General features: G+C 44.3%; 1 pseudogene; it reads left to right on the top strand.

Annotated features, from left to right (window-relative positions):
- The first annotated feature begins 13,786 nt into the window (after nt 1–13,786).
- LOC142219120 (alpha-2-macroglobulin-like protein 1) lies at nt 13,787–64,695 on the top strand (annotated as a pseudogene).
- Nucleotides 64,696–68,345: the final 3,650 nt, after the last annotated feature.

Below are 68,345 nucleotides of genomic sequence, written 5' to 3'. Positions count from 1 at the left end.
GAATAGACTACCAATGCTTTGGCAAGAGGCGTGCAGTGAAAGCACACGGACCCCATTATAGTCTATGGGGTCTGTGTACTTTCACTGCACGCCTCTTGCAAAGCATTCGGTAGTCCATTTGGGGAGGGGGGTCCCCATGCGGACTCCCCCAAACGGATTACTGATGCAGAGGTGAACGAGGCCTTAACTTTTTTTTTTTTTTTTTTTTCAGTCTTTATAGCCTTATAAGGGTCACTTTTTGATATGATGCATTGTGAAACAGTATAAAATTTATTTGCAGTTTGGAATGGTAAAAAACTAATTTTCACTTCTACTTTTTGAGGTTTTTTTTTTTACACTATTCACTCTTTCCTTTATTCTAAGGATCAGTTTTCTTATGTTTATATCAAATTTATTTTTAATAGATATTTTTATAAAAAAATTTTATATTTGCTTCACCAACTTAAATAATGTTTGAAAAAATGTATAACATTTTTTATTCAATAATTTGTTATTGATCAGTTTTTATTCTTTTTTTGATAGGAGAGAGCTTACAAATAAACTGAAATTTTGGCATTATGATATTTTTTTTATAATACTCCTTTTAGATTTTAATAGTTCAGACTTGAAAATACAAATCATTCTGGAAACTGTAGGAAACAACTTTGGGAAGATACTGGTGGAAACAGGTACAACAATATCTATACTACACATGAGGACAAACATTACTTTTTTGCAGGAATATACTCTGGTCTGATGAAACAAAAATGGAACTCTTTGGCCATAGTGACTACCACAGTACATGGAAGCAAAAGTGGGATGCTTGCAAGAACACCTTCCCAACTGTGAAGGCAACATCATGTTCTTCATTGCTCTCACAGTACAGCGCTATAGACGCTGCTGTGAGGAAGGGCGTCTTGACTGACTGTCAGAAACGCCCTTCTGACAGTGAAGAGCTATGGTATCGGCACCGATAGCTCTTCACCAGGGGCACAGACCGTGAAAACCGACAGTGCGCTGAATTCAGCTTTCTAGTATTATATAAAACCGCATGTGCTCCAGGAAGTTAAAGATCTTCTTTAAGATAAGATGATCCTTTAATAGTCCCAGCAGGGGAAAATTCAGTGTGTTACAGCAGCATGATAATACAGTAATATATTACAAGAAAGAAACACATACAAGCTCATAGCAGATAGAAAAGATACTAGGACTCATAGCAACTAAAAAGAAAAGAAGACTTCAGGATCATTTAGTTCTCTGTGTGGAGTGATCTTCACTTAGCCTGATGTTGATTATACAGCCTGACCGCGGTTGGGAGGAAGGATCTCCAATAGCTCCTTCTCACACTTGGGGTGAAGCAGTTGGTCACTGCCAGTACTGCCCAGTGCTATCACAGTCTCATACATGGGGTGGGATTTATTCTCCAGCATGGAGCTCACCACGGAGAGGATCCTTCTGTCACCCACCACCTGTACTGGGTCCAAGGGGCTCCCCAGGACAGAACTGGCCCTTCTGATCAGCCTGTCAAGTCTATTTCTGTTCCTGGCTGGTATGCTACTCCCCCAGCAGGCCACTTCGTAGAAGATGACTGAAGAGGACTACCACAGAGTTAAAAAAAAAAATGTCCTAAGATGTGCCCCCTGGACTCTAAAGGCCCTCAGTCTCCTAAGTGGGTAGAGCCTTTCTGTGCAGCGAATCCAGGTGATCAGCCCAGCCCAGCTTATTATTGAGGAGCACACCAAGGTACAAAATGGATAGCATTATGGGGAAGGAAAAGTTTGTGGAGATATTGAAGAAACCTCTAAAGACATCAGCCAGGAAGGTTTAGATGAGTTTTTCCAATAGACAATGACCCTGTTCTTACTTAGGCAAAATGGCTTAATTGAAGTTATTGGAGTGGAAATCACAAAGTCCTGATTTTAATCCAATTCAACATTTTTAGGCAGGAAGAGGCCTACAAACCTGACTTAGGTACTCCAGTCCTGCTATTAGGAATGGACCAAAATTTCAGAAACTTATTATAGCTTGTGAAAGGCTACCAAAATATTTCACCAAAGTTACACAATGTTTGACTAAAGTTACACAATTTAAAGGCAGTGCTACAAAACATTTTACAAATTCTGAGCCACTGCAGATCTGATAGAAGAAATAAAAGCTAAATATGTATTTCATATTATTCTGACATATCACTATTATAATATATAATAGTAATCTTAAGACGGGGTTGACTTCTGTGTTGGAAACCATAGAGAATTCCTGCACTGAGGATATCAGTTTGAAGATAGTGGACACCCAGTGGACCCCATTATAGTCAAGGGGTCCACCAGGGTCCACGTATACAACTGTTTTAGCAGTCCGGCTCTCTGGATGCCGCAGTGGACCTGAACAATGGAGATCACAATGCTAATGTGAACTTAGCGATACTTAGCAAAGAGGAAATGTGTTTTCCATTGGTGATGTCTCTGAACATAATACAGGTAGAACAGTGACGCTCATCTTTTATATGATACCAAATACATTGCTTTAGGTTTTAAAAAATACCTTTCAAAAGACGTCACCCCATACATTCTATTGCACTTAGAATGTTTTCTCTAGCCCCCTCCATTCCTGAGCAATCAGTATCTGAGTAATTAATTTCGGAAACCAAAATATTATTAATTAATGAACTGGGAACCTACAGCAGAGTCCATGATCAGAGCCAGTTCTGGTCACGGAACATTAACCCATCAGATGCCATGGTCTCAGGAAGCTATTACAACTGAGTGGTTACATTTACTTCTTACAACAGAATGGCTCCGGCAATTTCCCCATGTTGTGTAAGGTAGGTGGAAACTTTCTGCTGGTATTTTACCATAGACTACAATATAGTAGACTTGCAGTTTATGGTATAAGTGATCCAATGATAGCAGGTTCAAGCCCCCTCTCCAAAAAAAAATAAAAAATAATTTTTTAGATAACCTACTCTTTCATTAGGTCACATATAAAAATGAATAAAAATAACTATAAATTCACTCGATACCCCCCTGTCCAAAAATGCCCTGGCTTCATGACATTAGTTGGAACATTTCATTGATCTTAATTTAACCTTGTATACCAGTAGTATATATAAAATAGCACAAATAACACGATAGGTGGGCATATTGTAACAGAATGTACTTTGGGGTCCACTACTTTTAATTTACACATTAACAAATCTGAACCATATTATTTCGATCTGTTTTGTGTAGCGTATCAAGGTTTTGGTGAGCCGTCTCTACACAGCCTAATATTTCACCAGTATTTACTGAGCGTAGGCAAACAGACCTTAGACCAGTCACATTATATTATAATTGGCTTATGACAATATTTAGCTGGACATTGACAGTTGCAAAATCCACAGATTACTTAACAGAATGAAATGGTAAAAGTTAGTCAAATATTCATATGCACATACTTAACCCTCAGTGTCGGACTGGGGTGACTAGGGCCCAGTGGAAATTTTTCTGAGAGGCCACTGTACCGATAAATGCATATAATACCTACTTCCCATTTGTGATATATTAGCCTGCTTGGTAGACCTTGCCTAGACTAGGGCCCTCTTATCTTTGCAAATGAGATGATTAGTGATGGGTAGAGATCACATTTGGGAGGTTTGGTCTAAAGATTCAAATAAGAATGAAAAAGTAAAACATGAAGAAGAGTTTAACTTTACTTAAAACATAGTATATGACACTGTAGGGGCTCCTAAGACACTATCTAACCCATTTCTAGCTCTCTAAGGCAAACACAGCTGAACTTATAGCAAAGTGTTAGTGACATGTATTTCTATGGGAAATCAGATGGTATGCAGTAGATACAAACTACTATTTTAACCATGCACTGCGCTGCCACTTGGTGGTATAGGAAGAAGCAATGGTGTTTTTTGTTTTTTTTTTGCTTCGTTGCTATTATTATGCTAACAGTATCGCAATGCCAAGTGGCAACTACAAATTTGGAAGAAACATTTGTGGCATATTCTCATTATGCCTACAGCTGAAAAGTGATAAAGAAATGGCTAGATAAAAAAGCCAAAAATTATCCCTTTATGGAATCAGATGCAACACGTATAAGTGACAATTAGAGAATTTCAAGAAAAAGTTGTTTCACCTTTCAGCCTACTTGGTTTGCCAGCTGAAAAAGCTACAATATCTTCTGAAATATGTAAGATTTTATGACCATGAGAACACCACTTAAAGCCAGAAGAGAACCTGGATTTTACTATCAATTATCCCTTTATGGGAACGATCGCCACAACAACATAGTATTAGCAGAGTGACCATTTGCAGAATAAAAAAAAATAATTGTGGAACTTTGTCATTGTGTCTGCCAGTTGAAAAGTAATAACGAATTGAATTTATAAAAAGCAACCCAAAATTATCATTTTATGGGAACAGCTACGACACCAAAAAGTGAAAATTACAGAATTTCAAGAACGGTTTTTGATATACTGTCTACATGCATGGTAGTGTAACAGTTGAAAACTGGTAAAGAATTGACTTTATAAAAAGCCACCAAAAATGACTCCTTTATGGAAACAGAAGCGACATCAAAGAGTGAAATTACAGAATAAAAAAAAATTTAAAAAAATTGAGACATATCGTCATTGTTCCTAGCCTGATAGCTGAAGAAGCTGGACTATCTTCCACAACTGATTGAGATGTAAAAGTTATTCTTCATTCTCATTGCCTAACTGTAAATGTTTGCTGTATGATATGCATTAAAGAGATGACCTCACTGATGCTGCAGTTGTCCATGCTGCTGATTGAAAGGCTTCCTCAGGGTACTTCAGAAGGCAACACATTTAACTCATGATCCAATCCATGCTCCAATGGAGGATTTTAAAATATCACATTGCCCCTGGGGATTGCTGCATGCCATAATCATTCTCCGTCTTCTGCTGCTCAAACTTTCCCTCTGGCATGTGAGACCATGCTGCACAATGCATGCTTCACCTTCCAGCCATGAAATAAGGGAGGGAGAGTGGAAGCAATGGCTTATCAAGTTGAAGTTGGAGGCATGAATGGTCCCGTGAGGAGCCTAGTCCTCATCCTATAATTCTATGCTTTAGACCACTGAGTGATGAAAACACTTCTGTCCCCTTGTTTGAATATCAAAAAATGGGTTTTCTTAATCTTGCCCACAGCATGTTATATTGTGTATGTGACCTTCCTTCTACTTATCCTTACATGTTGTGGTGGCCATTGTGGTTTGCCTGAGATGAATTTCAAAGGTTTTGGTTTTGTTAATAACCTAAATTTTTGGAAAATTTCTGATTAAAACCAGTCTATTATGAAATGATTTGCTTAACTCTAGCGATGGGGCTTTGAAGTGACAGTAAGAAGAAGGGGCCAGTAGAGAAGATATTGGTCAACCTGCCTCTGTGACTACTTGTCATCTCAGCCACCCAGGAGTTGAGTGAAATTCTCTACACTACCTAACTATATTTTGTGTACTATGCCATTCACCAAGCTTGCAGGGGTTGGAAGGCTAGCGACTAGGGTTGAACGATCGCGATTGGAAAAGATCGGATCCCGATCGGCGATCGAGCAAATTTCACGATTGGGATCGGCTGGAAAATGATCGGAAATCGGATTTTAAAATTCATCCTGAAATTTCAAGATCGGCTCAACCCTACTAGGGACCTAATGGTGGACTCGCCTATTCCCCTGTGGGCTAGTCTGAGGCTGTTAATCTTAGTCATGTAGATTTCATTTACACCTTTACTTAAATAGAATATGCCTCAAAGCTATCCACAGGAAAAAGGATAAACAATGGAGTCTGACCACTGAGACCCCAACAATATGGAGGATGGAGTATTCTAATCTGTTGTGAATTTAGCCTGAAGACTGGTTGAATATAGGCATAGTTCTGTTGGACAGGGCGCATCTTTTTTCTCATTCACTTCTTTGGGAGTGCTGGAGATAGTCAAAGAACAGCACTCAACTTTCATTGGCACTCCCATTGACATGAATAGGAGCATGAATGTGTCCCATCCAGCCGAGCCACAGTCAGGGCGTATTCAAATGGAAATCAAAATGGGCTTTAAATAACCCCATTATTAGGATAAGTGGCCGTCTCAGTGGTCCGACCTCCACGAATCAGCTATTTATCCTCTGTCCTATGCTTTATGGCATTATCCCTTTAAGGGTAACCAAATCTAAACTAATGTAATTTGAGTTTGTTCTCTTGTAGCAAGTCAAGGTTTGGTGAGCAGATTTTACATGACCTAACATTTCTCCCTATTTACAGAGCAGAGATATATAGACTTTAGACTGGTTGCATTATAATTTATTTGGCTTTTGACAATATTAACTGGTCATTGACATTTACAAAATCAACTTTTGATCAAAATCAACATAGTAAAAGTCAATCGTACAAGCATGTGTGCATACCCACTTAACCCTTCTCGGTGGGCACAGCTCAACCTAGAACTGTAATTTTAGCTGAAAATGAGGGGCCTGCATGTACAGTTCTGCTCCAATTTTCAAAACATCTTTGCCAATTAACAAATTGGGATAATTTTAGTATGTGGCAATGCAATATTATTAGTAGTGTGCGTTATACAGTGCACTGAGTTCTGAAAAACTTAAAAATTTCAGGCAATAGAGTGAGAAAGTCTTCAGAATAAGAAAATTTTGTCAGATTGAATCAATTACAGGCAGAATAGTGATATAACTAATGACCCCAGTGCAAGTGACACCTGACGTAGATCAGAAGAGGCCTAAACAGATGGCCAAGAGAGGTGAAGCAAGTTGAGTTTAAGTGTCCTCCACATTGTACTATGAAGTTTGAGGAGACCCCAGAGTATAATAATAGCACGTCTGGTTCTATCTGAAGAAGTATGGTATAAAACAGAGTGGAGAGCTTCACTACTTGAAGGCCCATTCCCATGTTCTCGGTCAGTGCTCTGGCTAGGAGAGTGCCTAGTTTGTAAAGCTTGGACAATGTGAAAAGGGAGGTCTCCTTTAGCCTAATTGCACTCATGAATTAGAAGGTTGGCTTTTTCCTTGACAAGAATTATATCTATCTTATAAAAATGAATTTCTGTCTGTCTGTCTGTCTGTCTGTTCTTTATGCGCGACCAAACGACTGGACCGATCTTCACCAAATTTGGCACACAGATACTTCAGGTATCCGGGAAGGTTTAAGACAAGAACCCAACTCACTCAGATGTACCGTTCCGGAGATACAGCTTTCCCAACACCCTGACCCCCCATTAGCCAAAACAAACCTGCAAGTCTTTCACTCATATTCCAACTGCAATACACACGGTCACTCCACATGTACAATCCAACATTGATATCCAAGCTGAGATACATGCATCAGAGGATTAGATACACAGGTCAGCGCACAGTATCACATGTCAGAGCATTAGATACGCGTGTCTGCACACAATTCCACAAGCTGAAAGATTAGATATGCGTGTTTGCACACATTTCCACAAGGCAAAGGATTAGATACGTGTGTCTGCCCACAGTTCCACATGCCAGAGGATTAGATACATGCGTCTGCACAAAGTACCACACACTGGAGGATTAGATACACAAGTCAGCACACAGTATCACATGGCAGAGGATTAGATGCATGCGTTTGCACAAAGTAACACAAGCCAAAAGATTAGATACACGTGTCTGCACACAGTTCCACATGCCAGAGAATTATATACATGCGTCTGCAGAAAGTACCACACTATGGAGGATTAGATACGCACGTCTGCACAAAGTACCACATGCCGAAAGATTAGATACGTGTATCTGCACAAAGTACCACATACTGGAGGATTAGATACACAGGTCAGCACACAGTATCACATGCCAGAGGATTAGATAAACGCATCTGCCCCCCAGTTCCACATGCCAAAGAATTAGATACGCGCGTCTATACACAGTTCCACATGCCAGAGGATTAGATACACGCGTCTGCACAAAGAACCACACGCCAGATGATTAGATACATAAGTCAGCACATAGTATCACACACCAGTGGATTAGATACGAGCATCTTCACACAGTACCACACGCAGGCTGGAGTATTAGATATGCGCATCTGCACTCAGTACCACAAGCCGGAAGATTAGATACACACGTCTTCACACAATACCACACGCCAGAGGATTAGATACACGCTGGGGCCACATGGTGGCTCATGGTTGGCACTGCAGTCTTGCAGCTCTGTAGTCCTGGTGTTCAAATCCCGCCAAGGGCAAAAAAAAAAAAGCATTTGCAAGGAGATTGTATGATCTCCCCGTGTTTGCATGGATTTCCATCCCATATTCCAAAAAAGACATACTGATAGGGAAAAAAAGTACATTGTGAGCTCTATGTGGGGCTCACACTCTACGTAAAAAAAGGATTAGATATGCGCCACTGCACACAATACCACACACCGAAGGATTAGATACGCGCCACAGCACACAATACCACATGCTGGAGGATTAGATACACGCATCTGCACACAATACCACACAATGAAGGATTAGATATGCATGTCCGCACACAATACCACACAGGGAGGGTTACATACACGCGTCTGCACACAGTACCACATGCCAGAGGATTAGATATGCATGACAGCACACAGTACCACACATGGGAGGATTAGATAAGTGCATCTGTACACAGTACCACATGCTGGAGGTTTAGATACATGCATCTGCACACAGTTCCACATGCCAAAGGATTAGATACGAGCATCTGCACATAGTTCCACATGCCAATGGATTAGATATGTATGTCTGCACAAAGTACCACACGCCAGAGGATTAAATACACAAGTCAGCCGGAGGATTAGATATGTACGTCTGCACACAGTACCATATGCTGGAGGATTAGATACGCACATCTGCACACAGTTACACATGCCATAGGATTAGATACGCACATCTACACACAATTCCACATGCCAGAGGATTAGATATGTACATCTTCACACAGTTTTACATGCCAGAGGATTAGATACGTGCATCTATACACAGTTACACATGCCACAGGATTAGATACGCACGTCTTTACACAATACCACATGCTGCAGGATTAGATATGCACATCTTTACACAATAACACACAATGGAGGATTAGATACACGCTCCTGCAAACAATACCACACGGCGGAGGATTAGATACGCACTACTGCACACAATACAACACGGGGAGGGTTAGATACACATGTCTGCACACATTACCACATGCCAGATGATTAGATACGCATGTCAGCACACCGTATCACACACCGGAGGATTACATATGTGTGTCTATACACAGTTACACATGCCAAAAAATTTGATACGCACGTCTTTACACACTTCCACATGCCGGAGGATTAGATACGTACGTCTTTACACAATACCACATGATGGAGGATTAGATACGCGCCGCTGCACACAATACCAACGCCGAAGGATTAGATACACGCTACTGCAGACAATACCACACGGGGAGGGTTAAATACACGTGTCTGCACACAGTACCACATGTCAAAGGATTAGATACGCCTGTCTGCACACAGTACCACACACTGGAGGATTAGATACGTGCCTCTGCACATAGTACCACATGCTGGAGGATTAGATACACAAGTGAGCACACAGTATGTCAGCTTATGTCAGCTTTAAAGGGGCAGGGCGCTGTAGATGACACTGTTACACAAGGTCACATACACACAGCTTTACTCCAGGTCTCCATAACAACTGATCACAGGTTTTTCACTGATATGCGAATTGAGATGTTTATGGACACACACAAACTATATACAAAATACACCAGTGCAAAACTGGACAATTCTTATGGGGCCACTACACAAACAAAAAATGAAATATACCTGTGCGAAGCCGGGGCCTCCTGCTACTACCTCATAACAGCAGAAATGGGCTCTTTCCATGTGCATGGCATGGAAATGTACATGGCCTGATCTTACAAACCAGATCTTACATTCAACCGTTACTTAACATGCGATTATTTCCTCTGCTAAACAATTTCTTGTATCCCTTCCTAACTGTGATGAAAAGTTTTAAGAAGCCATAACATGCAAAAAAATTGTGGTTGTTAAGGGTTAAGTTACTAATGTGTAATAATCAACCCACTAACAAACAAAAGATAAGGCTTAGTGTACAATGTAAGCAGAAGGCTTTATTATGTGCAATCTGGGATGGTATAGATCTAATTATTTATTTATATTTGCGGTAATTGACCTTTAATTGACAATTTCAATTGGCCTACAGTGAGCACAATGTAGATGTGCTCCATAATACAAAGCCATACATACTCCATGTGCTGCTATATCTCTCTATCTTATAAAAATGAATTCTTGTCTGTCTGTCTGTCCATCCGTCTGTCTTTCTGTCTGTTCTCTAATGCGAACCAAACGACTGGACGGATCTTCACCAAATTTGGTACAGAGATACTTCAGATATCCGGGAAGGTTTAAGACGAGACTCCAACTCTCTCGGACGTACCGTTGCTGAGATACAGCATTCCAAACACAGTGCCCCCCCCTTAGTCAATACAAACCTGCAAGACTTTCACTCATATTCCAACTGCAATACACACGGTCACTCCACATGCACAATACAACACTGATATCCAAACTGAGATACACGCATGAGAGGATTAGATACACAGATCAGCACACAGTATCACACGCCAGAGGATTAGATACACGTGTCTGCACACAGTCCCACAAACCAGAGGATTAAATATGCACTTCTGCACACAGTTCCACACACTGAAGGATTTGATACGTGCATCTGCACACGGTTCCACATGCCGAAGGATTATATACACGCATCTACATACAGTTCCACACTCCAGAGGATTAGATATGCGCGTCTGCACACAGTTGTACACGCCATAGTTGTACACGCCACAGTACCACATGCCGTAGGATTAGATACGCATGTCTGCACACAGTACCACTTGCCGTAGGATTAGATACACGCGTCTACATACAGTTCCACACTCCAGAGGATTAGATACACGCGTCTGCATACAGTACCACACGCAGTAGGATTAGATAAGCGCGTCTACACATAGTTCCACACGCCGAAGGATTAGATATGCACCTCTTCACACAATACCACACAGGGGAGGATTAGATACGTGTGTGTGAACAAAGTACCACACTTTGGAGGATTAGATACATACCTCTGCACACAGTACCACAAGCCAGAGAATTAGATATGCGTCTCAGCACACAGTATCACACGGGGGAGGATTAGATACGCGCGTCTACACACAGTACCACATGCCATAGGATTAGATACGCGCGTCTGCACACAGTACCACATGCCGGGGGATTGGATATGCGCGTCTACACACAGTTCCACACGCCGTAGGATTAGATACGCGCCTATTCACACAATACCGCACAGGGGAGGATTAGATACACGTGTCTTCACACAGTTGTACACACCATAGGATTAGATACACACGTCTGCACAGAGTACCACATGCTGTAGGATTAGATACACGCGTCTACATACAGTTCCACACTCCAGAGGATTAGATACGCGCGTCTGCACACAGTTGTACACGCCATAGGATTAGATACACGCGTCTGTACACAGTACCACATGCTGTAGGATTAGATATGCGCGTCTACACACAGTTCCACACGCCTTAGGATTAGATACGCGCCTCTTCACACAATACCACAAAGGGGAGGATTAGATACACGCGTCTGCACACAGTACCACATGCTGTAGGATTAGATACGCGCGTCTACACACAGTTCCACACGCCTTAGGATTAGATACGTGCCTCTTCACAAAATACCACACAGGGGAGGATTAGATACACGCATCTGCACACAGTACCACATGCTGTAGGATTAGATACGTGCGTCTACACATAGTTCCACACGCCGAAGGATTAGATACGCGCCTCTTCACACAATACCACACAAGGGAGGATTAGATACATGTGTGTGCACACAGTACCGCACTTTGGAGGATTAGATACATGCCTCTGCACACAGTACCACAAGCCAGAGAATTAGATACGCGTTTCCGCACACAGTATCACATGGGGGAGGATTAGATACACGTGTCTGCACACAGTACCACACGGGGGAGGATTAGATACGTGTGTCTATACACAGTACCACATGCCATAGGATTAGATACGCGCGTCTGCACACAGTACCACATGCCGGGGGATTGGATACGTGCGTCTACACACAGTTCCACACGCCATAGGATTAGATACGCGCCTCTTCACACAATACCACACAGGGGAGGATTAGATACACGCGTCTGCACACAGTAACACATGCCGTAGGATTAGATACGCGCGTCTACACACAGTACCACGTGCCGAAGTATTAGATACGCGCCTCTTCAAACAATACCACACAGTGGAGGATTAGATACATGCGTCTGAACACAGTACCACATGCCAGATAATTAGATACGTGTCTCAGCACACAGTACCACATGGGGGAGGATTAGATACGCGCATCTGCACACAGTACCTCCTGCCAGGGATTAGATACACCTGTCTGCACACAGTACCACACGTCAGAGGATTAGATACACCTGTCTGCACACAGTACCACACGCCAGAGGATTAGATACACGCGTCTGCACATAGTACCACATGCCGTAAGATTAGATATGCACGTCTGCACACAGTTTCATTTACCGGAGGATTAGATACGTGCCTCTTCACACAATGCCACACGGGGGAGGATTAGATACACACATCTGCACACAGTACCACACCAACAAGGATTAGATACTTGCGTCTAAACACAGTACTGCATGGGGAAGGATTAGATACAGCTTTACTCCAGGTATCCATAACAACTGATCACAGGTTTTTCACTGATATCCAAAATGAGATACACATAATCACATGACGCTTATGGACATACACAGAAACAACGTACAAAATACATCAGTGCAAAACTGGGCAATTCTTATGAGGTCACTACACAAACATAACATGTAATATACCCGTGCGAAGCCGGTCCTCCCTCTAGTGGTGTATATATGTCATTTTTTTCAGTTGTACATTAGATTGAGGGTTGTTAATAGTTTAAAGGGAGTCTGCCAAAATTGAATTATAAACTAAGAACAGTATCTTGTAGGGCATTATCCCTATGGAAGAGAGCTGAAAAGGTCCTTAGGGGCATTGTTTTCCTTCAATGGGTGATGTTTTACATCATCAGATATGCACAGTATAATGGGGGATAGAGCTGAGCAGTAGATAGAAGCAGCAGATTGTGAAGCCCATTGATAGAAAGCAGTGCCCCTAAAGCCTTTCTCATCTCTGGTGTGCCTACTTCTTTAATGAAGTGGGGGGGAAAAACACCCTGGCTTCACTGTGCATGCACCCGTGGTACTGCACTGGCGCACAGGTGTACACCACTGGCTTCACTGCTGGTACAGGGACTACAACTGCTGGGTGAGTATAATTTTTGTTTATTTAGTGTGGCAATAAATAGCATTATAGCAAGGCTATTTGTGACTCTAAAACCCCAGTCCACAAAGACCTATTGGTGGAATAGTGTCCCAACTCATCCTGCTCATGAACCTACAATCACTTTAGTCTACAATATTTTAGTCTTCAAGGGGGTTAATATGAATCCATTAAGCATTGCATTCACGTATCCTGAATCTTGGCTTAAAATGTATTTTTGCATCCTTGTAAAATCCTTCTAAAACCTTGATCTGAGTAGTTAGTGTTTGACAAATATTTGTTGTACTGTGTACACTGAGCTGCTGTGCAATCTTCATATTGTTCATGCAAAAACTTATACACTATTTGTAGCTGTCCTGTTTTCCTGCACAAGCATGTCCTGGACCGGGTCCTTTTGTGTGCAGTTGATCTTACTGCAGATCTTGGGGGCTTCAGAAGCAAAACTGTAAGTAAAAAGTAGCTTTATGTGTTTTCTGTAAAAGTGATATAAAAGATGATCCATCATCTGTCCTGTATAAGAGCAGCAAATACTGTCACAGCTAAAGGTCTGTACTTCTGTTTTTGTGCTTTGATCTGGGATATCAATAGGCATGAAAAATTGCCTACATCTTCTCATACATGTAGTGTCCTCCTGATAACCAGCCATGATATCCTTATTGTGGTCAGGTTATCTTCTCATACATGTAGTGTCCTCCTGATAACCAGCGATGATGTCCTTATTGTGGCCAGGTTATCTTCTCATACATGTAGTGTCCTCCTGATAACCAGCCATGAAGTCCTTATTGTGGTCAGGTTATCTTCTCATACATGTAGTGTCCTCCTGATAACCAGCCATGATGTCCTTATTGTGGTCAGGTTATCTTCTCATACATGTAGTGTCCTCCTGATAACCAGCCATGAAGTCCTTATTGTGGCCAGGTTATCTTCTCATACATGTAGTGTCCTCCTGATAACCAGCCATGAAGTCCTTATTGTGGTCAGGTTATCTTCTCATACATGTAGTGTCCTCCTGATAACCAGCCATGATGTCCTTATTGTGGTCAGGTTATCTTCTCATACATGTAGTGTCCTCCTGATAACCAGCCATGATGTCCTTATTGTGGTCAGGTTATCTCCTCATACATGTAGTGTCCTCCTGATAACCAGCCATGATGTCCTTATTGTGGTCGGGTTATCTTCTCATACATGTAGTGTCCTCCTCATAATCAGCCATGATGTCCTTATTGTGTCTAGGTTATCTTCTCATACATGTAGTGTCCTCCTGATAACCAGCCATGATATCCTTATTGTGGTCAGGTTATCTTCTCATACATGTAGTGTTCCTCCTGATAACCAGCCATGATGTCCTTATTGTGGTCGGGTTATCTTCTCATACATGTAGTATCCTCCTGATAACCAGCCATGATGTCCATATTGTGGTCAGGTTATCTTCTCATACATGTAGTGTCCCTGTCTGATAACCAGCCATGATGTCCTTATTGTGGTCAGGTTATCTTCTCATACATATAGTGTCTCTGTCTGATAACCAGCCATGATGTCCTTATTGTGGTCAGGTTATCTTCTCATACATGTAGTGTCTCTGATAACCAGCCATGATGTCCTTATTGTGGTCAGGTTATCTTCTCATACATGTAGTGTCTCTGATAACCAGCCATGATGTCCATATTGTGGTCAGGTTATCTTCTCATACATGTAGTGTCTCTGTCTGATAACCAGCCATGATGTCCTTATTGTGGTCAGGTTATCTTCTCATACATGTAGTGTCTCTGATAACCAGCCATGATGTCCTTATTGTGGTCAGGTTATCTTCTCATACATGTAGTGTCCTCCTGATAACCAGCCATGAAGTCCTTATTGTGGCCAGGTTATCTTCTCATACATGTAGTGTCCTCCTGATAACCAGCCATGATGTCCTTATTGTGGTCAGGTTATCTTCTCATACATGTAGTGTCCTCCTGATAACCAGCCATGATGTCCTTATTGTGGTCAGGTTATCTCCTCATACATGTAGTGTCCTCCTGATAACCAGCCATGATGTCCTTATTGTGGTCGGGTTATCTTCTCATACATGTAGTGTCCTCCTCATAATCAGCCATGATGTCCTTATTGTGTCTAGGTTATCTTCTCATACATGTAGTGTCCTCCTGATAACCAGCCATGATATCCTTATTGTGGTCAGGTTATCTTCTCATACATGTAGTGTTCCTCCTGATAACCAGCCATGATGTCCTTATTGTGGTCGGGTTATCTTCTCATACATGTAGTATCCTCCTGATAACCAGCCATGATGTCCATATTGTGGTCAGGTTATCTTCTCATACATGTAGTGTCCCTGTCTGATAACCAGCCATGATGTCCTTATTGTGGTCAGGTTATCTTCTCATACATGTAGTGTCTCTGTCTGATAACCAGCCATGATGTCCTTATTGTGGTCAGGTTATCTTCTCATACATGTAGTGTCTCTGATAACCAGCCATGATGTCCATATTGTGGTCAGGTTATCTTCTCATACATGTAGTGTCTCTGTCTGATAACCAGCCATGATGTCCTTATTGTGGTCAGGTTATCTTCTCATACATGTAGTGTCTCTGATAACCAGCCATGATGTCCTTATTGTGGTCAGGTTATCTTCTCATACATGTAGTGTCTCTGTCTGATAACTAGCCATGATGTCCTTATTGTGGTCCGGTTATCTTCTCATACATGTAGTGTCTCTGTCTGATAACCAGCCATGATGTCCTTATTGTCCTTAAGAATAACAGCAAGTAGAGATCTAGAAAACTGTAAGGAATTGATACAGAAAGTATACTGGGAAATTGTAGAAATGTCATTACATGATAACACTTATTATTGAAACTGGACAAACCCTTTAAATATGGTTATGTTTATGTGAAAACCTCTTTAACCCCTTCCCACAAAATCACATGAATATACGTGATTCGACGTGATGGGGTGTATGGAGAGGGATAACAGCCGTAAACAGTATCGACATTGACCATAGCTGGTAACATTTTAGATGTCACAGTTAAACGAAACCGCAGCATCTAGAGTTTGCAGGCACCACAGTTGCCGCCATCTATGACCGATCGCCAACCTCCAGATTGTCAGTGTCGGGCAACAGATTGGTTTCCATGAGAGTCGGGAACATGTTTAAGATTCCCAGGCTGTAGGCAGCATGTGATAGGAGTGAATTGATCTTCCTATACACTGCAATATATTAGTATTGAAGGGTATAGAATGAGCCAGGGGCGTAACTACCGGGGTAGCAGCGATAGCGGCTGCCACAGGGCTTGGGACATTAAGGGGTCCGGCGACAGCTGCTACCGCTGCATGGTTTGTTTGTTTTCCTTTTTTTATAGGCCGTTACCGGCCCTATGTATTTACTGATCCTGGCAGGGGCCGGTATCTGTAAGTGATGCCATGAGCCCCCCCCCACACTATTATTATATTTGGGGGGTCTTTTCAGACCCCCCCCCCGAGTATAATGATCAGAGGCCCAGGAGAGGTTATGGAACATAAAAAAAACAGTGCTACTTACCTCTCTGGGCAGGCTTCGGGCCAACTTGTGTGACGTCCCTGACGTCACATGACCGAGGCCTGCATCCTTATGCGTCCCCCGGGTCACGTGACATCCCAGACGTCATTGAAGATAGCCACCTTCATCGGGGAGTACAGCAGAGCCAGGGATAGGTCAGTAACAGTGTTTTTTATGTTTGTATCCCACCTGGGTCTCCGATTATTATACTCTGGGGTCTGAAAAGACAGCAGAGTATAATAATTGCTCATGCGTGGTCCACAATGGGGCAATAATGCTGGGAGAAGGGGCTACAAGGGGGCATAATACTGGGTGGAGGGGCCACTATGTCACTATGGGGCATAATAGTGTGTGCGGTGGGATCGGTCGGGGTCTTTGTTGGCGGTTGGAGGGGGGCCCCATGTCAAAAGTTTGATACAGGGTCCGCCATTCCTAGTTACGCCACTGGTATGAGCGATGAGAACTCCTAACATTTAAGTTTTTTTTTTCCAATTCTAACTCATTCAGAATTTTTGTCCAGTACATTACACAGGGTATTGTATGGTGCCATTACAAAGTACAATTTGTCAGGCATGAAAGGGTTAACCAAATTTGAGCTTAGACAAAGGTGGACACATCTGTATAAGGCATCAGACAGCAGAGATCTTATGATAGCTTATTATATGTTCTGGCTTCCCATCTATTGTACTTCTATACTCTATAAGTACATCATAATAGGATAACAGAGGTCCTAGGATGACCCAACGCTGGCCATAATGTCTTGTCTTATCTTCATGAAATTTGTTCAGAGCCTTTAGCCAACCGGTCATGCTTAACAAATAGTTGTAACGCCAGACTGATGTACAATGTCCATGGTGAGGCTACGAATACAAGGCAGTCCGGGGGAGTAAAGACAATACAAAATATTGCAAAGACCAAAAACAGAGAAGTCACAATGGGGCACTGGAACCTCCTTGTGGTGTTGTTTATAGTGCAGATCTGAATAAAAAGACTCAACCAAACAAAAAAAAAAAATGTTTTCAAGTTTTTTTTCTTACTATGCAATTGTAGCTGATGCATCCTAGTAATAAGTGATTAAAGAGATTATGGAAACAAAGGCTTTTACTTAAGGAGTGCCCTAGCTTAAATATATTTGTAAGTTGTAATACTGCTGCTGAGTTGGACAAAAAACTCAAAAAAATTCTTACCCCTAAGGCCTTAGAGGTAGCCTCTTCACACAAATAAATGTCACTGTAGTCTTGAGACATTTGTGCTTTAGCTGCCACTTGGGCCTGCAACTGATTGAAGTGGTTATTGGCCCCCTCGTAATGACTACTACATCTTAAAGAAGACCTTTCATGTCCTCAGAGATGGGCAGTATTATATAGCGCTAGAAAGTCGATAGTGTACATAATTCAGAGTGCTGTCGGCTTTCCCTGTATGTGCCTTGGTGGTGGAGACATCGATGCCATTAATTTTGGCACTGATATCTTCCCACTGTCAGGAGGGTGGGCCTTACAGGCTAGCATCATCGTAGGTCTGTGAGGAACGCCCCCCTACTGCACTCTAACATAGCCTTGTACAGCAAGAGAGGACGTTCCTTACCACCCAGCAATGACGTTGAGCTGTGAGAAATGCCTCCATGCCAGTCCACTACTGTCATGGAGGGGGGGGGGCATTCACAACCCAATGCCAACCCTTCTGACAGTGGGGAGACATCGGAGACAAATATCTCCAATATCTCCAATACCAAGGCACACAGTCAGCTTTCTAGTGGTATATAAAATAATATATTGATGAGGACATGAAAGCTCTACTTTAAAAAAAAAAATAGGGAGCTAGAGATGGGTGAACCTTCTAAGATTCATTACGTTGTCGGGTGGCTTGGGTCCTTGATTTGTTTCAGGTCATACAAGTTCAATATGAACCAGATGTGAAATTATTATACTCTGAGGCAGTGGCTTAACTAGGAATGGCGGGGCCCAGTGGCGAACTTTTGACATAGGGGCCCCCTCTGACCAACACTGGAGACCCCGACCGACCCCCATGAATTCCTGCGCGCTCTAGTATGCCCCATAGTGGCTCCTGCACATAGTATTATGCCCCATAGTGGCCCCTGCACACAGTACTATACCCCATAGTGGCCCCTCCACATAGTATTATGCCCAATAGTGGCCCCTGCACATAGTACTATACCCCATAGCGGCTCCTACACAAAGTATTATGTGCTACTGTGAACACCCATGAACAATTATTATACTGTACTCTGGGGACTTTTCAGACCCCAGAGTATAATAATCGGAGACCAAGAGGGGATACCAACATAAAAAACACTGTTACTTACCTATCCTTGGCCCCTCTGTACTCCACAGTGGTGTTGGCCTTCTTCAATGATGTCCGGGACGTCACATGACCCGGGATGTATCACAGAAGTAGGCCTGAAGCCTGCCTGGAACCCAGAGAGGTACGTAACAGTGTTTTTTATGTTCTCTCATGTCTCCTGGGCCTCCGATTATTATACTCAGGGGTCTGAAAAGACCCCCCCCCCCCCCCGAGTATAACAATAGTAAAAAAAAAAAAGCCTGGGCAACACAGTGGCTCAATGGTTAGCACTGCAGCCTTGGAGCCCTGGGTTCAAATCCTGCCAAGGGAAACATCTGCAAGGAGTTTGTATGTTCTCCCTGTGTTTGTGTGGATTTCTTCCCAAATTCCAAAGACATACTAATAGGAAAAAATGTACATTGTGAGCACTATATGGGGCTCACAACCTACATAAAAAAAAATTCCCAAAGTCTGCCTGGTACCCGGAGAGGTAAGTAACAGTGTTTTTTTATGTTCACTTCCCTCTCCTGAGCCTCCGATTATTATACTCAGGGGTCTGAAAAGACACCCCCCCCCGCAAGTATAACAATAGTGTTTGTGGGGCCTGCGGTGCCACTTACCGATCCCAGCCCCTGCCAGGATCGGTAAGTAAATAGGGTCGGTAGCTGGCTGGTATAACTCTAACCGGTAACGGCCTACTAAGAAAAAAAAAAAAAAAACGCGGCAGTTACCGGGCCCCTAATGTCCCAGGCCCTGTGGTAGCTGCTACTGCTACTACCCCGGTAGTTGCGCCCCTGCTCTGAATGATCTTCAGTTCCCAAAGTATAATAGCTGGTAATAGCTTTCTTTGATACCGTTCTTTTCAGGTACTATGCCGCCATCTTCTCATCAGAGATACGCGCCGATCATCCTGAGAACTTATGTGTACAAGTGGAGGGAGCTAAAGGAGAAACCAGTGTGAAAATGTGTCTAAACCTGGACACCAAGGACACCTCACTTATAGATGGAAAATTCCATCAAGACTCCATATTCACCTGCCGCAGTGTCCAGGTAAGTGGCCATAGGTTACAATGGGAAACAAGGACATGTCTTCTCGGTGGAAGTTCTATATATAATATTCATGTTACTCTGTATATAAAGTATATTTATTTTGTGTCCTTTCTTACTGATTCCTCCTGGGTAGACACTTCATCATATTATCTGTAAACATACAGAGAGTAAATTTGTGGTTGGCCGGAACCTGCTAATGTCAGTGAAGTCGGTGACTGGAGTGTAGCACTGGGATTATGGAGTTACTGCAGGTCCTCTCCTATGGTCCAGTCCAGGTGTTACTAATGTGCACCAGGCACTCCAGGTGTACGGCCATTAAGGAGGTAAAAGCTGCCAGAGAACAGGGTGAGATGTCTGTCTTTGGATACAGATCCTGTTCAGTTCCTATACACACTGTGCTTTGTGGAGGATGGACGCAAACCCAACTGACCGCAAGGGTGAGGAGATCTTCTGAACTGTCTATGTCCCCTGACACTCAGGACGGTTTATGTTACCTGCTTTGTTCATTGCTGCTGAAGTAGGCTGTTTTATGTTGGACTGTCTGAACTGTTTCCAATAAACCTGCACATGTGAACTGGAACCTACACTTCCGTGTGCCTGATTTATGTGGTAACATGCACATTCTGAAGATCCCGTGTTTATATATCCTATATGTGTAGCCTATATGCCAAGGGTGCGGGTGGGTGGGGTTAGAGATATGGTTTTTAGTAAAATCCATTTTTATTAGACCACAGATTATGAACATCATGAGTTGTAACGTGAATTTTCATACAGGGCCCGGAGTCCTAAGCTCGGCAACCCTTGGTATTATAATATAATAAAACCTAAAGTAATTTTGAAACATTACTTAACATGTATTTATTGCCCTTTAGACAACTATATGAATTTTATTTTTGTAGGTTCTTATTCCTGAAGAAAATGAGGCGGTCGGCACATGAACTGCGTTCATTGAGAATTCGGGGGAATCGGTAACCAACACCAGTAAAGTTCTTGTAAAGAAGCCAGTATCTAGAATTCTAGTCCAGACGGACAAAGCTGTGTACAAACCGGGACAAACTGGTAAGAAAACTCAAGCTGAGTTCACACACTCTTTTTTTTTTTTTTTTTTTTTTGAGCGGATTTTGACGCGGGAATCCGCCTCAGAATCTGCACCGAAAACCGTCTGGCGCGGCATTCCACTCCGGAATAGGACCAAATGAACGGGCCTAGTCGTGAGGGAGTGTCATGCTGCGGACGCCCACGGCTGATTCAGGTGCGGAATCCGCGGCAAGATAGGGCAGCTCGCTTCTTTTTTCTGCAAGCGGGAGAAAAACGGTTGCGGAAAAAAGAAGAGTACGGCTCCCATTGAAGTCAATGGGAGGCGGTTTCTCAGCCAGATTCCGCGTCAAAATCCAGACCAAAAAACCTCTGTTTTAGAGACTCCTTAGCCCGAAACAGAAAAAATACTTCCAAGGGTATGAAATTTGTATTATTTTCCAGAACTTCACAGTTGCTGTAATATGTGATCGTCAATAGAGATGAGCGAACAGTGTTCTATCGAACACATGTTCGATCGGATATCAGGGTGTTCGCCATGTTCGAATCGAATCGAACACCACGTGGTAAAGTGCGCCAAAATTCGATTCCCCTCCCACCTTCCCTGGCGCCTTTTTTGCACCAATAACAGCGCAGGGGAGGTGGGACAGGAACTACGACACTGGGGGCATTGAAAAAAATTGGAAAAAGTCATTGGCTGCCGAAATCAGGTGACCTCCATTTTAGACGAATAGTGGATTTCAAATCCGGGTCATATGAGAATGTGAACTTTGTGACTATGAGACAGGGATAGCTGTACAGGCAGGGATAGCTAGGGATAACCTTTATTTAGGGGGGAATGTTATTAAAAATAACTTTTTGGGGCTCTATCGGGTGTGTAATTGTGATTTTTGTGAGATAAACTTTTTCCCATAGGGATGCATTGGCCAGCGCTGATTGGCCGAATTCCGTACTCTGGCCAATCAGTGCTGGCCAATGCATTCTATTAGCTTGATGAAGCAGAGTGTGCACAAGGGTTCAAGCGCACCCTCGGCTCTGATGTAGCAGAGCCGAGGCTGCACAAGGGTTCAAGCGCACCCTCGGCTCTGATGTAGGAGAGCCGAGGGTGCACTTGAACCCTTGTGCACCCTCAGCTCTGCTACATCAGAGCCGAGGGTGCGCTTGAACCCTTGTGCACACTCTGCTTCATCAAGCTAATAGAATGCATTGGCCAGCGCTGATTGGCCAATGTATTCTATTAGCCTGATGAAGTAGAGCTGAATGTGTGTGCTAAGCACACACATTCAGCTCTACTTCATCGGGCTAATAGAATGCATTGGCCAGAGTACGGAACTCGACCAATCAGCGCTGGCTCTGCTGGAGGAGGCGGAGTCTAAGATCGCTCCACACCAGTCTCCATTCAGGTCCGACCTTAGACTCCGCCTCCTCCGGCAGAGCCAGCGCTGATTGGCCGAAGGCTGGCCAATGCATTCCTATGCGAATGCAGAGACTTAGCAGTGCTGAGTCAGTTTTGCTCAACTACACATCTGATGCACACTCGGCACTGCTACATCAGATGTAGCAATCTGATGTAGCAGAGCCGAGGGTGCACTAGAACCCCTGTGCAAACTCAGTTCACGCTAATAGAATGCATTGGCCAGCGCTGATTGGCCAATGCATTCTATTAGCCCGATGAAGTAGAGCTGAATGTGTGTGCTAAGCACACACATTCAGCACTGCTTCATCAAGCCAATACAATGCATTAGCCAGTGCTGATTGGCCAGAGTACGGAATTCGGCCAATCAGCGCTGGCTCTGCTGGAGGAGGCGGAGTCTAAGGTCGCTCCACACCAGTCTCCATTCAGGTCCGACCTTAGACTCCGCCTCCTCCGGCAGAGCCAGCGCTGATTGGCCGAAGGCTGGCCAATGCATTCCTATGCGAATGCATACTTAGCAGTGCTGAGTCAGTTTTGCTCAACTACACATCTGATGCACACTCGGCACTGCTACATCAGATGTAGCAATCTGATGTAGCAGAGCCGAGGGTGCACTAGAACCCCTGTGCAAACTCAGTTCACGCTAATAGAATGCATTGGCCAGCGCTGATTGGCCAATGCATTCTATTAGCCCGATGAAGTAGAGCTGAATGTGTGTGCTAAGCACACACATTCAGCACTGCTTCATCACGCCAATACAATGCATTAGCCAGTGCTGATTGGCCAGAGTACGGAATTCGGCCAATCAGCGCTGGCTCTGCTGGAGGAGGCGGAGTCTAAGATCGCTCCACACCAGTCTCCATTCAGGTCCGACCTTAGACTCCGCCTCCTCCAGCAGAGCCAGCGCTGATTGGTCGAGTTCCGTACTCTGGCCAATCAGCGCTGGCCAATGCATTCTATTAGCCCGATGAAGTAGAGCTGAATGTGTGTGCTTAGCACACACATTCAGCTCTACTTCATCGGGCTAATAGAATGCATTGGCCAGCGCTGATTGGCCGAATTCCGTACTCTGGCCAATCAGCACTGGCTAATGCATTGTATTGGCTTGATGAAGCAGTGCTGAATGTGTGTGCTTAGCACACACATTCAGCTCTACTTCATCGGGCTAATAGAATGCATTGGCCAATCAGCGCTGGCCAATGCATTCTATTAGCGTGAACTGAGTTTGCACAGGGGTTCTAGTGCACCCTCGGCTCTGCTACATCAGATTGCTACATCTGATGTAGCAGTGCCGAGTGTGCATCAGATGTGTAGTTGAGCAAAACTGACTCAGCACTGCTAAGTCTGCATTCGCATAGGAATGCATTGGCCAGCCTTCGGCCAATCAGCGCTGGCTCTGCCGGAGGAGGCGGAGTCTAAGGTCGGACCTGAATGGAGACTGGTGTGGAGCTATCTTAGACTCCGCCTCCTCCAGCAGAGCCAGCGCTGATTGGTCGAGTTCCGTACTCTGGCCAATCAGCACTGGCCAATGCATTTCTATGGGGAAAAGTTAGCTTGCGAAAATCGCAAACTGACAGGGATTTCCATGAAATAAAGTGACTTTTATGCCCCCAGACATGCTTCCCCTGCTGTCCCAGTGTCATTCCAGGGTGTTGGTATCATTTCCTGGGGTGTCATAGTGGACTTGGTGACCCTCCAGACACGGATTTGGGTTTCCCCCTTAACGAGTTTATGTTCCCCATAGACTATAATGGGGTTCGAAACCCATTCGAACACTCGAACAGTGAGCGGCTGTTCGAATCGAATTTCGAACCTCGAACATTTTAGTGTTCGCTCATCTCTAATCGTCAATTGTTTCTGCTTAATTTCTTTCTTGACAAAAATTGTAATGTTTAAAAGAATTTTTCATTGACTTTTTTTATGGTAAAATTTAGATTTCAAGCCAGAAAATTCATTGGTAATTCTAAAATAAAACAATGAGCAGTGGGAAATCGAAAAATTGTGATTCGATGGCACATATTAATAACCTTGGAATTTTCTTTTTTTTTTTTTTTTTTTTTTTTTTAAAGGTTTTTCCCTTCTAGATTCCAGTGGTGGAATTTAAGAAGAAAAAAATAAAATATATATATATATATATATATATATATATATATAATATATTTATTGAGAACAGATTGGAGGCTTAGTTCATATATCAAAAACAAATTTGTAAAACAATTTGTTTTTTTATTTTTTGGAAAATTTAATTAGTTTATTTATTACCTTGTAAGAAATGATGACGTAACTTTACATTGTGAGGTTGTTACTTTTAGGACCAAGATAACAACATAAGTCAATGTTAAATGGTTAAATGTGAAGCTCGACCAGGGCATTGCTGAGATGTCCTTTCCTCTTGACCCTGAGCCTACATTAGGAGAATATTCCATCAAACTGAAGGACACATCCCATACCTTTAGTGTGGACGAATATGGTGAGGAGTCACGTTATTCCCAATATCTAATATGTTTGCTTAGTCATTTCTAACGTGTGTCTATTATGTCTTTTAAGTACTTAAAAAATTCGAGGTCACCATGCATTTTTAGAAGTATATTCTGTCTAACAGCTGTCATTTTCCTGTTAAAGTTTGTGGCAAGTGAGTCCCAGAAAAGTAAAACACTTTTATTATAATTTTAGTTGATTTATATTTTTTCCCTACGATTTTGGTATTTGGTCCACCAAAAAACAACAGCAAAAAAGCCAATTTTTTACCTTTGTCATAAGAAAAATAATCTTGAAATCAACGAGCCAGAGTTCCTGTGAACCCAATAAGTCCATGTATTACAAGATCATCCATTCATCTACGTTATCCTCTTATAATACCATATTTCAGGGCAGCACGGTGACTCAGTGGTTAGCACTGCAGCCTTGCAGCGCTGGAGTCCTGGGTTCAAATCCGGCCAAGGACAACATCTACAAGGATGGTCTTGTATGTTCTCCCTGTGTTTGTGTGGATTTCCTCCCACACTCCAAAGACATACTGATAGGAAAAATGTACATTGTGAGCTCTATATGGGGCTCACAATCTACATAAAAAAAATATATATATATTACTGTATTTCTATCACAATGGCTTGTACACTGTCTACCAATAAATATTTGGACACCCAGTAAAGTTCTGCGGAGGTGGAGTTATGATCTGGGGGTGTTTCTCCTGATATGGACTGGGACACTATTGCACTATTTCAGATAACAGTGTGCTTCCTACATTATGGCGGTTCTATTAGTTGGACCAATGTTTCATAGGTTGGCCCACTCCCCATCACCTAGAAATACCTGACCTGCACAAATTCCAATTCCTCAATGGCCCCCACATAGTATAACACCCTTTGGTGGCTAATTCCTTCCTAGTGTCCCCATAATGCCTCTCATAATGGCTCCTTCCAGTAGCCCTCTACATTTTCATGTCCCCCTTCAGGTTGCACCACAGTGTCATGACTGTCTTAGGTTGCCCCCACAGTATTATATCCTGCCAGCCCACGGGCTGCCACCAGACTATGTCTCTCCCCCACCTCGATTGCTTCCACAGATTTATGTCCCCTGCTGTATATAATCAATGTATAAAAACAAACCGTATTACCTTTCCCCATTTCACTTTTCTCTGGTCCCAGAGTCTTCAAGGAGCAACAGGTGCAATGTAAATGACATCACTACATCGCGCCTCCATCTCCCAGGACACCTGGAGCAGACAGGAGGGCTCCCTACTTCATTACTGTCTGCAACTCATTGTTGTCCTCTGGACGCCAATGAGTTGGTGCAAACTGGAGCCACTGGCCTGGACAGTGGGACAGAAAATGCAGGACTCCCACTGGAGAATTCTGCACATCTATGTATCGTTATGTCGCGTCCATCATACCCTGAAAAATGAATGCAATGTTTAGATACTTTTGTATAGGATACCTTTTATTGGCTAACAAGAAAAATTACATTCACAAGCTTTTAGAGCACTTGGCTCCTTCTTCAGGCGAAACAAATGAATGACTGAGAACCCAGCACAACACTTGGAAGATGCTACACTAAGACAATTATTCATGACGTTATACATTAGTAAAATAAGACAAGGGAATAAAACTGAGATTATAGGGGTGAGGACTAGAGATGGGTGAACCAATTTGACTTGAATATTGCAAATGCCGATTCATCTCGGACAATCTATAATGGCTGCAGCCACATGAAGGGTGGAGGAAAGATACAGAAGAGACGCAAGTCTTATGAGCCACTGTGATGTTCTGGCGCCACCTATCAGCTGACGGCCTCACAGCCAATAGTGAGTGGTACATTGACACCTTACAGTGCTGATGTCCTATACACGATATGAGGTGCTATAAGCAGAAACACCAGGCATTGCAGTGATGGTGGATGTAGGAAAGGATCTGTGATTCATCTCACTGCATTGTACAGAGCCCTCAGTTCTGAAAATCTTACAATTGCTATAAAATCTTAGATTTTTAGAAATAGTACAGTTTAGTCAGATTTCATAAACTACTCTCATATTAATGATAGAAGTCTTAGGACAGAGTGAGAGAGAATATCTGCTGTTGTGGACCAGCACGAATACAGACACAGGACATTTAACCCTTTCAATGCCAATAATGTAATATTGTCTTATCTGTAAAACCACAATAGGGCAGTTTCATCTGTCTACAGAGTGTTTAGTCAGTTTTCAGAGTGGAAAATCTCAAGCTTAAACTTTGTACTGCTAAAAAAAAAAAAAAAAATATGAAAAAATGTGAAATTCAAGACCTTTCTCCTTTTTTGTTTAACTTTTTCTCAAACATTAAAATAAAAAATCTGGAAAAATTAAAACCTGAAAATGAAGTCCTATTTATGAACAAAAAAAGACACCATAATTATTTGAATAACCCAAAGGAAAAAAATGTAATGGATCTCAAAACCACAAGAAAACCCCGCAAAATCACGGCCGCAAAATAACGCGGCGTATACGATCCAGGCTCCCATTGAAATCAATGGGAGCTTTTACGGCGCGCAAAGTCTCACACGCCGTATACGTGCCACATCACACCACACGTTACTCCGTGTGAATGCACCCTAAAGGGAAAAATGCTTTGTTTCAGGGGAACCCATCATTCGACTCTGGAGGGTCACCAAGTCCACTATGACACCTCAGCAAATGATGACAAAACCTCTGTAATGCAACTGGGACAACAGGAGAAGCATGCCTGGGGTCATCTTACAAGCCTATCAACTACACACTTTACACACTCAAAAAAACCTCTATCAAAGTGGGAAAATACCTGAAAACCTTCTTTACTCCCCAATTGGATGGACAGAAACCCAAATTTTACTCTAATGAAACCTTAACAAGCACCCCTTTAAATCACATTGCCCATGACAGCCACAGATGGAATAGGCAATGGGAAATCCAAAAGCCCCCACCCTTAACTGTCAGTGTGTGTGTGTGTGTGTGTGTGTGTGTGTGTGTGTGTGTGTGTGTGTGTGTGTGTGTGTGTGTGAGATGTGGAAAGACCTTCCAAAATTCACTTTTATGGCCCTTAACGTGAGCCCTTCAAAATTAAGTTACAGGCTCTTAAGCTGAGCTACCAGCAGAGATTAAGGCCCTTTAGGTGACTTCAGCCTCTTACCAGCAGAGTTTTAGGCCCTTAGAGTGAGTAGAGCCTTGCACCGGCAGTGTTTTTGGCCCTTGGAGTGAATTTAGCCTCTAACCAGCAGAGTTGGGGGGAATGAGGGTTGATTTAGACTCTAGCCAGCAGGGTTGGGGGGAATCAGGGTGGATTGAGACTCTAACCAGCAGAGTTGGGGGGAATGAGGGTGGATTGAGACTCTAACCAGCAGGATTGGGGGGAATCGGGGTGGATTGAGCCTAGTAGGAGCATAATTGTGCAACGCTGATGGTGCAGGAGGAGGAATTGTAGAGGGTGAGCACACACATGAAACTTTATGTTGGGGTGCTTGACATGAAAATGATGGGTCTATCCAGTGGCTATTCATTTTGATCAGCGTCAGCTGGTCAACACTTTCAGTTGACAGCCGGCTGCGCTTATCCGTAATAATGCTACGGCTGCGCTAAAGACCCTTTCCGAAAGCACACCTCCAATGCGTACAGCGCAAGTTCCAGCCACGAATCCAACTTGGAGACCCAATAAGTATAGGGCGCAGAGGGATCGGAGTGGACAGGGCTGGGGTCGGCCAGGTACTCCCGCAACATGCGCCTATACTTGTCCCTCCTGGTGACACTAGGCCCCTCAGTGGCGGTAGTTTGGCTAGTGGGTGCCATTAACGTGTCCCAGACCTTGGAGAGTGTGCCCCTGCTGGGTGTGGACCGGATGGCAGTTGTTCACCTGTTGGAGGAACTCTCCTGTGTGCCGCCAACAAGAGTTGATGGAAACATCTCCATCATATTCTGCATCAATTGCTTGTGGCAATGACTCATGCGACTGGCCCTCCCTTCTACCGGAATAAAATTAGAAACATTATTTTTATACCGGGGGTCGAGGATTGCAAAAATCCAGTAGTCATTGCTCTCCAGGATTTTGGCAATGCGTTTTTTAGTTGAAAAGCACTCCAACATGTATTCAGCCATGTGTGCCAGAGTGTTACTTGGCATGACTTGGTTGCCGCTAGCGGATGGTCACTCTCCATTTCCTCCTCCTTCCTCTTCCTCCATTTCGCCCCATCCGCGCTGCAGCAAAGGGACGCACTGAACTTCCCTGCTAGCCTCCTGTGTCACAATGAGATCTGCCACTTCGTCATCCTCCTCTTCCTCCCTCAATATATGCGGACAGGAGTGTGCCCTGACTATCCTGCTGGGTTGGTTGTGCTCATGTGCCTGACTCCTCAGCGACCAATGCGTTATCCCTGATGGCGATGAGGGAGTTTTTCTAGGCTGGCTACAAGAGGGAACATTTTTGCTCTGCTGGCTGTGGCCTGTCTTCAGTGAAGCAGATGTCCTCTGCCTCTAGCCACCCTCTTTGGTGCTGCACTTGCCTCCACATCCACACTGCTCTCCCTGCTTGACATCCCCCTGTCCAGGTCGGGTCAGTGTCCTCGTTGTCCACTATCTCCTCTTCCAATTCCTCCTCTTCCAATACCTCCTCCTCTTGCACACCAACGATGGTAACAGGCTGCCCTAATGGCAACTGTGTCTTGTCATCGTCGTCACTGATTGCTGGTCAACAACAGGAGATAACGGATGCTCCAGTGTTTGTGCATCAGGACACAGCAACTCATCTGTTACCTCTGGTGATTCAGGACATAGTGGGACAGAGAGAGGGACAGTGAATGGACCCAAAAACAGCTCCTGGGAGGTGGGAAAGGTGGGATTAGTTTTCTGGGAAGATTGGGCATGTTGTGAGGAAGGAGAACCAGACTGTTGAGTAGGAGGAGGAGTTGAGGTAGAGGCTGACTGGCTGGTGGAGAATGTGCTGGAAGGATACTGTACATGGTGAGCTCCATGCTGGAAAACAATTCCCATCCCATGTATGAGACCGTGACAGCACTGGGCAATATTGTCAGTGACCGACCTCTTCACCCCAAGTGTGATTAGGAACGCTATCAGAGATCTCCCACCTGCAGTCAGGCTGTATATTCAACATCAGGCTAAGCGGAGCACAGAGAACTAAATGATCCTGAGTCTTTCTTTTTTTTCTTCCTAGTTGCTATGGCTCCTAGTATATTTTCGCAGTGATGAGATTGGAATTATCCCTGTTAACTTATGAAGATTGTGTGCAGGAGATGTCTGTGAGGGTAATGTTATGTAGACCTCATAACTATGGCCCTGCCTTTAGCCTTTGGTCAAACAGGGTGCTCATTTTGGATCTAAACCCCGCCTCCTAGTACAAATATTGCAGACCCTTTGTAAAGTTGGTGGATTCAGCACATGGATGGAGAGGAAGTCTGTCCCAGCAAGGGAGACACAGACTACCATTTGGGAAGCGCTATCTAAAAGGTCAGTTCCAGCTCCAGAGAAAGCTCCCAAAGACCTGTACCTCCAGTATCTGGAAGCTGTATATACCATGTTGTTCAGTAAAAAATCTGAATTGCCTTATTTCAACACAACCAGCATGAAAAAAAGAAGGCATGGAAGAAAGAGCCCAGGAGGACGTCGCTGAAAAAAGACACCAGAGGAAGGCCAGTCTGAAGATGACCTCCACCATTGCCCAAACCGCCCACTGTGCATGGGTAAGTATGATTTGAATATTATTTTTTAGGGTATTAGTTTAAAACGGGAGGGGGGGTGTTGAAATACCATTAGCGGCGCCAGAGTAGCCTTTTTAAAGGCTATTCAGCCATATGTGAGGCTCATAGGGCATAATTTTGATGATAGAGCCCTTTTAAGACATCAAAAAAAAAAACTTTATAGTCAGAATATAAAGATGACCATGAGATAGTAAATCAAAACTTACTATAATATAGCGTTAAACTTTAGTGTGTTACTATCCTCTGTACAATCTAATCCTTGTTATTTTGTTTTACTGCAGATTAGTCTAGAAATTCCTGCTAAGTCCTGGCTGGGTCTATCCTGACACTGAGATTCTTGGGTTACAGTACAGTGTTGTTTTGGTTGATTTGTGTGGTGTTTAGTAAGCCACATGTACAGTTAGTATTTTCTGTTTAGTGCTCGGACGAGCAGGGTTTTGTTTGGCCTTTTTGCCTGAAGTTAAGGCTGTATTTTATTTTGCTGAACCTGTGCCTGACGTAAAGGTTTATTTATTTTGCTGCTTTATAAATAAACCAGATTTTGCTGCAGGATTTTTTTTCTTTTTTTGGTAGAGTTGGAAGGGACCTCAAGGGCCATCGGGTCCAACCCCCTGCGAGTGCAGGTTTTCCTAAATCATCCCAGCTATATGTTTATCCAGATTCCACTTGAAGATTTCCATTGATGGAGCGCCCACCACCTCCCGTGGCAGCCTATTCCACTCTCTCACTACCCTCACTGTCAGAAAGTTTTTCCTAATGTCTAATCTGTATCTCTTTCCCTTTAGTTTCATCCCATTGCTTCTTGTACTTCCTTGTGCTAATGAGAATAGGGTAGATCCCTCTGCACTGTGACTACCTTTCAGATATTTGTGTCCCTGTCTCTGACAGGTTGGCTCCGCACCACTGCCTCTACCGAGCTAACTTCCCCACAGTGGTTATTTGTAGAGATGAGCGAACAGTGTTCTATCGAACTCATGTTCGATCGGATATTAGGCTGTTCGGCATGTTCGAATCGAATCGAACACCGCGTGGTAAAGTGCGCCATTACTCGATTCCCCTCCCACCTTCCCTGGCGCCTTTTTTGCTCCAATAACAGCGCAGGGTAGGTGGGACAGGAACTACGACACCGGTGACGTTGAAAAAAGTAGGCAAAACCCATTGGCTGCCGAAAACATGTGACCTCTAATTTAAAAGAACAGCGCCGCCCAGCTTCGCGTCATTCTGAGCTTGCAATTCACCGAGGACGGAGGTTTCCGTCCAGTTAGCTAGGGCTTAGATTCTGGGTAGGCAGGGACAGGCTAGGATAGGAAGGAGAAGACAACCAACAGCTCTTATAAGAGCTAAATTCCAGGGAGAAGCTTGTCAGTGTAACGTGGCACTGACGGGCTCAATCGCCGCAACCCAGCTTTCCCAGGATCCTGAATGGAATACACTGTCAGTGTATTCCCGTATACCCGATATATACCCCCGATACCCGTTCCAACGGTGTGCCCCCCCACCTTCACCCCAGAAATACCCTGCAAGTCCCCTAGCAATAGAATTGGGGCTATATACACCCACTATTTTTGCTACTGCCATATAGTGCCATTGTCTCACTGGGAATTCAAAGAATATATTGGGCTTACATATAACTTCAATTCCAGGGAGAAGCTTGTCAGTGTAACGTGGCACTGACGGGCTCAATCGCCGCAACCCAGCTTTCCCAGGATCCTGAATGGAACACACTGACAGTGTATTCCCGTATACCCCATATATACACCCCAAATCCCCGTTCCAACGGTGTGCCCCCCCCACCTTCACCTCAGAAATACCCTGCAAGTCCCCTAGCAATAGAATTGGGGCTATATACACCCACAATTTTTGCTACTGGTATACAGTGCCATTGTCTGACTGGGAATTCAAAGAATATATGGGGGTTATGTGCACCCACAATTTTTAATACTGGTATATAGTGCCATTGTCTGACTGGGAATTCAAAGAATATATGGGGGTTACGTGCACCCACAATTTTTAATACTGGTATACAGTGCCATTGTCTGACTGGGAATTCAAAGAATATATTGGGGTTATGTGCACCCACAATTTTTAATACTGCTATACAGTGCCATTGTCTGACTGGGAATTCAAAGAATATATGGGGGTTATGTGCACCCACAATTTTTACTACTGGTATACAGTTCCATTGTCTGACTGGGAATTCAAAGAATATATTGGGGTGACGTGCACCCACAATTTTTGCTACTGCTATACAGTTCCATTGTCTGACTGGGAATTCAAAGAATATATGGGGGTTATGTGCACCCACAATTTTTAATACTGGTATACAGTGCCATTGTCTGACTGGGAATTCAAAGAATATATGGGGGTTATGTGCACCCACAATTTTTAATACTGGTATACAGTGCCATTGTCTGACTGGGAATTCAAAGAATATATGGGGGTTATGTGCACCCACAATTTTTAATACTGGTATACAGTGCCATTGTCTGACTGGGAATTCAAAGAATATATGGGGGTTATGTGCACCCACAATTTTTAATACTGGTATATAGTGCCATTGTCTGACTGGGAATTCAAAGAATATATGGGGGTTACGTGCACCCACAATTTTTAATACTGCTATACAGTGCCATTGTCTGACTGGGAATTCAAAGAATATATGGGGGTTATGTGCACCCACAATTTTTAATACTGGTATACAGTGCCATTGTCTGACTGGGAATTCAAAGAATATATGGGGGTTATGTGCACCCACAATTTTTAATACTGGTATACAGTGCCATTGTCTGACTGGGAATTCAAAGAATATATGGGGGTTATGTGCACCCACAATTTTTACTACTGGTATACAGTGCCATTGTCTAACTGGGAATTCAAAGAATATATTGGGGTGACGTGCACCCACAATTTTTGCTACTGCTATACAGTTCCATTGTCTCACTGGGAATTCAAAGAATATATGGGGGTTATGTGCACCCACAATTTTTAATACTGGTATACAGTGCCATTGTCTGACTGGGAATTCAAAGAATATATGGGGGTTATGTGCACCCACAATTTTTAATACTGGTATACAGTGCCATTGTCTGACTGGGAATTCAAAGAATATATGGGGGTTATGTGCACCCACAATTTTTACTACTGGTATACAGTGCCATTGTCTAACTGGGAATTCAAAGAATATATTGGGGTGACGTGCACCCACAATTTTTGCTACTGCTATACAGTTCCATTGTCTCACTGGGAATTCAAAGAATATATGGGGGTTATGTGCACCCACAATTTTTAATACTGGTATACAGTGCCATTGTCTGACTGGGAATTCAAAGAATATATGGGGGTTATGTGCACCCACAATTTTTAATACTGGTATATAGTGCCATTGTCTGACTGGGAATTCAAAGAATATATGGGGGTTACGTGCACCCACAATTTTTAATACTGCTATACAGTGCCATTGTCTGACTGGGAATTCAAAGAATATATGGGGGTTATGTGCACCCACAATTTTTAATACTGGTATATAGTGCCATTGTCTGACTGGGAATTCAAAGAATATATGGGGGTTACGTGCACCCACAATTTTTAATACTGCTATACAGTGCCATTGTCTGACTGGGAATTCAAAGAATATATGGGGGTTATGTGCACCCACAATTTTTAATACTGGTATATAGTGCCATTGTCTGACTGGAAATTCAAAGAATATATGGGGGTTATGTGCACCCACAATTTTTAATACTGGTATACAGTGCCATTGTCTGACTGGGAATTCAAAGAATATATGGGGGTTATGTGCACCCACAATTTTTAATACTGGTATATAGTGCCATTGTCTGACTGGGAATTCAAAGAATATATGGGGGTTATGTGCACCCACAATTTTTACTACTGGTATACAGTGCCATTGTCTAACTGGGAATTCAAAGAATATATTGGGGTGACGTGCACCCACAATTTTTGCTACTGCTATACAGTTCCATTGTCTCACTGGGAATTCAAAGAATATATGGGGGTTATGTGCACCCACAATTTTTAATACTGGTATACAGTGCCATTGTCTGACTGGGAATTCAAAGAATATATGGGGGTTATGTGCACCCACAATTTTTAATACTGGTATACAGTGCCATTGTCTGACTGGGAATTCAAAGAATATATGGGGGTTATGTGCACCCACAATTTTTAATACTGGTATACAGTGCCATTGTCTGACTGGGAATTCAAAGAATATATGGGGGTTATGTGCACCCACAATTTTTAATACTGGTATACAGTGCCATTGTCTGACTGGGAATTCAAAGAATATATGGGGGTTACGTGCACCCACAATTTTTAATACTGGTATACAGTGCCATTGTCTGACTGGGAATTCAAAGAATATATGGGGGTTATGTGCACCCACAATTTTTAATACTGGTATACAGTGCCATTGTCTGACTGGGAATTCAAAGAATATATGGGGGTTATGTGCACCCACAATTTTTAATACTGGTATACAGTGCCATTGTCTGACTGGGAATTCAAAGAATATATGGGGGTTATGTGCACCCACAATTTTTAATACTGGTATACAGTGCCATTGTCTGACTGGGAATTCAAAGAATATATGGGGGTTATGTGCACCCACAATTTTTAATACTGGTATACAGTGCCATTGTCTGACTGGGAATTCAAAGAATATATGGGGGTTACGTGCACCCACAATTTTTAATACTGGTATACAGTGCCATTGTCTGACTGGGAATTCAAAGAATATATGGGGGTTATGTGCACCCACAATTTTTAATACTGGTATACAGTGCCATTGTCTGACTGGGAATTCAAAGAATATATGGGGGTTATGTGCACCCACAATTTTTAATACTGGTATACAGTGCCATTGTCTGACTGGGAATTCAAAGAATATATGGGGGTTATGTGCACCCACAATTTTTAATACTGGTATACAGTGCCATTGTCTCACTGGGAATTCCACAAATAATTTGGGGATTCATTCACCCTACATCTCAGGCTCTTGCCATATTCACCCAGGTTGTCAGTGCTGCACCAGCTCGTTCCCAGACAGCTCGGCCCGAAAAACGCGTTACCTATATAGAGGATTTGGACAATGAAGACAACATGTTCTAAATCTAATGTCTGCACCTTCTCCAGAATTAAAATAAAGGCAGCGTTTAACTTTCAAATAGCACTGCACAAAGGAAGAGCTTATCAGCTTGTCTCATGACATGCTACTGAAAAGTTTCATTTGTGTATCTTAATGTAAATATAGTTGTATAAGCTTTTTGGGTTTTAGGCACTGCCAAGTTATTTATTACCACCCACTCCCTTATAATGATGATGACGCCAAAGTCACTGTGGGTGTTCAGAGCTCACAGCTTTGGGTGACATTTGTCTTGCTCTCTGTCGGTACCAGCTGTCTTTTTGGATACCGTAAAGTTATGTTGACTTTATTAACAGCTATAGAAGCTTTAGCCAGGTTGTGACGGTGTGTAACCCTAACAACACTAAGTGGGATACACATTAATAGTCAGTCTATGTATGCTAAACGTATCACTGAAGTAATTTTTTTTCCCTCTCCCCTAATATAAGAAAGGAACAGACATTAGACCTAGACCGGGGTTCGAGGCTTGAAAAAATCCAGTATTATTTGTTCTTCATGATGTGAAATATGTGTTGAAAAGCAACCCAAGATGAAGTCAGCCATGTGTGCCAGTGTGTTACTTGGCATGCCTTTGCTGGCCCCAACTGTAAGGGTCACTCTCCATTTCCTCCATTTTCCACTCCCCTTCACACCATTTGTGGTGAAGCAATGGGATGCACTGAAGTGCACCCTCTAGCCTCGTGTGGGATAGGGACATCAGATGCCACTCCAACCCCCTCGTCTTCCTCCGCCAGCCAATGGTGCGAAGATGAGAGGAGTGTGCTCTGAATGTTTTCTGCCTAGCAGAGGCTAGTTCTCACTTACGAAAATGGCCCCACTTTGACCTGTATATCAGGCACAATGGTGTAGGTTTCAAAGAAACATGGCACCAACAAGTTGGAAAACGTGGGCCATGCGTGGACCGTGTTTGAGTCTGGCAAGCTCCAGATCTGCTACCAGGTTCCAGCCATTATCACAGGCGCAAAAATGCCAGGCCCCAGGTGTAGCAGGGAAAAAAAAATGCCATCTCAGCCAGGATGGCATCCCTGACCTCGGAGGCACTGTGCTGTCTGTCCCCCAAGCTGATCAGTTTCAGCACGGCCTACTGACATCTCCCCATGCCAGTGTTACAGTGTTTTCCGCTAGTAGCTGGGGTGGAGGTTGCAGCTTCGTAGGGTTTCAGTCTACTCCTGCCATGAATTTTGGCCTGGGAGAGGAGATAGGCCACCCCAGTTTGCACCCGGGGAACAGACTCCACCACATTCACCCTGCCTGTCATTAAAGATAAGCACTGCAGCATCCCTGACCACAGGCGCTTGTCCATGTGTCGGTGGTCAAGTGGACCTTGCAGCAAAGCGCAGAGCTCTGGGCCCGACTGATGTTATGGGACACATGCAGGCGCAAGGCAGAGACAGCACACCAAGAGAAGTAGTAACGGCTAGGCCCAGCATAGGGAGGTGCCCCAGCTGCCATCTGCTGACGGAAGGCCTGGGTCTCCAGAAGCATAAACAAACACCAACATCTCCAGGGCCAGCAGTTTATCGATGAGGCTGTTACAGGCTTGGGCATGGGGGTGGGTTGTATTGTACTTCTGCCTGCAATGAAAAGCTTGGGAAATGTGGAGTGGCTGGGAAGAGGCGCATGATGGTGCAGGCCAAAAGGGCGCATGAGGGTGAACTCCCCAATGTGTCAGAGATAGGTGTGTAGGTGTCCTTGCATCATATACTTGCACCATATTTGGCTTTGGAAGTTAATTTTGTGCCAAAAAGTGGTTAAGACAGCGATCCCTCAGCTACTCCCGTTACACTGTCTATTGAAGTTACCATCTGTGGAAGTGGACCACCATTTCTAAGATCCCAAAGGAAGCAGGCAAGAGATGTGCAGTTCAGAAAAAAAGATGAGAAAATAAGTTTAGGCTGTAGAGCACAGAGGGATCGGAGAGGACAGAGCTGGTGTCGGCCAGGTATTCCCACAACATGCGCCTATACTTGTCCCTCCTGGTGACACTAGGCCCCTGAGTGGCAGTAATTTGTCCAGGGGGGCCATTAACGTGTTCCAGACCTAGGAATAAGTCTTCCAACAGGGTAGAGTTTTGCATGCCTTTGCTTCTACCCACTGTTTTTGCTGCTTAGCTTCCCTCCACATCTACTCTGCTTTCACCCCTAAACATCACCCCAGTTTATGCCTTTGCTTCTACCCAGGTTTTTTGTTGATTTAGCTTCCCTCTACATCTACACTGCTTTAGCCCCTAGACATCACCCCTGTCCATGTGGGGTCGGTGGCCTCGTCATCCACCAACTCCTCTTCCAATTGCGCACTGCCCCCTTACTGCAAACCGCACATGACCACAGCTTGCCTTGATGGCAACTGTGTCTCATGATCCCCACTTAGGTCCAGACAAGTCGGTGGCGGGTCCAAAACCCCAAAATTGGAAGGAAATGGCAGATGCTGCAGTATTTCTAACACCTGTTCCTGGTGCTCGGGCCTGGTCTGTGTTGTACCCTGCACCCTGCTTAACGCATCTGCCATATCCGAAGTTGTGCTGAGCGCATGCTAATGTTTCGTGTCCAGTGCAATGGATGGGATGGGATTTCACATAAGTCTGCCACCCATGGCCACTCATGGTTGAGCAACTGAGGGAGTTGACTTTGACGAACCCGAGGGTTTTGGAGTTGGAACTACATCAAAGGTCTGTGCTGCTCACACACTCTGCTCAACACATGATATGTTTAGTGCCAGCAGTGTGGAGACGTCGCACAACAGCCGTTGTTCCAGCAGGTACAGGCGTTGTAGGAGTGCATAGAGGCTAGCAGCGGCAACTATACACTTTAAAAACTATCCGCACAAGCGCCACACTTTCACCAGTAGCTCAGGAACATTGGGGTACCTTTTTCAAAAGATTAGCAGCAATGAGTTAAAAACGTGGCCCAGGCATGGAATATGTTGCAGGCTGCCAAGCTACAGAGCCAATCCCAGGTTACGGCCATTATCACACATGACAACATGCCTGGGCCCAGGTGCAGTGGCAAAAACCACATTGCCGTCTCATCGAGGATGGCATGACTCACTTTGTAGGCAGTGTGCTGTCTGGCCCCCAAGCTGATGAGCTTCAGCACGGCCCGCTGACGTCTCCCCACACCAGTGTTGCAGCGTTTCCAGCTCGTAGCTGGGGTCAATTTAACAGCGGAGGAGGGTGGTGTTTCAGCCCTCCTCCCAGGAATGTTGTGTGGGGAGACAAGTCAGGCCACCACATTTTGCGACCCGGTCCACGCCTCAACTACATTCAACCACTGTGCCCAAATTGAAAGGTAGCGTCCCTGTCCGCATGCACTTGTCCATTCGTAACTGGTCACATGGAACTTTAGGGCTAAGCGCTGAATTTAGGGACCGCCTCATGTTTGGGGGAAAGTGCTGGTGTGGACGGCACAGTGCGGTGGCGCAGTAGACACTCTGCCCAAAAAGGGCAGAGTGTCCCCCAGCCGGGATTCCAACATCTCCTGGGCCAGATTTCTTGAGATGAGGCCGTTGAAGCCTTGGGCATGTGGGTGGGTTGCGCTGTACTTTAGCATGAAATGAAAGGCTTGGGAGATGGGGAGTTGCTGGGAAGAGGCGCATGATGGCGCGGGCAAAAGGAGAAATGGCAGGAAAAGGTGAGGATAAGGGTGAACTCCCCAAAGTGTCAGAGGCAGATGTGGAGGTGTCCTGGCTCCTGGTCTGGACTGCAGCGCCAGCCCTGTCAACAGTGGAAGAGGCAGTGGCCGCCAGGCCAAACGACGATTATCCTGCGCTTGCTCTCACCCACTGAGCCCAGGGCTTGCCTTCCAAATGATGGCACCCGCAAGAGGTGGTGAGATTCCTCTCCGCAGATCTCCAAACCATCTTGGACTTGCAAATTGCACTAAATTTGTCATGTAACTGACATGTATATGATGAGTCTATCCATTGTCTGTTCATTTTGGTGAAAGTCAGCCTGTCAGCTGACAGACAGCTGTGCTTGTCAGTGATGATGTCACCGGCTGCTTGTACCCCCAGTTTTTGCTGCTTAGCTTGCCTCCACATCCACACTGCTTTTGCCCCTACACATCACCCCTATCCATGCCTGTGCCTCTAGCCATAAGTCTGCCACCCATGGAAACTCATGGTGCAGAAAGTGAGGGAGCTGACTCTGAGGAACCCTTGGGTTTTGTAGCTGGTACTCCATCAAAGGTCTCTGCTGCTCACACACCCTGCTGAACATACGGTATCTAGGGTTAGAGCGTGTGGTGACCTCGCACAACAGTAGGTGCTTCAGGCAGATGTAGGCCTTGCTGGAGTGTATTGCGGCTAGCTCCAGGTACTGTAGACTTGGGAAAGTGGGTGTCCAAGTGCCGCACTTTCACCCTTAGCTCAGCTAATTTGGGGTATGTTTTTAAAGATCATTGCACCACTACATTGAACATGTGGGCCAGGCATGGAACGTGTTGGAGGCTGGCAAGCTCCAGAGCCCTCCAACAAGCTAAAAAACCTGGCCCCAGGGGCAGCGGGGATAAACAAATTGCCATCTCATCCAGGATGGCATCCCTGACCTCAGAGGCAGTGTGCTGTCCGTCTCCCAAGCTGATGAGCTTCAGCCCAGCCTGCTGACGTCTCCCCACACCAGTGTTGCAGCGTTTTCAGCTCGTAGCTGGGGTAAATCTAACAGCGGAGGAGGAGGAGGGTGGTGTTTCAGCCCTCCTCCCAGGAATGTTTTGTGGGGAAACAAGTCAGGAAAATTCTTGAAACGGGAGAGTTTTGCATCTTTGCCCTTGCTGCCTATGGACATCCCTTTGCCTCTAGCCACCATTTTCCCTGCTTTGCTTGCCTCCAAATCCACACTGCTTTTGCCCCTAGACATCACCCCAGTCCATGCCTTAGCTTGTACCCCCAGTTTTTCCTGCTTAGCTTGCCTCCACATCCACACTGCTTTTGCCCCTAGACATCACCCCAGTCCATGCCTTAGCTTGTATCCCCAGTTTTTCCTGCTTAGCTTGCCTCCACATCCACACTGCTTTTGCCCCTAGACATCACCCCAGTCCATGCCTTAGCTTGTACCCCCAGTTTTTCCTGCTTAGCTTGCCTCCACATCCACACTGCTTTTGCCCCTAGACATCATCCCTATCCATGCCTCTTCCCCTAGCCATAACTCTGCCACCCCTGGAAACTCATGGTGCAGAAACTTTGGTTGCTGACTTTGAGGAACCCTTGGGTTTTGTAGATGGAACTCCATCAAAGGTCTGTGCAGCTCACACACCCTGCTCAAGATATGGTATTGTAGGGTTTCAGCGTGTGTGAATGACGGACAACAGCCTGTGTTTGGACAGATGTAGGCCTTGCTAGAGTGTTTTTAGGCTAGCAGCGACTCCTGTGCACTTGCAAAAGTGGGCGCACAAGCGCCGCATTTTCAACAGTAGCTTCGGTACATTTGGGTATGTTTTTAAAAAACTTTGCACCACTAGGTTAGACGTGGGCCAAACATGGAACGTGTTGGAGGCTGGCAAGCTCCAGAGCCGCTACCAGGTTCCAGCCATTATCACAGGCGTAAAAATGCCAGGCCCCAGGTGTAGCAGGGAAAAAAAAAAGCCATCTCAGCCAGGATGGCATCCCTGACCTCGGAGGCACTGTGCTGTCTGTCCCCCAAGCTGATGAGCTTCAGCACCGCCTGCTGACGTCTCCCCACACCAGTGTTTTAGCGTTTGCCGCTAGTAGCTGTGGTGGAGGTTGCAGCGTCGTAGGGTTTCAGTCTACTCCTGCCATGAATTTTGGCCTGGGAGAGGAGATAGGCCACCCCAGTTTGCACCCGGGGAACAGACTCCACCACATTCACCCTGCCTGTCATTAAAGATAAGCACTGCAGCATCCCTGACCACAGGCGCTTGTCCAAGTGTCGGTGGTCAAGTGGACCTTGCAGCAAAGCGCGGAACTAAGGGCCCACCTGATGTTGAGTGACACGTGCTGGTGCAAGGCGGGGACGCCACACCGGGAGAAGTTGAGACGGCTAGGGACGGCATAGTGAGGTGCCACAGTTGCCATCAGGTCCGGGAAGGCGGGAGTTTCAACAAGCCGGAACGCCAACCTCTCCTGGGCCAGCAGTTTAGCGATGTTGGCGTTCTAGGCTTGCGTGGGTGGGTGGTTAGCGGTGTATTTCTGCCGGCGCTCCAATGTCTGAGAGATGGTGGGTTGTTGTAAAGAAGCGCCTGATGGTGCCTTTGATGGTGCAGGAGAAGGAGATAAGACAGAAACAGGGGAGGATGAGGGAGAAGTCAACAAAGTGGCGGAGGCAGATGAAGTGATGTCCTGGCTCGTCCTCTGGAGTGCATCGCCAGCACTGTGAGCAGAGGCAGTGGCATGAACGGCGGGCGACGTTTGTCCTGCCGTTGCTGCCTGCCACTGATTCCATTGCTTGGATTCCAAATGACGGTGCATTGAAGTGGTGGACAGGTTGCTCTTCTCAGGGCCCCTACTCGATTTCGAGAGGCAAATTGTGTAGACGACACTATATCTGTCCTCGGCGCATTCCTTGAAAAAACTCTACACCTTCAAGAAACGTGCCCTCGATGGGGGAGTTTTTCTGGGCTGGGTACAAAAGGGAACATCTTCGGACATTCCGGGTCTGGCCTGGCTTCGGCAAAGCAGCTGACCTCTGCCTCTGGACATGTCTCTGCCTCTAGCTACCCTTTTTGGTGCTGCACCTGCCTCAACATCCACACTACTTTCCCAGCTTGACATCTGCCTTGTCCAGGTGGGGTCGGTGTCCTCGTCGTCCACCACCTCCTCTTCCAACTCCTGTCTCGCCTCCTCCTCCTGCACAATGCGCATGTCAACTGGCTGCCCTGATAGCAACTGCGTCTCATCGTCGTCGATGAGGGTGGGTTGCTGGTCATCCGCCACCAAATCGACCGGAGATGGAATGGAGGAGACTCTAGTGTTTGAGCATCTGGACACAGATACTCGTCTGTTAGGTCCGTGGAATCGCGAAATGGAGGGGCAGGTTGCGGTACAGTCAAAGGAAGGGAGAACAGCTCTGGGGAGCAGGGACAGTTGGGGTTATTGTTCTGAGAAGATTGGGAATTTTGGGTGGAAGGAGGACAAGACTGTTGGGTAAGAGGAGGTAGAGGCTGACTGGCTGGTGGACAATGTGCTTTAAGCGTTATCCGACAGCCATTGCAAGACCTGTTCCTGGTTCTCGGGCCTACTAATCTTTGTACCATTCAGCCTAGTTAATGTGGAACTTTTGTGCAAAGCGCAGAACTTAGGGCCCGCCTGATGTTAAGGGACACACGCTGGTACAAGGCTCAACTCACCCTAAGTGCCAAAAACACTGCTGGTGCAAGGCTCTACTCATGCCAAGGGCCTCAATCTCTGCTGGTAGCTCAGCTTAAGGTCATGTAACTTTGTTTGGAAGGGCTCATGTTAAGGGCTAGAAAAGTGAATTTTGGAAGGTCTTACCACATCACACACACACACACACACACACACACACACACACACACACACACACACTCAAAATGACAGTTAAGGGTGAGGGCTTTTGGAATTCCCATTGCCTATTCCATTTGTGGTTGTCATGGGGAACGTGATTTAAAGGGGTGGTTGTTACTGTTTGTTGAGCTTAAATTGGGGTTTGTGTCCATCCATTTGGGGAGTAAAGAAGGTTTCCAGGTATTTTCCCACTTTGATAGAGGTTTTTTTGAATGTGGAAAGTGTGTAGTTGTTAGGCAGTGATGTTGGGGTAATAGAGGGTCTTTGGTGTGTTAGATGCCCCCAGGCATGCTTCCCCTGCTGTCCCAGTGTCATTCCAGAGGTGTTGGCATCATTTCCTGGGGTGTCATAGTGGACTTGGTGACCCTCCAGACACGGATTTGGGTTTCCCCCTTAACGAGTATCTGTTCCCCATAGACTATAATGGGGTTCGAAACCCGTTCGAACACACGAACATTGAGCGGCTGTTCGAATCGAATTTCGAACCTCGAACATTTTAGTGTTCGCTCATCTCTAGTTATTTGCTAAAGGAAAGGAAACCTTTTCCTAAGACCACTTGAATGCTTCACGATGTTTCTTAGAAAAACTGTCATTTAGGATTAACACACTTGTTGTTAAGGGTTAATGAACAAATGTCTAATAATTAACCCCCTAACAAATAAGAGTGCGCAGATGTGACATAAGCAGCATGTGCTAATTTGTACCTGACATTACGAGAAGTTTTGCATAAATCCATCGTACACTCTGTACGATGTTACTATGTTATTACGGGAAGTGACAAGGTTTGGCTACTGCTAGTACGGCTGCTGGGTGAGAATAAAGTGGGCACAGTATGTATTATAACAGGGCTATTTGGGACAGTAAATCCCTGGTCCATAAGGATCTGTGGGTGGTTTAGTGTCCCAAATCACCCTGGCAACTTCCCTTAAAGAAATCTAAATTGTGCTTATAATAGCATTCATGTATAAATATTTCCTGATTCTTGGCTCGAAATGTGTTTTATGCATCCTTGTGAAATTCAACTAAAACCTTGAGCTGTCCACTTACAGATTGACAAATATTTGTTGGACTTTGTTCACACTGAGTTGCTTTGTAGTCTTCATATAGTTCCTGCAGGAACATATAAGATTCACTATTCATAGACGTCCTGTTCACCTGCACAGTCATGTCCTGGACCCGGACCTTCTGTGTGGGGTTGATCTTGTTGCAGATCTTGGGGACTTCAGAAGCAAAAATGTAAGTAAAGTAGCTTTGTGTTTTCTGTTAAATGATGCGATTCCTTAGCCCTAAAGTGGTTTTAACATGGAAATTAAAACGAATATAAGTCAGTGAAAACATTTTGGAGAGTTTTAAAGATTTCCTCTAACCATCTTAGTGGTGACATTTGTTGTCTTAATTGGTTACCAATGGATATGACCATGAATGCAGGAACTTTCTTTGGTCTGGAACTTATCAGCAACCTAGCCACGATGTCCTTATTATGGTCAGGTTATCTTCTCATACATGTAGTGTCCTCCAGATAACCAGCCATGATGTCCTTATTGTGGTCGGGTTATCTTCTCATACATGTAGTGTCCTCCAGATAACCAGCCATGATGTCCTTATTGTGGTCAGGTTACCTTCTCATACATGTAGTGTCCTCCTGATAACCAGCCATGATGTCCTTATTGTGGTCGGGTTATCTTCTCATACATGTAGTGTGCTCCTGATAACCAGCCATGATGTCCTTATTGTGGTCGGGTTATCTTCTCATACATGTAGTGTGCTCCTGATAACCAGCCATGATGTCCTTATTGTGGTCAGGTGATCTTCTCATACATGTAGTGTCCTGATAACCAGCCATGATGTCCTTATTGTGGCCGGGTTATCTTCTCATACATGTAGTGTGCTCCTGATAACCATCCATGATGTCCTTATTGTGGTCAGGTTATCTTCTCATACATGTAGTGTCCTCCTGATAACCTGTCCACAATAAGGACATCATGGCTGGGTTTCTGATAAGCAATGAATGACAGCAAGCAGAGCTTTAGAAAACTAAGAGGAATTGATACAAAATGTATACTAGAAAATTTTAGAACTTTCATTTCACAATAATTTTTATTTGTTGAAACTGGACTACCCCTTCAAATATGGCTATGTTCATGGGAAAACCCATTTAGGCTGAGGCCCCACGTTGCGGAAACACAGCTTTTTTTTTAGTGTGGTTTGAGAAAAAGTCAGGAATGGCTTCAAAAAGAATGGAAATTAATAAGAAGCTCTTGTACTTCTAACTTCTGCTCAATTCACTCCTAGTTATGGCTCAAAAAAGTCAACAAAACCTGCACAGGGACTGGGTCAAGTTTAGGCCTCACTGTCTCCAGTGGTGAACCTAGCCGGCGGCGGCGTGTTTAGGTTTTTCTTTTGATCGTTCTCATCGGGTAGCGGGGGGAAAGTGTGCGTCTATATATATTATGTCCCACAGCGGCCCCCTGAAACCTCTATTATGCCCCACAGTTGCCCACCCAACTCTGTTATGCTCCATAGCCGCTGTGGGACATAATAGTGGTTGCAGAGGGGCACTGCTACTCTTTTTTTTAAAGGACCTTCCCCCCCCTCGTTTTTATAACATACCAGTAAAACTGATATGTAAATGAGCCTGTCTGTGTACCCTGTGTGTTCCTCCAAGCCACCATGCACCCCCCTGCGTCATACCTTGAAACCGGCCCCTCTTTAGCTTGCATGCCGAAAATTCCTTCTCCTCTCCCCCTGTAACTGCCTCCAACGTCTCTAATCTCACTCCTGTACATTGAAATCTCGGGCACATGCAGTAACACTCCCTTGTGAGCGCTACTGCACATGCCCGAGCGCCATTTTCTTGAAGGTATGACGCAGGGGGTGCGTATAGGTTTCTGTTTGGGGAGCATCCAAGCAGACTCCCCGAATGGAAACTTGAACACAGATGTGGACCGGGCCTAAGCATCACATTATAAAATACAATTTTAGTATGTTTAATGGTAGAAATGTATAGAAGCAAATACTGATAGATAGATTAGATAGATAGATAGATAGATATACTTACACATATACCCATCTACTCACACACATACATTCATAAACAACATACACACACACACACCTATCTACACACATACAGGACTCGCACAGTATATAAGACACATAATTTAAACACATATACACATATTTTACCCAAGAATATATACTTAGCTTTGGCTGAATTGCTGGGTGCACAGGACATGGAGGAAACTCCTGTGCAGCTCTGCCTGGCAGTGGAGTAAGCTGTGACATTGCAAGAGACTTCTCCCCTCACAATCAGATCCTGAGGGGGAGGGGTGGCACAGCAAGCTGATGTGTGCAGGGAAATTTTTACAAACAGCGATCCGCAGCCCCTGCAAATGGCAGTGATTTATCTGCTGCCGATCTAGTCCTGATGAAAGAGAAAGTATGGGGCCCCTGAGGATGTTTGCCCCCTCCTAATGTGGACCCTGGATAGATGCCGTATTGCAAAAGGACCTTTGATGACATCATCACTGACATCATCAAAGGTCCTTTAACTTTAATACTGTTTAGGTAAAAAAAACCTGTCACTGTCTTTCCCGTCTTCCATTTTTCCACCAGCAGCGCTAGAGAGTTGCACTGCTAGCAATTCCCTTACCTTCAGTTGCTCCAAAGAACTAATTTCATTATTGCCAAAACCAGAAATATCTCAGTAATGGAGGCAGTGATTCACGAGGAGGAAAACATTATTTAATTCAGGTGACCTTTGGTGATAGATTAACTTTAATGATACCTCTAGAGAATCTAGTATCTTAGAGGTATTCGTACAGATTTTGCTTTCTTTGAATTTCACATCATTGGATGGTCCCAGCTGTACACATCCATGAGCTAAGCTAAGGATTAAAGGAGGTGTCCTCTCAAGACAACTGCTTAAATAGGACCTTTCACCACCACCAATTCCACCTTTCATAGATGCTGATTCTACAGGAGCAGGAATTTTTCTCTAGCCCCCATCATTCCTGAACAATCAGTGCAGTTAGTTATGCTGCCATATATACTAAATAGGCTCAATTGGATGGTGTAAGGCAGGAGCAGGCAAGTTGTGCTCCTGAGCTCTCAGACTGCCTCTGACTGGAGTATTAAATCGCAACACCTTGTCTGCTCTTGCCCAAGACCCCTTTCTTGACAGTACTGAGCCTAATTATCATATTAGGTACTAAAGTATGGATTACAACTGCTCCAGAAACAGTGGGTTGTTGTCTATTAAAGGAGCCAAAGAGCTCGATCTTGTAGACCTGGTGAAAAGTCCACTTCAAAATCAGTTGCTAAATTATTACTCACAACGAATTCTGGGTAATATTCTCCTATTTTCCTTTTTATCTAGAGAATCTGGCAGAGCTGAAATCCATCATAAGGCTCCGGCATTCTTCGTAGATCTGAACCTCCCATATTCTGTTGTTAGAGGAGAAATCTTTACCCTCAAAGCTTCAGTCTTCAACAACCTGAAACAATGTATAAAGGTAAACTACACAACAATGTATAAAGTATAGATATGAGCAAATTCCCCAAAATTTGTTTCTAGTCTGGTTTGCTCAAATTCTCAGATTTAGTTCAGTCTAAATTCAGGACCACACTGAAAGTGTTCCAATTGTCCTGAAAAGTAGTAAATTGGACTTTAACGATCATGTGGCCAAAAATGTCTGATAGTAACTCACGGTTATTGACCAAGACCAACCCAGACACATATCTAAAATAGCCAATAATAGTAGTAATTGACTGGTTTAGATTATGTGGTCATGGAGGGTACCCTTGGTCACTGATACTAGGTCATTGAGGTTTCAGTGGCTTTTGGTGAGTTATTATGTGTAGGGTGTTATGTTTAAACCTTTCTTTGCCAGGTACAAACCACCCTGAAGACCACCGATGAGTTAGAAGAGACATCGTGTGATAACTGTCAATATAGCAGTTGTATCTGTGCAGATGAGAGCAAAACCTTCCACTGGAACCTGAAAGCCAAGAAACTGGGTAAGATGGAACCAGGGAGAGAATGCATGATAAGTTGTCTCTTGTACATTTGTCTTGTTGTCACAACGCCTAGAGTCCTACAGTTTGGCATTCATTTTACTATTGAGTAGTCAACTGAAAATCCTATCCATTTTCCAGTATTTCTTTCTTGCATAGCAAGAAGGGTTCCTACTCTGGTAAACTCGTGTGTAACATGCACGCCAACTCACATGAACGTATGCCGTGCAATAGCATATTATGGTAATGACTTGTCCCTACACGATGATCTGGGGTCCTTCGAAGATGCCATAGACTATAGAGATGAGCGAACACTGTTCGGATCAGCCGATCCGAACAGCACGCACCCATAGAAATGAATCGAAGCACCTGTGACGCCGGCTGGCCGTCGGCAAAGTCAGCGTCACAGGTGCTTCCATTCATTTCTATGGGAGCGTGCTGTTCGGATCGGCTGATCCGAACAGTGTTCGCTCATCTCTAATAGACTAAAAAGCACAAAAGGACTGAAATAAGTTGCTAAATCAGAGATTATTGCAGTCAAATATTCTGATACAACTTATCATCAGTTTCGCTAAAAACTTTTGTGTTACCCTAGCTAAGCGATACCGTCATCTGTGGTGCATTTTACTGTTTTAAAAACATTGGTGCAGAATTGTGAAGACTATTATTATGAGTAGAGATGAGCAAACGCCGTTTGCTCGAATAGGTATTCGATAGAATATCAGGCCGTTCGAGGTATTTGTTTGCAATCGAATACCACACGGCATATGCAGTAAAAATTTGTATCCCCTCCCACCTTCCCTGGCGCTTTTTTTGCACCAATAATTGTGCAGGGGAGGTGGGACAGGAACAACGACAACGGAGGCATTGAAAAAAATGTAAAAAAACCATTGGCTGCCGAAAACATGTGACCTCCCATTTATAAGAATAGCCAGCGCCATCTTCGTGTCATTTGCAGTGAGAGATAGGGAGAGAGAGAGATCTGCTGAGGGCTAGATAGCTTCTAGTAGGCAGGGAAAAACGGAAGAACAACAACAGCTCTTTTCAGAGCTATACACTGCAGGGAGAGGAGTCGAGATTTCAATGGGGTGTCTCCCCAAATCAGGGATATGGAGCAATTCAGTCCAGCGATATACGCTCATCCCAGCGTTGCAGGCAGTGTTCCTCCAAACACCTAACAGGGATACAGAGCAATTCAGTCCAGCCAGATACGCTCAACCCAGCTTTGCAGGCAGTGGACCCCCAAACACCTAACAGGGATACAGAGCAATTCAGTCCAGCCATATATGCTGAACCCAGCTTCTCAGGCAGTGTGTAGCCCCAAAACAGGAATACAGAGCAATTCAGTGCTGTTCAGGCAGTGTGTAACCCCAAAACAGGGATACAGAGCAATTACGTCCGGCTATGTACGCTCAATCCAGATATCGATGGTGTGTACCCCCAAAACCTAGGTGGGAGACACCGAAATTCAGTCAGGCTATGTATGCTCAATCCAGATGTCGATGGTGTGTACCCCCAAAACCTAGGTGGGAGACACCGAAATTCAGTCCGGTTATGTACGCTCAATCCAGATATCCAGGGTGTGTACCCCCAAAACCTAGGTGGTAGACACCGAAATTCAGTCAGGCAATGTACGCTCAATCCAGTTTTTCATGGTGTATAATCCCAAAACCTACCTGGTAGACACAGAAATTCAGTCAGGCTATGTACGCTCAATCCAGTTTTTAAGGGTCTACCCCACAAAGCTAAGTGGGAGACAGCCATTCATTCTGTCAGGCTATGTATGGTCAAACATGTTTTTAAAGCTGTACCCCCTAAAGCTAAGTGGGATACACAGCAATTGAATCAGGCTATATCAGGTCAATCCAGTTTTTAAGGGTGTAACCCACAAAGCTAAGTGGGAGACATAGCCGTTCATTCAATCAGGCCATGTATGGTCAAACATGTTTTTAATGCTGTACCCCCAGAAGCTAAGTGTGATACACAGCAAATCAGGTACGCTATATAAGCTTAATTTTTGTTCAATCCAGTATTGTCTGCTCTCCATGATGTGAAGTATGCCTTTGTCTCTTGAAAAGCAACCCAACATGAAGTCAGCCATGTGTGCCAGTGTGTTACTTGGCATGACTTCGCTGCCCCCAACTGTATGGGTCACTCTCCATTTCCTCCAGGAGTAGGCTTTCAGAGAAACCCTGCCATGAATTTTGGGCTGGGAGAGGAGATAGGCCACCCCAGTTTGCACCCTGGGCCCAGACTCCACTACATTCACCCGGCCTGTCATTACAGAGGAGCAGCATCCCTGACCACAGGTGCTTGTCCATACATCGGTGGTCAAGTAGACCTTGCAGTAAAGCGCGGAACTCTGGGCCCGACTGATGTTATGGGACACGTGCAGGCGCAAGGCGGGGACAGAACACCAAGAGGAGTAGTAATGGCTAGGCCCAGAATAGGGAGGTGCCCCAGCTGCCATCTGGTGACAGAAGGCCTGAGTATCCAGAAGCATAAACCCAACATCTCCAGGGCCAGCAGTTTTTAGATGAGGCTGTTGAAGGCTTGGGCATGTGGGTGGCTTGCGCTGTACTTCTGCCTGCAATGAAATGCCTGGGAGATAGGGAGTGGCTAGCCTCTAGCTAGCCTCCTGTGTGACAATAAGATCATCTGCCACTTCGTCGTCCTTCTCTTCCCCCATCAATATATGCTGTGAAGCGGACAGGAGTGTGCACTGACTATCCTGCTGGTAGGTTCTGCTCCTATGCCCGACTCCTCAGTGTACAATGCGTTATCCATGACGGCGATGAGGGATTCTCGCATCACACACAGGAGCAGGATTGTAACACTCATGAGTGCATCGTTGACCCTCTTGGTGGGCTCCTCAAAGACACGGAGAGATCTCGCATAAGTCTGGCAACATGGGCGAGTTTTGCATGAGTGGCTAGTACATGGAAAATCTTTGGCCTTGTTGCCTCTGGACTTGCCTCTGCCTCTAGCCACCTTTTTTGCTGCTGCGCTTGCATCCACACCTACATAGCTTTCACCCCTAGACATCACCCCTGTCCATGCCTCTTCCTCTAGCTTCTACTATCCACTTTTCACACACTCCTGAAGTCGAGGTTTCTTCAGCTTTTTTTTTCGGGCCACCATACCAGACTTGTGTAATGCACGATGCTTGCATGGACTTCTATAATCTCACTATTATGAAGCATAAAGTCACCTCCACTGCCATGTCTGTTGCGCCAGAACTGATAGTCCTTACGATGAGCCGACTTGTTGATGCTGATATTTTGCTTGGATGTCACCTCTTGGCTTTTGACTTGTTTTATGGACTTCATTTTGTATTCATCATGGCGCTCACATGATCTAGTTTGGTCATTTTCTTGGCCGAGAGAATGCTATCAATGTACTGGATGATGCTGTTTCTCTTTTTGTTGGGAAATTCTCTTCATGGCTGATTATCGATTTGAACCAGTGACCTTTTTTTGGGAATCAACTTAACATGGAGAACTGTTTGGCGAACTAATAGAAATGGAGAGGAAGGACACATCTTTGAATGTTGTTTTCACTATTATATAACTTACCATCTGGATCTCTTTTCAGGAGAAGTAAATATTACCGTAACGACTGAAGCTGTAGATACCAAAGAATTTTGTGGAACAGAGATCCCTGTTGTTCCTAACCAACGTAGAAGAGACACCATTGGAAAGAGAGTGCTAGTGCAGGTGAGTGTGCAATGATATCCCAAAAATGGTTCACAAGTAATTCTACTTCCATTGTGTATCTAACCTTCTATAGGTTTTCCTTCACCTGTCTGACGTCATAAACTTAGAGGGGGCTGTCATGCCCTGCAGCCCCCTATAACTATATACTTTTAATATGCAAAATTTTATTAAATATCCAGTACTCAAAAACACTTCATCTCTTATTTGTATTCTCAGCCTGGAAGTGTCCTGGTGGAGAAATCTCACAGCTTTCTGATCTGCGTCAATGAGGGTGGTAAGAGGATATTACATTACCTAATGATACAAGTGTAATACAAAGATTTACTGATTAGAAGGCATCAGGATTCTGGTGGAATAAGATTGCTTATTTTTTCTGCTCCTGCTTTTATCTCTACCTACCACTGGCAGTTTCCGCCATGATAAGGGGCCCTAATAGTACATCATGATGATGCCTGAGATCATAGTGTTGCTATTAGGCATGGGAAATGATGTACTTGCTGTGGGCGTGAATATCAATGGGGCTTATTCCAATCTCCTCTTCAATAGATGAACACATGATACGATTTGTAAATGTAATGCTTAGTTAATAGTATAATAATCCCTTTGGTTATTATATTTTAGGTGATCCTAAAGTGGAGGAGATATCTCTAAAGATCCCTGATAATGTTCTGAATGATACAACAACAGTTTATATCACAGCGTTGGGTAAGATCTACAATTTTTTGGGTTTTCTCATCAGAACCTCTGTGCAAAAAATGTAGCAAATAGACAATGTCCCTAAACTTCCTCATATGTTCTTCAAGCTTAGCCTTGAACCATATTGAATATGTTTGGTAGACACCTAATACGGGCAGTTAATCTCATGACATTCCATGCTTTAGTGTAAGGCACAGGTCATGTGAGGACTCCTGATACCTTGGTTGATCAACAGCATGGTCACGACTGTAATACACTGCTGGGTTCCTGCTGTGGCTGCCATATAAGAGACGTCTGGCCTCGATAGTTTAGCTCCATGGAATAGCAAGTGAGAAATCTAAAGTATTTGGCAGAGGGAGGGACGGGGGTCCCTGTGTCTAATCATTGGCATCCTGCAACGCAACCTCAATGTTCTTCTCAGTATTTAGACTGCACATTCACACAACAAAGGTACAGTATATTCCCTATCCTATCAAGGATCCCAATATCACCATATTAGTACTTAGGGGACGCCTATTTTTTTGTGAATATTACACATTATATTACACATTTCCTTTAATTCCATTTTTATTATGAATTTATATTAACATCGAAATCCTGTTATTCCCCTGCAGGAGATCTGATGGGCACAGCCCTGCAGAACCTCGATCGTCTCCTGGCCATGCCATATGGATGTGGAGAACAGAACATGGCTCTCTTTGCTCCTATTATCTTTATTCTGAAGTATCTGGAGAAGACTCATCAACTGACCGATGAAATCCTTAACAAAGCCAAGAAGTTCCTGGAGAGCGGTGAGAAATTCTATACTAAACCCTCTCTAAATGAACACCTGCACCATTACTCTCCTGTCGGAGAGGAGCTCAGATCAGGGGTTTTAACCCCTTAGATGCTGCAGTCAAACATGACCATTATGTGGTTTTTGGAGTACAGACTTGGATGATTTGGTTTTTGGACGTCACAACATCTTTTCAGAGCCCTTAACTGTCAGTAACATGGGATTTTGGTATCTACCCCCCGGATGCATTTATCCAGGGGTGCAGTGAGCCTTTGTTAACTCCCAAGTATTGCATTAATTTATTTTCCAGAAATTAATGCTCAGATAATGGTGAAAGGTGAAAATGGCAATTTTTCCAGGAATATGTAATTTCAGTGCGTAACATGTTGTGCCCGGCTTGTATCAGAGATGAACGCTCCAAAAGCTGTTGTACATTGGGATACCCACTTACCAGTTCTTGGAGTGTGAGTCTGCCGACACAAGCTGGACACAACATATTGAACACTGAGATATTCTGGAAAAATTGCAATTTTTACTTTTCATTATAAGCTGCACATTCATTTCTTGAAATGAAATTACTGTAAAGTTCAAGGGTTAAAAACTAATAAAGCTAATAAATTCCCTCAGTGGTGCAGTTTTCAAAACGGGGTCACATGTCTGCGGGTGCTACTTTTATTAAGATACTCGGTGGCGCTTCAAAAGTGGTATGACGTCCAGAACAACAAACTGTACTACAAAAACCAAAATAGCGCTCCATCTCTTCTGTCCCCAGCTAAGCCGAATGGTCACTAAAAATATATACTGTATATTTTTAAAATTTTTCACAGGGTATGAGCGTCAGCTTCAATACAAACATGATGATGGATCATACAGCGCTTTTGGAAAGAGAGACAGAGAGGGAAACACATGGTTGGTGGATCTGACTATATTTGTATTACAGTGTATGATATTGTGAGATATTATGAATATGGTTACACTTTTTCTTTTAGAATTTCAGTTCACGCACCAATAATCTTGCCATGGGAGGTAGAATCAAGTTATTTATATCAATGTACCGTATTTTTCAGACTCTAAGGGTGCATTCACACTACTGATACACTGCCCGATTCTGAACAATAAAACACGTTCAGAATCAGCGCGTATAAAGCAGTTCCCATTCATTTCAATGGGAGCTGGCATACGAGCGCTCCCTATTGAAATGAATGAGCTGCTTTTTTCACTACGAGCAGTCCCATTGAAGTGAATGGGAAGTGCTGGCGTGTACGGCTTGGAATGAGCAGAGCTAACTGTACATGCCAGCACTTCCCATTCACTTCAATGGGAGCGATCGTAGTGAAAAAAGCAGCCCATTCATTTCAGTGGGGAGCGCTCGTATGCCGGCTCCCATAGAAATGAATGGGAACTGCTTTATACACCGCTGATTCTGAACGTGTTTTAATGTTCAGAATCGGGCATTGTATCAGTAGTGTGAATGCACCCTAAGACGCACCGGACCATAAGATGCACTAAGGTTTTTTTAAGTGAAGCTATGCAAGAAGAGAAAAGGGGGCGGGCCAGACGGGTGAAGGAGGCGTGGTTTTCTAAGCACTTGAAAACTCACCTCCTTCACCCATCTGGCCCGTCCCTCCTTCCCTGCCTTTCATATCTCGCTCCGGCAATGAAGCGACACAGGCGGGAAGGAGGGGCGGGCCAGACAGCGCTGCTCTTCTTTTGCTTCACACAGACAGGACAGGGACGGGACACAGACGCACAGACGCTGCACTCAGCATTCGGACTATAAGACGCACCCCCATTTTCCTTCCATATTTGGAGGGAAAAAAGTGCGTCCGATAGTCCGAAAAATTCCTTATTGGTTTTGTGTTTTATACTATCGATTTATACGTGTATTAAAATTATTGAGAAAATCCCTTTTAGTATTACTAATAGTGAAATTGAAAAAGGAAACTGCTTTCTGTTTCTATGGGCTGTATGTGCTAATGCTAAGTAGCAGGTCCAGACAGCCAGTGAAAGATAAAGTATTGTAGTACATAAGCCCAGGGCTATATTAACCATACAAAAAATGGTGCCCCTGCTGCCACCTTATGAAACCTTTGTACTTGACCTATCAATGTGTTAAAACAACCTTGTCTGGGCATTTCCTCTTCTTCCCCTTCTCTGTCTATAGTCAGCATTGCTTATCTGTAGTTGATGGCTGAATTCTGGTTAAACAGTATGGCCTTGTTTTACTTGCTTTATGCCGCAAATTATGGATGACAGCAACGAACATTAAACTGTTGCAGACTGATTCTTTGCCCGTTCCCATTAATACTAATGTAAACAAGAAGATGAACACTATCTTCCGCCATGTTTGTTTACTTTTGTAACGAAAGATAGTCATCCTATGACTGAAGACAGCAACGGATATTAACAACCTAACAAAGACCTCCAGATCTTGAAGCCTATCAGTCCTTCAAAGAGCCAAGACATAATGGGTTATGCATCAGTAGAACATTGATAGTCAGACATAATATGCCACACAAAACAAGGCCCTAATGTTCTCTGCAACAGTTTAATGTCCGTTGCTGTCTTCCATCATAGGTTGACAGCAACAGATGTTGAACTGTTGCAGAGAACAGACACAAACTGATTCTTGTAGTATGAACCAAGCTTTAGTCTGCAATAACAGGACCACAGCCATATACTATAGCCATCTATTTTTGCAGATGGCTTGGGCCATATAAGCATCTCCTGTCCAAACAATAAATATAAAGCATTGGGCAAGGGATCGCCTCTTTAGGAGAATTCATAACATTTTTAGGTGGCTGGAAAATTTGAAGTCACATCCAGTGTTAGAATTGTGTGCTTTGGTTGTCTTTAGGGGAAAAAAATTACTTATTTTGTCATGTTTTGCTGGTGGTGAGAAATTTCACTTCATTATGTTTCCACAGGTTGACTGGATCTGTAGTGAAGTCCTATAGCATAGCCCGACCATATATCTTGATAGATGAAAGTCACCTAAACCATTCCCTCTCCTGGCTGAAGAGCAATCAGGAAGATTCTGGAAGTTTCCGCAAGGTTGGGGAGCTTTTCAATAGTGTCTTGAAGGTAGGATATCATAGAGGTGACATCATGGACATAAAGACAAACTTTTAAAAAAATGCTTCCATAGAGATGGCCCCGTGGTGTTTCCAAAACTTTAGTTCCCCATCGTTCAACGCTGCAACTATGTCATAACGTCTCGTGTTACCATTTCCCTATATTTCAGTATTTTTCTAATTAAGAAATAAATAAAATGTGAGATGGTTATTTTGTGTTTCAGGGAGGAGGAGATGATGGAATTTTGTTCTCTGCTTACATAGCTATAAGCCTTTTGGAGGCCGGGGTATCTCTGGAGGTAAGTCATTGAGTTATTATTGATTATATAGTAAAGAATAATATTATAATCTTTAGACTAGTCAATTTGTATTTGATAACATTCATAGCAGTGTAATTGTTCTAATGTGGTCCAAGAATTTGGGTAAGGAGACAGAGAAGGTGAATGGAGGTTGCTCATGATGGTGCATGTACCGTACTCATACATCCCCATAGGTCACCAGGGATGGTGGGTATTAACCACTTACCCACTATAGAACTCCAGTATAAAGCACAATATAAAAGTACGACACACATGGAAATCCCCTTAAAAGGAGTCTCTAGATCGCAACATATCACCCCAGCCCTGCAGATAGATAGGTTAGTGTCACCAGAACCAGCATATCACCCAGCCATGCAGATAGATAGGTTAGTGTCACCAGAACCCAGAATATCACACCATCCCTGCAGACAGATAGGTTAGCGTCACCTGAATCCGTGTTTTCTCCTTGTAAATTGCTTCCTCCGTTGTCACCATTTTTGAAAATATGAAAATTAGCCCTTTGAGAAAACATTCTTTCTTTTTCCTCTCAGGAGCCCTTACTTACCAAAGCTATATCCTACCTGAAGAAATCTTCTGCGGGTGTCAGAAGTGTATACACTCAGGCTCTGCTGGCCTACACCTTCTCACTGTGTGGAGAGAATGAACTCAGGGAAACTTTGTTGGCCAAATTGGAGGCAAAAGCAGTGCGGGGAGGTAAGAAAATAAGAATTTAGCAATTCCAAAAAGTCCTTATATTTACTATAGTGGGTATAGTGGTTATTCATCACAGTATATATATAAAATGATTTATGATATTATATAGGCTATTTGGTGAACATATGCAGCTATATGCTACTCCTATTTAGGAGAACTAATGCCATCGTATATATACCATCTGGAGAACATCTTCCAATATTTGGCACCTTTTGAGCGACGTTGAGTGACCTTTAGATTTTTTTTTAATATAGATATTAATAACATAGAAAGGTTTAACATAAACTTGAATTTCTCAATCTCAACCACAAGGCGCTCCACGGTGCTGCTCCTCCCTACATCTTCTCACATGTGTCTACCACCCTACCGTGTCCTCCCTTCTGCCAATGATCCAGGATTAAGATCCTCCATAATCTGAACCTCCCATCCTTGTCGCCAAAACATCATTTTAGCCGCAAATTGCAGACTGCAGGAGATGAATACATAGACTGAAACTTGGCAATCCTACACAGATGAGCAGCACTCCCTACAGTATATTACTGCACCAGAATATCTAACATGTAATGGGATGTTCATAGTTTATTGTATTAGGACTGAATACAAGTTATTTGTAATTTATACATAATAGGTATAGCATAGATGGAAACATGGGGTAATTTTTCCTTGGACAATTTGGTTTTTGGATTGCCAAATTCTAACTTTAGATGTGATGTTTAGAGAAGAACTATTCAGAGCTATGTCAATGAGAAATTTCCATTGTTTCACCAATTTATGGACCGGGCTTCTGAAGCAACATGCAGTATATGATCCCAAGGCATTGCTTAAAGAATTTCTACATATTGTTCATTCCATTACAGATAGACAACTGCACTGGCAGAGGGACTCTACTCCTCCTGAGGGCTCCTACTGGCACAGAGCTCCATCGGCAGAGGTGGAGTTGACCTCCTATGTGCTTCTGGCTCTCCTGTCTTGTCCATCTCCAGATGTAGGCAAAGCATCACTTATTGTGAACTGGTTGACCAAGCAGCAGAACCCACATGGAGGATTCTCTTCTACACAGGTAAAGTAAGGAATAAGCAGTATAGCATGTACTGGTCCTAATAAACATGAGCTATTGAATAATATTATTTGTGGGGAAGTTAGCTCAATAGAAATGGTGATGTGGACCCAAAACAGTCAAGAAAGGGACACAAACTGTGCAGTAAACTGGTTTATTTACTTAAAAAACCTTGACTTCATGCACAAATGAGCAAAACAAAATACAGCCTTAATTTCAGGCAAAAACAAAATCCTGCTCGTCCGAGCGACTAACAAAACAGAAATTATAACCTAACTATACATGTGCCTTACTATCAGCCATATGAAAAACACAAATTGGTCTCCCCAGACTCAGGGTTACAGGACAGACCCAGCCACTTCCTCATTTTCTGGATCTGCCCTGAAGTGTAGCCTCTGCAGCCTTTTATGGGCCTTGGGTCCCACACCTGGGGCTAAAACCTATTCCAGACCCGCACTGGATTTGACGCTGATATAGCAAGACTCCAGCACTTTTCCTGTCACCTTCTTATATATTATCTTGATGGGCTGGGCTGAAGGTTTTATATAAGATGGCGTACACATCACATTCACAAAGTACTTGACATATTCAGGGAAAATTATCTATAGGTCCTCATTCATCGACTTTATGGCAAATTAATGTGGTAGTGTACCATGAAGCTATAAGACTTAAAGGTACCTTAAAGGTAGTTCTTGTTGAGGAAAGTCTTATATATTGTGGTAGGGAGTTTCAGAGTATAGAAGATGCATGGGAGAAGTCTTGAAGGTGAATGCGTGAATAGCAGATAACAGAACGCATGAGAAGGTCACGTGAGGATCAGAGATCTGTGTGGGGAGATGGCTTTACTGAGTGGCAGGGTTGAGAGTTGACTGCACGGGGACAAGAGTAGTTGCTGGGAGGCCACTGAGGGCATTGTAGAAGTCTAAACAGGAAAAAATAAGGTCGTGGATTAGCATTTTTGTAGTTTTCAGAACTGACGACCGAGCGGAAGTGATAAATGTGTTTGATTTTGAGGTGCCAGGAGGTGTTGAGGATAAGGCATAATCAAAGGTTACACTAAGACAACTATTACACTTTCTGACAAACCTGTAAGATAAATAGGCTATATTAAATGTTAGCCAGTCTTAATTCACCTTGAACCTATTGTAAATTTTCTATTTTTTTCCTATTGAAGGACACAGTGGTGGCTCTACAGGCTCTGGCCAAGTATGGAGAGATGACATTTTCTGATAAAGAAGATGTTACTGTGGAAGTCAATTCTAAGTCAGGATTCCATGAGCAGTTCCATGTGGATAAGAATAACAGACTCCTAGTTCAAAGGACAGCACTACCCAAAATCCCTGAAGACTATAACGTGACTGTCACAGGGGCTGGTTGTGTTTTTGTTCAGGTAAGCAAAAAGATTTGTAACATTCTTAAGATATATACTCGATGAGTTGTGAAACAATAGCTTGACCTTCAGTGGTGGCTTTTATCCTGAGCACCTGACCCCACTCTGTGATGGATCTTTTGCATTATGGTGTATTCTCATGTGGTCATCATGACTCCTATTTTTTTTTTTCTCCTGCAATTTTTACAAAATTGCAATGAAAACTGTGTGAGTATATAGTTGTTGCTTTTTCCTGCAGTATTGCAGTTCTCTGATACTGTAAAGCCAAAGACTCCTCATGAGGAGTTCAGAGTGGACTTCCTCTCTATTGGCTCATCGTGACCTAATGTACCAGCAAACCAATCCTACAATTGTGAATAAAACTTCATTGCCCACTGAGAAATGTACATGGTGTCTTCTGTATTTCCTTTCATTCTAGGGTTATAAAAAGTAGTTCTGCAAATTGGTTATTACTAGAGATGAGCGAACAGTAAAATGTTCGAGATTTGATATTCGTTTCGAGTAGCCCCTCAATATTCGACTACTCGAATCGAATATCGAACCCTATTATACTCTATGGGGGGAAAATGCTCGCTTCAGGGGTAGGCAACGTTCGATCAAATTACACTTACCAAGCCCACAAGTGAGGGTCGGGCTGGATCCTCCGAGAAGTCTTCTCCGTGCAGCGTCCCCGCGGCGTCTTCCGGCTCTGAATTCACTCTGCCAGGCATTGGGCCCGCACTACAAGCGGACATGCGCAGTCGGCTCTGCCCAGGCCCGATGCCTGGCAGAGTGAATTCAGAGCCGGAAGATGTCGCGGGGACGCTGCACGGAGAAGACTTCTAAAGGTAGGAGAAGAACCAGCATTGATTGGCCGACTGTATAGCATTTGGCCAATCAATGCTGGTTCTGCATCGAACTTTTACATTCGAATAACGAGTGGTACTCGATCGAGTAGGAGTATTTCGAATACCGTAGTATTCGATCGAATAACTACTCGCTCATCTCTAGTTATTACCAATATCTGTTATGTCCCATGACATGTTTTATACGATATGCGGTACCATAGACCTATTCCCTTTTTCATGGTGATTGACTTCTAACTCACAGGCGGTGTTGAGATACAATATCCCTACTCCCGAACATGAGGCCAACTTCTACTTGCGTGTAACGGCTCAGAGAACAGACTTTACGACGGATTCTGTGACAGAGTTTCGCATTTCTATTACTGCCTTGTAAGTCTTTTTAAATTTACTCCTGAACTATTTCAAGATAATTTCTAATAGTGACCGAAGTCCTAGTAATATGGAATATGTGCTATAGCTGTAATAGTGAATAGGGATGGTGAGCGCATATGTGGCATATCTTTGGATTGTCTACTCTAATATTACACCAACCTTTTCGTTAGCTTAGTCGGAGCCAGAATTTTATGGCAAAATTTTGGTGCATTCAAGTCATGTCCTCCTCTTCAGGGAAGCCACAACCATCTGCCTAGAAAGCATGGAAAATTTTAACTTAAGCTAACCAAGAGGCACCTAAAATGGGCCAAGATACACATAAGATGTGTCACAGCAACAACAAGTCTGGTCTAGTCGACAAGAGTAAATCTGGGTCAGTCTCTCACAAGTTAATTTTGATGTAAGTGGTTGGCGTTGGTGGTCATCTCCTTACAACTATCTCCTGATCTCTTTTAGCATGTGGGGAACTTCTTCTCTAATCGGTTTCCTAGGCAGTCATTTACTGTACAATTGAATAACTGTTGCTCATATTCTGTACATTCTCCCCATCTTGGACTGTCGGTCTTAACGTCAAACTCTTCTCACAAGAACACGTGAGCTCAGTGTACAGACACTACTACACACACCAGAGAGCCTTGTAAACCAAAGGCCGTCATTAGGTATCCATGACCTATCCAGAGATCTGGTGCATGGAGCCAATTCTCCCCAATAACATTCTGAGGCAGAACTGGAGACCGCCCATATATATGACCGCCCATATACAATCCCAAAAAGGAATAACCACCACCAGTGCACAATACAATGGTACAATGACAGTAACATATAAATAAAGTAATGTCCACACACTGAGCCATATAATGTTCATTCCTGGAAACCAAACTGAAAAACAGTCAACATCCCATGATTCGACCCCTTGGGTATTCCATCATAGTACAAGCAATATGTAATCTATTATCAATACATAACTTTTGTCTTTACAGGTACACCGCTACTCGGCGGAATTCTAACATGGCCATTATAGAGGTCAAGATGTTGTCTGGCTATAGCCCAGTAGAGAGCACCATAAAGAAGGTAAGTTCTGGAAATGAAGGACCTTGTATTGTAAATGTTACATAGTCACTGAGGGGCCCATTTACAGATTTGGTATTGGGCTCAAGAGCTTCTAATTTCATTGCTGGTAAAAAAATTCAGAATCTATAGAGTGCAAGGAAGATAAATAAGTCCTTCTACTGTATAATAATTTAGGATTCCTAATACACAACGAAAGGTCCACATGTGCCCATGGGCTGTATCTGGTATTGCCACATGACGTGGTGATGTCTGATAACTTATAAGAGTTCAAGATGCGACTAGATTCCATTATTAAATGCAAGAATATCATAGGTTATTGAAGCTATCATTTTTTGGGATTGGATGTTGATCCAGGGACTTGGTCTACTTGCCATGTTTGGAGTGGGGAAGGATTTCCTTTTCCTCACTCTTGTGGGATTTTTTTGCCGTCTACCGGATAAACTTTGTAGGTTTATCCAACCTTATCTACTATGTTAAAACAACGTGTCCTCTTACAATAAAAAATCCTGACTAAACATCTGAATTTCTTGGAGGACAAGGGCCTCTCACGTACAAATCATATTTTATTTGAAGCCCAAATTTATTCTTTTTATACCGTAATTCTAACACCAGTTTTTCTTCACAGCTGGAGGAGTCTGGGTTAATCCAGAGAAGTGAGATCCTGCCTGACATGGTGATTTTGTACCGGAACTTGGTTTGTATCAGTCTTATTGTAACTTTGATGTTGCTGTCATTTGATGGTTCCTTCTTAGAGATGAGCGAACACTAAAATGTCTGAGGTTCGAAATCCGATTCGAACAGCCGCACACTGTCCGACTGTTCGAACGGATTTCGAACCCCATTATAGTCTATGGGGGGAAATGCTCATTTCAGGGGTACGCAAAATTCGATAACATTATACTTACCAAGTCCTCGAGTGACGCTCGGGCTGGATTCTCCTTGAAGTCTTCTCCCGGCGCAGCGTCCCCGCATCTTCTTCCGGCTGGAATTCACTCTGCCTAGGCATTGGGGCCTAGGCAGAGCTGACTGCGCATGCGCGGTCAGCTCTGCCCGGCCTGACGCCTGAGCAGAGCTGACTGCGCATGCGAGGGCATGCCCACGCATGCGCAGTCGGCTCTGCCTAGGCCGGATGCCTAGGCAGAGTGAATTCCAGCCGGAAGACACCGCGGAGACGCTGCACGGAGAAGACTTCTAAAGGTAAGAGAAGAACCAGCGTTGATTGGTAGAATGTATAGCATTCTGCCAATCAACGCTGGTCCTGCATCGAACCTTAAACTTCGAACAGCTAGTAGTGTTCAATCGAGTATGAGTATTTTGAATACCGTAGTATTCGATCGAACACCTACTCGATCGAACACTACTCGCTCATCTCTAGTCCTTTTAAGTTAGAACGTCTGAGATTTCTGTGAAAACCATCCACATCTACTGATCTTTAGCTAAGTTTTAGGTAGTTTATTTTCAAGCAAATTGGATATCTGTGTCTCTGAAAAGTTCTCTGATAGCTTTCAGAACCATTGAGGTTTTACTCATGATAATCTCATCTCACCGTAGATTGGTAAATATCGAGCAAAGCTCTCCTTCATGGTGGAACAGCAGAGTGTGGTGAAGGACCTAAAACCGGCTACAGTTAAAGTATATGATTACTATGAGACAGGTAAAGACAGTTGAATTTGATGGGCCATTTCCTTTTTTAACTCTATTAGATAACAGTTTTTCTATAAAGCTCAGTATTAGAGCATAGGGATTAAGGCGGCTATTTTTGTCTTCCAGATGACCATACCATTGTAGAATACAAGCACCCGAGCAGTAAATGTAAGTGGATTCCCATTTGCTTATACATGTATAGAGCCCTATTGGGGACACTACAAATGTTTATGATTTTATTTGCCTGTGTATACAGCTTTGATATCACTGCATGTATATAACAAATATATTCTCTATATAACCTGACTCCTGTTATTTGTTTTACTGCAGATTAGTCTAGAAGTTCCTGCTCAGACCTGGCTGTTGTGTATACCGCACAAGTCTCTGCAACTCAACACCGGGGACTACGTCTGACATCTGTAACAGCAACAAAAAGAACAATTAAAATATCAAACCTGTGTCTGATATCTCGTAGTAATGTGGTTATTTGCTAAAGGAAAGGAAACTGTTCCCGTCCAAAAATACACGATGACCCATTGTATGTTTTCCCAAGACCACCTCAATGCTTCTCGATGCCTCTGAGAAAATTTTCTTAAAGGGATTCTACCATGAAAACCTCTTTTTTTGTGGATAAGACGTCGGAATAGCCTTTAGAAAGGCTAATCTTCTCTTACCTTTAGATGTGATCTCCGCCGCGCCGTTCCTTAGAAATACCGGTTTTTACTGATATGCAAATTAGTTATCTCGCAGCGATGGGGGAGGGCCCCAGCGCTGAAAATGCGATGGGGGCGTCCCCACTGCTGCTCGAGAACACGATCCTGCGATGCCTCTATCTTCGACTGGATCCTCCCCTTCTCTGTCGTCTTCCTCCTATGTCACCTCTGACGCCTGCGTAGTTGGCTCTACCAGTGAGACACCAGCAGAGCCGAGTGCGAATGCCGGCTGGTGGCCATTTTTGGGAGGCCGCTCCTGCATTGAACTGCATTGCGCAGTCGGCTCTACTAGTGTTTCACTGGCAGAGTCAACTGCGCAGGGGTCGGAGGTGACGCAGGAGGAAGACGACAGAGAAGGGGAGGATCCAGCCGAAGATAGAGGCATCGCAGGATCGGGGTAGGGAACCATTGTGTTAATGGAACAGAAGCAATTAATCTCTAACCCCTTCACAAAATCCGCTGTACTATTACAACAGATGTCAGGTCCTAAAAGATGGCAGACACTTTGCTACAAAGTGGCCTCTATAGCTACCAGGTCTCGGCTATAATATAGAGTGGAGACCAAGTGCTAATTCCACTCTGATCACAGACTTTGTGTGCTGAAATTCCTCAAAGTAAAAACAGTGCTGCCACCGTCCTCATAGTTTCTTTGTTGCAGGACGATGCCTGGCGAGATTACGTTATGAATAGAGATGAGCGAACAGTGTTCTATCGAACACATGTTCGATCGGATATCAGGGTGTTCGCCATGTTCGAATCGAATCGAACACCACGTGGTAAAGTGCGCCAAAATTCGATTCCCCTCCCACCTTCCCTGGCGCCTTTTTTGCACCAATAACAGCGCAGGGGAGGTGGGACAGGAACTACGACACTGGGGGCATTGAAAAAAATTGGAAAAAGTCATTGGCTGCCGAAATCAGGTGACCTCCATTTTAGACGAATAGTGGATTTCAAATCCGGGTCATATGAGAATGTGAACTTTGTGACTATGAGACAGGGATAGCTGTACAGGCAGGGATAGCTAGGGATAACCTTTATTTAGGGGGGAATGTTATTAAAAATAACTTTTTGGGGCTCTATCGGGTGTGTAATTGTGATTTTTGTGAGATAAACTTTTTCCCATAGGGATGCATTGGCCAGCGCTGATTGGCCGAATTCCGTACTCTGGCCAATCAGTGCTGGCCAATGCATTCTATTAGCTTGATGAAGCAGAGTGTGCACAAGGGTTCAAGCGCACCCTCGGCTCTGATGTAGCAGAGCCGAGGCTGCACAAGGGTTCAAGCGCACCCTCGGCTCTGATGTAGGAGAGCCGAGGGTGCACTTGAACCCTTGTGCACCCTCAGCTCTGCTACATCAGAGCCGAGGGTGCGCTTGAACCCTTGTGCACACTCTGCTTCATCAAGCTAATAGAATGCATTGGCCAGCGCTGATTGGCCAATGTATTCTATTAGCCTAATGAAGTAGAGCTGAATGTGTGTGCTAAGCACACACATTCAGCTCTACTTCATCGGGCTAATAGAATGCATTGGCCAGCGCTGATTGGCCAGAGTACAGAACTCGACCAATCAGCGCTGGCTCTGCTGGAGGAGGCGGAGTCTAAGATCGCTCCACACCAGTCTCCATTCAGGTCCGACCTTAGACTCCGCCTCCTCCGGCAGAGCCAGCGCTGATTGGCCGAAGGCTGGCCAATGCATTCCTATGCGAATGCAGACTTAGCAGTGCTGAGTCAGTTTTGCTCAACTACACATCTGATGCACACTCGGCACTGCTACATCAGATGTAGCAATCTGATGTAGCAGAGCCGAGGGTGCACTAGAACCCCTGTGCAAACTCAGTTCACGCTAATAGAATGCATTGGCCAGCGCTGATTGGCCAATGCATTCTATTAGCCCGATGAAGTAGAGCTGAATGTGTGTGCTAAGCACACACATTCAGCACTGCTTCATCACGCCAATACAATGCATTAGCCAGTGCTGATTGGCCAGAGTACGGAATTCGGCCAATCAGCGCTGGCTCTGCTGGAGGAGGCGGAGTCTAAGGTCGGACCTGAATGGAGACTGGTGTGGAGCGATCTTAGACTCCGCCTCCTCCAGCAGAGCCAGCGCTGATTGGTCGAGTTCCGTACTCTGGCCAATCAGCGCTGGCCAATGCATTCTATTAGCCCGATGAAGTAGAGCTGAATGTGTGTGCTTAGCACACACATTCAGCTCTACTTCATCAGGCTAATAGAATACATTGGCCAATCAGCGCTGGCCAATGCATTCTATTAGCTTGATGAAGCAGAGTGTGCACATGGGTTCAAGCGCACCCTCGGCTCTGATGTAGCAGAGCCGAGGCTGCACAAGGGTTCAAGTGCACCCTCGGCTCTCCTACATCAGAGCCGAGGGTGCGCTTGAACCCTTGTGCAGCCTCGGCTCTGCTACATCAGAGCCGAGGGTGCGCTTGAACCCTTGTGCACACTCTGCTTCATCAAGCTAATAGAATGCATTGGCCAGCACTGATTGGCCAGAGTACGGAATTCGGCCAATCAGCGCTGGCCAATGCATTCTATTAGCCCGATGAAGTAGAGCTGAATGTGTGTGCTAAGCACACACATTCAGCACTGCTTCATCACGCCAATACAATGCATTAGCCAGTGCTGATTGGCCAGAGTACGGAATTCGGCCAATCAGCGCTGGCTCTGCTGGAGGAGGCGGAGTCTAAGATCGCTCCACACCAGTCTCCATTCAGGTCCGACCTTAGACTCCGCCTCCTCCAGCAGAGCCAGCGCTGATTGGCCGAATTCCATACTCTGGCCAATCAGCACTGGCTAATGCATTGTATTGGCTTGATGAAGCAGTGCTGAATGTGTGTGCTTAGCACACACATTCAGCTCTACTTCATCGGGCTAATAGAATGCATTGGCCAATCAGCGCTGGCCAATGCATTCTATTAGCGTGAACTGAGTTTGCACAGGGGTTCTAGTGCACCCTCGGCTCTGCTACATCAGATTGCTACATCTGATGTAGCAGTGCCGAGTGTGCATCAGATGTGTAGTTGAGCAAAACTGACTCAGCACTGCTAAGTCTGCATTCGCATAGGAATGCATTGGCCAGCCTTCGGCCAATCAGCGCTGGCTCTGCCGGAGGAGGCGGAGTCTAAGGTCGGACCTGAATGGAGACTGGTGTGGAGCGATCTTAGACTCCGCCTCCTCCAGCAGAGCCAGCGCTGATTGGCCGAATTCCATACTCTGGCCAATCAGCACTGGCTAATGCATTGTATTGGCTTGATGAAGCAGTGCTGAATGTGTGTGCTTAGCACACACATTCAGCTCTACTTCATCGGGCTAATAGAATGCATTGGCCAGCGCTGATTGGCCGAAT

This window comes from Leptodactylus fuscus, chromosome 10 (genome assembly GCF_031893055.1).
Source record: "Leptodactylus fuscus isolate aLepFus1 chromosome 10, aLepFus1.hap2, whole genome shotgun sequence".
Classification (NCBI taxonomy): Eukaryota; Metazoa; Chordata; class Amphibia; order Anura; family Leptodactylidae; genus Leptodactylus; species Leptodactylus fuscus.
This window is presented reverse-complemented; position numbering and strand designations above follow the sequence as displayed.